The sequence below is a fragment of the Neoarius graeffei genome, chromosome 28 (genome assembly GCF_027579695.1).
Source record: "Neoarius graeffei isolate fNeoGra1 chromosome 28, fNeoGra1.pri, whole genome shotgun sequence".
In the NCBI taxonomy this organism is placed as follows: Eukaryota; Metazoa; Chordata; class Actinopteri; order Siluriformes; family Ariidae; genus Neoarius; species Neoarius graeffei.
Window position 1 is genome coordinate 47010144 of NC_083596.1, and position 72089 is coordinate 47082232.

Consider the following 72089-nt stretch of genomic DNA (forward strand, 5'->3'; position numbering starts at 1 on the left):
TCGCCTTCGCTAATTTAAACACCTATACAAAGTTACTCTTAGTAACCTCAGACTGACGAAGGCATATATCATTAGCTCCTGCATGGATAACTATCTTTGAGAACCTGTGCTTGCCTAGGACCCTAAGATTACCTACTATGTCCGGCACCCTGGCTCCCGGTATATACCTGACTAAAGCTGCTGGTGCCTCTAAAGGCTGAGCTAATTTCACGTGCCATATGATAGAGTCCCCTATAACCAGAGCTCTTTCAGGTTTCTCAGCGGGTGCATCACTAAGGAGAGCAAACCTGTTCGACACGTGACGCAGAGAGGAGTGGTGCTCCCGCGGGCGAGCCTCAGCAGTAGCTTTGGCTCTACGCTTATGCCGCCGAGCCGTCACCCATTCGCCCTGCTGTAAGGGCTCTAATGCCGGAGCTGGGGGATTATTAACTCCACCTAGGGCATCCAGACTTTCCTCTACAGAAACTACACTGTTCTCATTCTCACTGGCCTTCTCTAAAGCCTGGACATGCGCTTCTAGCACTGTAATCTTCTCCATCAGACAGCTAACTAATCTGCACTTATCACAAGTAAAGCTATCGCTAGCAACGGAGGAAGAATGACTAAACATCCTGCACTCAACACTGAACAGGCTGAAGGTGTGCCATGATGAAAGGATTCACGTACCTTAATCAAAGATCTGTCAATATTAAAGCAGATCCGATGTGGATGGCCTCTGCTTGTGGTCTTTACACAGGAGGAGAAAAAAAAGAAAAAGAAAGCTTCCGGTCTCTGTGTTCTTCCGAAAAAAGAAAAAAAAAATGGAAAAAGGAAAGCAAAAGTGGAAAGTACAAAAAGGAAAGCGACAGTACAATAAAAATGAAGATGATACTGGAAAATTATTTGTAGAAAAAAATGTACAAAAAAAAGATTAGTAATTAACGCCAACACTCGCGGGAAAAAAATGGACTTGTCACAAACAACTCAGGAACCAGGAAGTGCATAGCACAGAATGCGCATGCGTCCTTTTGCACCTGAAAGCAGAAGCAACTGACAAACAAACCAAAATCCCTCAAGCGGTTCTGGATAATGGATGGATGAATAGATGGAGTTGAATTGGCGAAGCATTTAGGTAGGTAGGTAGGTAGGTAGGTAGATAAAAAGGAAATTTAGATATCCTGTAGCTCTTAAGACACATACTGTACATTCAACACACACAAGGACAAAGAAAAACACAACACCAATGGAATGGACATTCATGGTGAATGCATATTTCACATTCAGTCACTGTGAGTGCACCAATAGGGGGATAGTGCAAAGGGTGGGTCAAACTGTCCACAAGTCTATAGGGATGAGGCATAAAAATCACAGTCTGTATTTATAGTGCAAAAAAAAAAAGGTCAGTCAGAACAGGAAAGTACTGATTACTGCACTGGCTGGACATAAGGAATATTTGCTTAAATTCAGGCATAAAAACAGGTGGATTCCCAGAAAATGGAACTCAAACCCAATAATCCATTTTTCCCTACCCCTTCAGGGAAGAGTTAAAAAGTTGAATGGCCCAGGGAACAAAAGATTTTCTCAGCCTGTCTGTTGAGCATGACAGAGAGAGCAGTCTGCCACTGAACAGGCTTTTCTGCCTGTTCAATGTGCTGTATAGGGGATGGTGTTCATTGTCCATAATTATCAGGAGTTTGCTGAGGGTCCTTTTCTCAACTATCAATGCTATGGGCTCTAGCTCAGCGCCAACCACAGAGCCAGCTTTCCTCACCAGTGTAGTGAACACAACAGACTGTGATCGCTGGCAGAACATTCATCATGCTGCTGTGTAGTGTGTCATTAGTGTTCTACAGACACAGAAATCTGACCTACACACTGATACTGAGAGATAAACAGCTGATCACTTGTTTTCAAACGACACACACTCATTAGTGAACAATCTGATCAAATTGAGCTAATAATCAGAAATTGGCTCAATATCAGTTTAAACTGAAACATTCAGAGATATTTTTACACCAAAGAGTAAAGTAAATTGCACACGAAATGTGGCCTTTGCATTGTTAAATGTAAACAGCGAGACATGGATCTTTAGGGAAAACATTAGAACTTCTCTTTATTTTTCCCTGATACAGATAAAGAGGTGATTAAAATATGGTGATGATCAGTATTTTCACTTCATATTGAATGTTTTATTCAACACTTGATCACAAATATGTGTTAAATTAGACACTAAATGTGGACTTTAAATTATTAAAGGTAGAGAACCATAACACAACGTATACAGTGGTGCTTGAAAGTTTGTGAACCGTTTAGAATTTTCTATATTTCTGCATAAATATGACCTAAAACATCATCAGATGTTCACACAAGTCCTAAAAGTAGATAAAGAGAACCCAGTTATATAAACGAGACAAAAATATTATACTTGGTCATTTATTTATTGTGGAAAATGATCCAATATTGCATATCTGTGAGTTGCAAAAGTATGTGAACCTTTGCTTTCAGTATCTGGTGTGACCCCTTGTGCAGCAATAACTGCAACTAAACATTTCTGGTAACTGTTGATCAGTCCTGCACACCGGCTTGGAGGAATTTTAGCCCATTCCTCCATACAGAACAGCTTCAGCTCTGGGATGTTGGTGGGTTTCCTCACATGAACTGCTCACTTTAGGTCCTTCCACAGCATTTCGATTGGATTAAGGTCAGGACTTTGACTTGGCCATTCCAAAACATTAACTTTATTCTTCTTTAACCAGTCTTTGGTAGAAAAACTTGTGTGCTTAGGGTCATTGTCTTGCTTCATGACCCACCTTCTCTTGAAATTCAGTTCATGGATAGATGTCCTGATGTTTTCCTTTAGAATTCGCTGGTATAATTCAGAATTCATTGTTCCATCAATGATGGCAAGCCGTCCTGGCCCAGATGCAGCAAAACAGGCCCAAACCATGATACTACCACCACCATGTTTCACAGATGGGATAAGGTTCTTATGCTGGAATGCAGTGTTTTCCTTTCTCCAAACATAACACTTCTCATTTAAATCAAAAAGCTCTATTTTGGGCTCATCTGTCTACAAAAAAATTTTCCAATAGCCTTCTGGCTTGTCCACGTGATATTTAGCAAACTGCAGTAAGCAGCAATGTTCTTTTTGGAGAGCAGTGGCTTTCTCCTTGCAACCCTGCCATGCACACCATTGTTCAGTGTTCTCCTGATGATGGACTCATGAACATTAACATTAGCCAATGTGAGAGAGGCCTTCAGTTGCTTAGAAGTTACCCTGGGGTCCTTTGTGACCTTGCCAACTATTACACGCCTTGCTCTTGGAGTGATCTTTGTTGGTTGACCACTCCTGGGGAGGGTAACAATGGTTTTGAATTTCCTCCATTTGTACACAATCTGTCTAACTGTGGACTGGTGGAGTCCAAACTCTTTAGAGATGGTTTTGTAACCTTTTCCAGCCTGATGAGCATCAACGACACTTTTTCTGAGGTCCTCAGAAATCTCCTTTGTTTGTGCCATGTTGGTGTATTATGTTTATATGTATGTAGATTGGTGTTAAGTGATCAATCTTTAATAATTAAATTGAATCAATCCCATTGAATCATTTAATTTGAATCATTTGAATTGAATCATACCATTGAATCAGTCTCATTCACTACGTTTACATGCACATAGAGAGAATCGAATTTCTGCCGTTGCTCGACTGAAATCGAAGTTCAAAATGCCATGTATACACCTTAATTCGGCTGAAATTGAACCAAACTTGATTTCTCGGAATCGAGCTACACGACCTAGTTTATGCGATTTCTGCCGAGCTACTTTGTGCATGTATACCCTATCGAGCTAGTTGTCGAGCTACTTCCGGAAGTGACGAGTGACGAGACCACAAGCGGGAAACACAACAGCCTCGGTCGGCATGACAACAGTAGTAGCGAGCAGCAGAAGAGGTCAGGAGGATCAAAGGAAGAAGAGAATATGTGGATGTAGAGCTCTCTGAAGTTTGGGTGGAGCACAGAGGACGGCAGGACAAAGCTTCTGGTACTAATAGGCTTTTTATTGTCAGACTTTTCAGTTTAACAGCCTACTTTTATTCTTGAGAGAAAAACACACACACGCGCGCGTGCTGTGTTCTAGTCCCGGGATGAGCTGTCCCCTCTGCTGTCCCTCTGCCTCCTTAAATAGGGCGCGGTTACTGGGAAGACACACAAACACAGGTTAATTACCGTCAGATGAAGTGATTCTGCCACTCACCTTCCCTGGCTCCGCCCTCCTGTCACAGACCGGCGCTTGACCATGCCCCCACTGCCACAGGCAAGCAGAAACGTGCACTTTTGGAGCAATAAGGAGAGAGTCCATGCTCATTCAGCTTAAGGAGTTGAATATATTAAAATTCATGGACGGGAGAAAAACTCGCAATGGAGAACACGGAACTGATAACTTTGTTTACACTCTTCAATAGCTCTTCTTCATGACGACAACCGGAAGTATACCAACACGATGGGGCGTGTTGCGCCACCTGTGGCTCAGGTGCACAATGCACCTCACACAATAGCCCGATTTCATTGTGTGCATGTAGGATTGGATTTCTCTGGCACCCTGCTGGGACCTTCAGCTCGATTACCGACAGCAGCTCGATTTGGATGTGCATGTAAACGTAGTCATTGAATCAGTCTCATTTAATCGTTTAAAGTCAATCATTTAAAGTGAATCATTTAATATCTGGTATGATTCAGAATTATTATGGTCACTTACCAAGCTGCAGCTAATAGTATTCATATACACCTTAAGAGTTCTTTTGAGATCTGGGCGACTTCAGGAATATTATGCACAACAGACAAAAAAACACAGTTTCAATCATAATGGAATTTCATCATTCATTATCTCTAGCTGCTTTATCCTGTTCTACAGGGTCGCAGGCAAGCTGGAGCCTATCCCAGCTGACTACGGGCGAAAGGCGGGGTACACCCTGGACAAGTCGCCAGGTCATCACAGGGCTGACACATAGACACAGACAACCATTCACACTCACATTCACACCTACGGTCAATTTAGAGTCACCAGTTAACCTAACCTGCATGTCTTTGGATTGTGGGAGAAACCGGAGCACCCGGAGTAAACCCACGCAGACACGGGGAGAACATGCAAACTCCGCACAGAAAGGCCCTCGCCGGCCACGGGGCTCGAACCCGGACCTTCTTGCTGTGAGGCGACAGTGCTAACCACTACACCACCGTGCCACCTATAATGGAATTTATTATAACAAAGATAAAAATTGAATAGCAGCAGATTAAATCTTCTGTAAACAGTGTGTGTGTGTGTGTGTGTAGACAAAGGTTAGCTTTGTAGGCTAATTAGACAAAGGAAGGCTAGCTAGCATGTGTTTGTGTGTGTAAGCAAATGATTAGCTTTGTGTGCTATCTAGACAAAGGAAGGCTAGCTAACATATGCTTTTGAGGCCTAGGGGCCACATGGTTGTGTGTAATAAAAATTAAAGGTTAACAATTAAAATACATTCAAATGGTCATCCGTGATATGTGTGGATTTAAATGTGGGCACAGGAGAGTGTGCTATAAAGGTTGAATTGAATCAGGACTTAGAGTATTATATAAAGTTGAGACAGAAGACCTCGTGATAAAGAACAAAGGGGGGGGGGTTACCACATGTCTCCTTACAGAACAAAGAGAGTTAGCTCTGGTTTGCTAGCTAAAGTGTGTGTGGCCTAGTGTTTGTGACCACGTATTGAATCCTGGTCCCTGGAGACAAAAGGGTTTCCCTAGACAGCTAACCCACTAGCTTTATAGTATTATTCACTTCACTGAAATCTTAATGAGGCATTGAATCATTTGAATTGAATCATACCATTGAATCAGTCTCATTGAATCAGTCTCATTGAATTGTTTAAATTGAATCGTTCTTCTCTCTATATATGTTACCTCTGGGCGATATTATTCGTAAACATTGTATTAGTTTCCACTGTTATGCTGATGACACACAGCTGTATGTCTCTGCAAAACCTGATGAGAGACACCAGCTTAATAAAATTGAGGAATGTGTTAAGGACATTAGACACTGGATGCTTATAAATTTCCTTCTGCTTAACTCTGACAAGACTGAAGTACTTGTGCTAGGACCACATACAGCTAGAAGTAAGTTTTCTGATTACACAGTAACTCTGGATGGCCTTTCTGTTTCTTCACGTGCAGCAGTAAAAGACCTCGGAGTGATTATTGACCCCAGTCTTTCATTCGAAACTCACCCGGATAGCTTTCTTTCATCTCAGAAATATTGCAAAGATAAGAAATTTAATGTCATTGCATGATGCAGAAAAACTAGTCCATGCTTTCGTTACCTCCAGGTTGGATTATTGTAATGCCTTACTGTCTGGATGTTCCAATAAGTGCATAAACAAGCTCCAGTTAGTTCAAAATGCCGCAGCAAGAGTCCTTACTAGAACTAGAAAATATGACCACATCACCCCTGTCTTATCCACACTGCATTGGCTCCCAATCAAATTTCGTATTGATTATAAAATACTACTATTGACCTTTAAAGCACTAAATGGTCTCGCACCACAGTACCTGAGTGAACTTCTGCTCCTCTATGACCCGCCACGCCTACTTAGATCAAAAGATGCAGGCTATCTGCTGGTACCTCGTATAGTGAAGGCTACATCAGGGGGCAGAGCCTTTTCTTACAAAGCCCCACTGTTATGGAACAGCCTTCCAAGTAATGTTCGGGAATCAGACACAGTCTCAGCATTTAAGTCTAGGCTGAAAACATATCTGTTTAGTCAAGCCTTTTGTTAATGGTGTTTATGAGGTAAAGGAGTAGATCTGGAGGGTCCTCAGACATAGAGTGTTTTGGTAAACTGGGATGTATGGATGCTGTCAGTCCCCACTCGCTTGCTCACTCGAGTTTGTTGACGGTGCAGTGGCTGGCTGCTTTATGTCCCGGGGCTCCCTCATGCCTGTGTTACCTTCTGGCTCTCTCCTTTTAGTTATGCTGTCATAGTTAGTTGCCGGAGTCCCTGCTTGTACTCGGTGCAATATGTATACTGTTCCTACTTATTCAGGTGACATTGGGCATACCTAACCACCTGTGTTTTCTTTCTCTCCCCCCCCCCCCCCCACTCCAAATCTGTCCCTCTGAGTTACATGGAGTCAACAGGAAATCTTTTGGTGGAGACGGTGGGGACCTCGACTGGCTATCGTAGCCTGCAGGGAATCGGCCGTCAGAAATTCTGTCGCATGTCCCAGACCCGGTGAAATGTAACTGAATTGTCTTGGCCAGGCCTAAGGGTCCCATCTGCATCTCATCATTGCTGAGGAGTGTGCTCCCATCACCCAATCAAGCATCCAGCCAGAGCAGGTCATGATATATTTTTTTACCATATTAACATGCCATTGTGTGTCATGCCTGATGTAAAGACTCTCGTCTCTGCGAGCCTACCACACAGATTTAATACTTGTCATTTTTAGGGCATACCTAACAACATGTTTTCTTTCTCTCCCCCCCCCCCCCCCCCCGAGTTACATGTTGATCCTGGGATTGAGATGCTGGCCTCTTCTGCCCCTCAGACCTGCTTGATCCATCCTGGTGCCCTGTGTCTGGTCGGAGTTTTATCGCCCCACTCCTGTGAAGGACGGCCCCATGAGGACAGTTGAGGGTTATACCTGTTAAAACTGTTAATATTATAGTCAGGCTGTCTGTTGTTGCCCAAATGAGGATGGGTTCCCTTTTGAGTCTGGTTCCTCTCGAGGTTTCTTCCTCATGTCGTCTGAGGGAGTTTTTCCTTGCCACCGTTGCCACAGGCTTGCTCATTGGGGATAGATTAGGGATAAAATTAGCTCATGTTTTAAGTCGTTCAAATTCTGTAAAGCTGCTTTGCGACAATGTTTATTGTTAAAAGCGCTGTACAAATAAACTTGATTTGATTTGATTTAATGAGGTCAAAATATGGGTAAATAATGAAGTTAAAATGTTAGGAAGAAAGAGAGGGCATGCAAAACCTATCTATTAAACAATTGAGATCAACAATAGAACAAATGATAGAAAACCAAAATCAGTGTGCACACTTAAACAATCCCTGAGTGTAAATTCACACTAAGTAAATAAACTAATTCCTAAGACTAGTCTTCTTGCCCAAATGCCAGTCTTAATTCAAAATCTCGCCTTTTTGTAGAAAGTAGAGGGTCTTCGGAGAGGAAGAGTTCACAGGAGCTTGGAAAAACTTCTGTGGGAGACAGAGGATCCTCGGAGACTTCGTAGCTCATGAGAAGGAAAACTCTGCTCAACCAACGTGCACTAGTTTAGAAGGGTCCAGCCGCTTCTTAGTTACAAATTAAAACTGCCTTTGTGGACTGCAGTTTCGTATGTTCTCATAAGGAATAACTCGCTTGAGTTAAAAGATCGCGTGTTTCCGGAGTCTACCGTAATCAAGGGTAAACAAAAAAGAAAACGCGCTAAAACGTGGATCTTGCAAGAAAGAAGTCGTGGTTTCGGACGGTCCGATAGCGAGTGCCTCCTTTTAGGTCTGTCCCGTGTAGATTCAGACGCCAAAGAGAAAGATATGGAGGATTTCCAGGTCCTTTAGGGAATCATGGAGGACGTGATGTAAGTGATCCCGCCCAGGCGTGACGTAGGTCAACGCAGAAGTTGGCTGGGAGTTGTAGTTCTTAGACAGTAGGTGGCAAACTGTACCTACAGCCATGATGCACTTTCACAAACGTGTTGTGAAGATCATACTTTGATAGATCCCTGTTCTTTAAATACAACAGGGTGCCCACTCACACGTGATTGTCATCCCATTGATTGAAAACACCTGACTCTAATTTCACCTTCAAATTAACTACTAATCCTAGAGGTTCATATAGTTTTGCCACTCACAGATATGTAATATTAAATCATTTTCCTCAATAAATAAATGACCAAGTGTAATATTTTGTCTCATTTCTTTAACTGGGTTCTCTTTATCTACTTTTAGGACTTGTGTGAAAATCTGATGATGTTTTAGGTCATATTTATGCAGAAATATAGAAAATTCTAATCAGTTCACAAACTTTCAAGCACCACTGTTTGTTTGTACAGTGTGTGTGTGTGTGTGTGTGTGTGTGTGTGTGTGTGTGTTGACAGTGATATGTGTATTAACTCCAAAAGTCCAACAAGAAAGCAAGTGAAGTACATATATCTCACTAATGTAATAAGGTGCTGGATGGTGGGAATGGATGAATCCTGTTAAATAGTAACCAAGCTGACATTAAAGCAAATGCACCTCAGGCAGCACTGACAATTTGACTGGTCAGCCTCATGCTTTCATTCTATTGGTTGTTGAATTTTGATAGTGTCATGTCATCAAAACCTGAGAGAGAGAGAGAGAGAGAGAGAGCACAGAAATCTGAGCAACAGATTCACAAGTGCATAAAAGTAGTCTGAGCGTGAGCAGGGGTTATTTGAGAGAGAAGGGAAAACATTGCAAAGCTGACTGTGAAATTAATCAGTACTGCACTGAAATTGAAAGACCACACCCTTGGTCAAAGATATGACTAAAACTCCATATGTTTATACACTCACCCTCATGAAAGAGAGAAAAAATGAGATCACACATCTTCCCAAGTCTTCTGTGATATGCTGTCGTAAGCAGTATATACGTAGATGAGGCAGTAGCAAAGCACATCATTCTGTTATCTGTTCAATTTTTTTACATTGATTAATGTCTGTGTTTTTAATGAAAGGAAGTGGGAATCTGACATTCTGTATATTCCTTTATGCTCTACAATAGCACATCGAAACATTACAAAATATTTAACTATATATTTAAAATACACAGGGGGAAATGCACATATGGTACACTGACACACTGTATACTGATAAATATATGCATATATCAGAAAATAGTATTTTCCAAAAAAATCACAAGATATTTCTGTTCCATAATGGGAACTAGTAATATATTAGTACAATGCTACATTATACATATTTACTGTGTGTGATGACTGATTGTTGTCTAGTTTTCCTCTTTTTGATTAAGACCCACATCAGCTGTGTTTTAACCAGATTAACAGATACTTTCCACATTTTCAGATGAAACAATTCACATCTGTAATAATGCATAAAGTCTTCTCACTGTATTTTTTACTTTCACAGGTTGTGTTGCCAGACAGAAGTAAATATCAACCACAATACATATTTCCACTGCGTGATGGTCCATCCCAGATGCCTCCGAGCCCAGAGACGTCTACTGCGCTTCTGGACACAGTTAATATCAGGCTTCCTTTTTTGCACAGTAAAGTTGTAACTGGCATTTGTGGATGTAATTTCGTATTGTAGTGCTTGACAAAGTAATCCTGAGCCCAGGTGGTTATATCAGCTATAGATGAATGATAGTTCTTGATGTAGTCTCGTCTGAGGGATTGGAGATCATAGGTGCTCAGCTTAGGCTTGAGCCCTTGCCCTTTCCACACCAAAATTCTTCCAGATTCCTTGAATCATTTAATATTATGCACCACAGAGCATGAAATATCCACATCCCTTCGTATCTTTCTTTGAGGAACATTGTTTTTAAACATTTCAATAATTTTATCATGCCTTTGTTGAAATCTATATATCTTTGACCCATATTTGCTCCTCAAAGCCTAGGCCTATCCTGGATACTGATTTTGTGCCAAATCATGATTACAATCATCTATTGACATCACCTGTTTCAATTAACATCATTTAGTTGTTTTACCTCATTCCTAGCCCTAAATTTCCCCTCTCCCAGCTTTTTTTGGAATGTGTTAGAGGCCTGAAATGCAGGAATTGATGTATATTAACAAATGAAATGAAGTTGACTGGCGTTACGGTGATGTAGTGGTTAGCACTGTCACCTCATAGCAAGAAGGTTCTGGGTTTGAGCCCAGTGGCTGAAGGGGGGCCTTTCGGTGTGGAGTTTGCATGTTGTCTATGTGGGTTTCCTCCGGATGCTCCGGTTTCCCCCACAGTCCAATGGCATGCAGGTTAGGTTAATTGGTGGCTCTAAATTGAGTGTAGGTGCGAGTGTGAATTATTGTTTGTCTCTATGTGTCAGCCCTGCGATGATCTGGCAACTTGTTCAGGGTGTACCCCATCTCTTGCACATAGTCATCTGGGATAGGCTCCAGCTTGCCTGTAACCCTGCACAGGATAAGTGGTTACGGATAATGGATGGATGGATGAAGTTGACCAGACCAAACATGAAATATCTTGTGTTTTTGCTGTCTGCAATGAAATACAAGTAAAAGTAAATTTAGAAATCACTGCTCTTTTTTTTTTTTAGTTGCATTTCCCAACTTTTTCTGATTTGGGGCTCTAAGAAGGCAAGCCAGTGGAGGCACTGTGATGCTCTGGGCAATGTTCTGCTGGGAAACTTTGGGTCGTGACATTCACGTGGATATTACTTTCACATGTGCCACATACCTAAACAATGTCATAGACCAAGTACACCCCTTCAGGGCAAGGGCAAGATAATACGCCCTTCCAGACTGTAAAAATTATCATGGGTTACTGAGGAACAGAATGGTTTGAGGCTTGGCCTCCAAATTTCCCAGATCTAAATCTGATCAAGCATCTGTAGAATGTGCTGAACAAACAATTCTGATCCATGGAGGCCCCACTTTGCCCCCTATAGGGGAGTATTCCAGAAAGTGTGTTTAGTGAAAACTCTGAGTTTGGTAACCCTGAGCTGAGGGAAACTCAAGGTTTTCCATTCCAGAAAGAGTGGTAAAGCAAAGGTGACCAAGGGGGACCTACACAATGTTAGGCAGGTGGTTTTAATGTTATGGCTGATCAGTGTATATGTGTATATTCAATCTGATTTGGTGTGTTGAAACATTTGATTGCTCAGTTTATGTTCAATCAATGAAACTGTCCACACCTTGTCTCCTGTTTTTAACAGCCCTTGGCAGAAATGGAAGTATTCATTCCGGAACTGGTTGAAAATTATGCTGAGGAAAAGAACAAATATGAATATAGGTAACATGCCTGCATTTTTATTTTAAGGGTGGACAAATCAGTAGCCAGGCATCCAGGAGAAGCAGATTTCATGTCCAGGGTTTTAGATTTTTATTCATAATGCCCAGCAGGCAAGTAGATTCAATAATGCAAAAAAGAAAGAAACACTAGTTGTTAATACAAAGCAAAAGAGGTTATTTTTATGTACATTTGAGGTAAGAAGTTCACATCTGCTCATCATGGATATGAACATCATGGCAATATTGGCCTTTTAATGATTTCTTTGAACTCTTCTTTTTCTGGGGCAGCAGAATGATTATATACCATATATCTTTAAACATTTAAACAAATATTAGGTGTGATTTCACACCTAATTTTTGTTTAAATGTCCCTTAGCAAGTTTCACCTTGACCAGATGCTTTTGGTAGCCATCAACAAGCTTCTGGCAGAATTGTGGTTGGATATGTGACCACTCTCCTTGGCAGAATTCAATTACATTTTTTGATTTTCTCATATGGACCTGATTTTTAAGCATAGTTCACAATTTTTGATTGGGTTGAAGTCAGGAATTTGGGAAGTCCTGATTTGGCCTGCTTGTCATTTTCACAACCAGCTTTGATGCGTGTTTGGGATGACTGTCTTGTTGGAACACCCAACTACCGTATGTCCAAGTTTCATTCATTTTAGCCAATGGTTTGAGATTATGCTGAATAATTCTGATGTCCTCTTTTTTCATTATTCCATCCACTTTGTGCAAGACACCAGCTCCACTGGCAGTAAAACAGGCCCAAAGCATGATGCTACCATCACCATGTTAAACAGTTGGTACAGTGTTTGTGGGGTTGAATGCCTCATCTTTACTCCTCCAAACATACCTCTGGTCATTGTGGCCAAATGTTCCTTCAGAAGGCTTTTTCTTATGCTCAGCCACAAACTTTAATCATGCTTGATTGTGTCAATTTTTGAGCAGGGACTTCTTTTTTGATTAGCAGTCTCTCAGTCCATGGCAATGTAAAATTTGCTGGATTTTGACAGTGATGCTGCTATTCCAGCAGCTTCCAGTTCATGGCAGGCCTGTGCAGGGCCATAACCAGGATTTTTCAAATACTGAGGTCAAGCATGGCTGACAGCACCGAAGGCCCCCCGGCACAACTTAAATAAATAAATAACAAACCAAGGATAAATTTGGTGGTGGACACATTTATTTTAACAATTCTACAACTGTGGCACCATAGCTGTGGTGTTTTTTTCTGACATAAAAGTAGAAAGGTAGTGAACTCTTGAACTGAGTATACATACCAGTTACCTAAAGTATTGGCATTATTTACATTGCAGCATACACATGACAGAACGGGTGTGAACTGCTGAATTGTAAGCTTTAGTATTACACCTTATAATAGTGTGTGTGTGTGTGTGTGTGTGTGTGTGAGAGAGAGAGAGAGAGAGAGAGAGAGAGTGACAGTTTGTGTTATTTGTGGGTGTCTGTATGTGTAGAGACATTCTGAGCAGTAATGTAAAGGCATCAGTCTATCTGGCTGTCTTGAATTGAGATCCATTTGCATGCATTCTCTGAAACAGTGTTCTCACCATTGCCTGTAATGTAAGTTTGTCTCATAACACATTTACTTCAACAATTCTAAAACTGTGCCATCATAACTGTGGAGTTTTGTCTGACATAAAAGTCAAAACTGAACTGAACTGAGTGTATTGCTCAGCTACTTGAAGTATTGGCATTATTTACATTTCATTATCTTAAATTACATTAGAATGTAGGGCTATTAGTTCTGTGTGAAGACTATGTATTAGAGAGAGTGTGTGAGAGTGTATTATTTGTGTGTGTGTCTATGTGAGTGAGTGAGAGAGAAAGAGTTATGAGAGAAAGAGAGAGAGTTACTCAAACAAGCCCGTTTAGTCAGCCCTGCACAGGGCTGCCTGTGACAACGTAGTTTTGAATGTTTCTCGAAATGCTAACTAAAATGTAATAGGCAATGACAATGAAACGTTTCCCCTTGGAAAGTTGGCATGACACCGCTGAACGGTCTGCCACTGCACTGACAATATTTTCTCACCTTCCCGCCTTCTCTTTCCCTGCTCTTCTGTTGGCTGTCCAAACCTTAATTTAGTTTGTTGCAACGTTTTCATTTTGCACTCAGGTAAAGCTCTATAATGCGATGTGACTATTAGCCTACGTTAGGTTAGGTAGGCATATGTGATAGAGCATAGACTACACCCTGCCTGTTTTATCCAAAACCCAACTTCCCCGGCCGACACTAGTATAGGCTACATCGCATGACGCTGCGTTAGACACGGCAACGATAGAGATAGAGGCTGAGAGATTTCAGATGACATTAGACAAATGTGAATTTTATTGGGGGGGAAATACAGATGCAGGCATGCAAACTGGTCAGGGGTGAAAAAGGTGAGAAGGGTGCACGGACACACGGCACGGGCGCAAAAGTACATTTTGTAGTCTACGTTACAAAAAAAATTGCAACCAGTGACATCTTGAATTTAATACAATACAAAATAACTTTCCGGGTGGCACGGTGGTGTAGTGGTTAGCGCCGTCGCCTCACAGCAAGAAGGTCCGGGTTCGAGCCCCGTGGCCGGCGAGGGCCTTTCTGTGCAGAGTTTGCATGTTCTCCCCGTGTCCGCGTGGGTTTCCTCCGGGTGCTCCGGTTTCCCCCACAGTCCAAAGACATGCAGGTTAGGTTAACTGGTGACTCTAAATTGACCGTAGGTGTGAATGAGTGTGTGAATGGTTGTCTGTGTCTATGTGTCAGCCCTGTGATGACCTGGCGACTTGTCCAGGGTGTACCCCGCCTTTCACCCATAGTCAGCTGGGATAGGCTCCAGCTTGCCTGCGACCCTGTAGAAGGATAAAGCGGCTAGAGATAATGAGATGAGATGAGATAACTTTCCATAAACATGTCTTAATAAGTTACTGTTGAGTGGCTGATAAATTGTACCATTTATTTGTCAGTGGCCGGTAAATTGTACCATTTATTTGTCAGTGGCCGGTAAAGTTTGAGATTTTGTGAAGTTAATTTTCACCCCTGTGTACAACACAGTGGGCTATTTACAAAAAGGTATATATTGCTGCCTGTGCTATCTAACAGACCTACCCCAGAGGACACACCTGGCCAATCCCTGTCTGTCAATTTTCTTAAAGACATCACCTATGTGAAATCAGGGGCGGATCTAGAAAAATATTTATGGGGTGGCAAGAGGGGGGCAGGAATTTTTGAGGGGTGGCAACATATTACAGACGTGTATATATACTGAATTTAATCACAGTTATCACAGTTTGACGACAAATAGTATGTACACACTACAAAAGGGCACGGGCTGCCATTTACAAACTCGTACAGACAAACTCAATCTCATGCTTTTATTGTTTACGAAGAACACACATTCTCAGATGAGGTCTATACCGTTTCTGGACAGTTTTATACTGTATATGCAAAAGAACAGACATTAAAAAACAACAACATGATTACACAGCAAGTCTAACATAGAAAGAAAAATACCGTTTTTTTCAGAGTCAAGAGACTCCCTGTGACCCCGCTGTGCTATGTTTTCTGTGGCTGTTAGAACTAAAATTTCAGCTAATGTTTTAACGTAGTATTGATTTTAACAAAGTTATCACGTTTTTACAATATATTTATCATGTAATATAACATCATGTAATTTCATGATACAAAATTATTACGTTATTTCATGATATTTTCATGTAATAACGTGAAAACACCTTATCAAGAAATAACGTGAAAATATGGTTTAATGTCCTAGGCTAGGCCACTTCCATTAAAAGCAGACGGCCTCGCCTAGCCTACTGTAGAACTTGGGTCGAGCAAAAACACTGAGCATAAACATGGCTGAATCCTGAATGACTCCTATTTGTATAAATAGGGGACTACATAGGCGGCAAAACATAGTGTTTTTCCTGCCATGGAAGTGCACTTGTATACTGAAGAGGAAGCAATTTACATTACAGCCTTGAATGAGGATTCAAAATGGTGGCTCGGCTCAGTTTTCCCTTCCTCCTTCAGTATACAAGTGCGCTTCCATGTTTATGCAGGAGGGCTGATAGAAGTGGCGAAACATTTTACTTTTTATCGTTTCTTTCACAACTTGAATGCGTTGAAACAAAAAATTATGACAAACGAATGCCGCTTACACTAAAATATCGAGGGAAATTTGTAATAAAAACTTTACGGTCAGCAGTTTCGACGCGGAAATTCTCGGTCGGTCGGGTTACCGGAAACAAACTTTTTTTTTTTTTTGGCCTTACATGTATAGTTAGCTAAATAACGTTCTCCAACCTGATTTTTATCCTCTCAAAATCAGCATCACAATTATGCTAGCACTGTTCATTCATTATAATTTCATTTCTTGATAGACAGTTAATCAGCTTTTACTTCTGTCCTCCCGTGTCTCCTTTCCTCGCGACTCCTGCCTCCCTCGCTTCGCACCTCTCAATTTTCCAAAACAACCAATCTCTGGCGTTATCTTGTGCTGCATTCGCCGCAGTCGGACATTGGAAATTCGCGCACGTAAATGTCAAATTGGCCGTAATTTTTCTTTGAATTCGTCGCTGCCAACTGGGGTGGCAAGGCTTTCTTTTAGGGTGGCATTTGCCACCCTATGCCACCCCGGTAGAGCCGCCCATGGTTATTCACCCCTGAGCGCGCTGGAAACTGCTCCATTGGTATGTTCAGATCCAGTCGCGAGATGAGGTTGCCAGATCTCTCTATAAAAAGGTGACTTTGCGGTCTGAATCTGTGGGATATTCGTAAGCGAGGACTGGCAACCAGCAGTGGGTTGCGCACCAGCTGATCAGAACTCCAATGGAAAAGAAGTGCGTGTTAATGTTTATCTCGATTGGCTGTAACCTTGTAAGTGAAATGTTTGGCAACAATAACGTTGTAGCCTGCCTACCCCCCCAAAAAAAAAAACTCTTTGGATCTACACGATTCACACAAGTGACCTATTTTGGGACCAAAACGGCGAATTTCGCTGAAAGGTGAGGAGTTTGCATGTGTGCAGATGACATGTGGATGTGGACGCTGCGTTTTACATTGATCACTGCTCGAATTCAGCGTAGACCAATTTTAAATTTCTGAAAAAAATACCGAGGACATGACCTCAGTGTCCTCAATGGTAGTTACAGCCATGGGCCTGTGTCTTGTTGGTTCCTGGGTTTTTCCTGACAATCTGAACCAATTTCCTTTCAGCTGAAGGTGGCAGTTTGGATTTTCTTCCGGTCCTTGACAAAATGGATACACATCCCAATGACCTGTACTTACATACAGTTGTTTGAACTGATGATCATGGTATCTTCAGTTCTTTTAGAAATGGCTACAAGAGATATTCCTAACTTGTGTAACTCTGCAATCCTCTTTCTCAGATCTACACTGAGCTCCTTGGACTTTCCAGTTGTACTGTGTGTTGGTTTATCCAATGAGGGCTGTCAAATAAACTCTTTTTATGTTGATACATTAAACCTACCAGGTGTAGTCAATCATGATCACTAACAGGAAGTTAAGAGGCCTTGGCAAATTACAAGACATTTTGGAAATTTCAACACCAGTGAATTAATAGTCTAAATGGGTGTATCTATGTTTGGCTCTGTTAAATGAATTAAAACTTGAGCACTGCATGGTTTTTTTTCCTATTAAAGATGTATGTTGTACAATCATTCTGCCCCAGCAAAAAAAAAAAAAAAAAAACCTAGAAAAGCACTCGGAGAGCGCAGACCTCCGCCAAGCGGGAAAAACCGGAAGGCCAAAAGGGTCATACATCTCCCAATGATAAAGAATCCTTCAAAAAAATCCGGACGGTGATCCGGATCATCACCAAAATTTAATCATTTGTTCCTTGTCATAATACACACCTTGTCTGAAAATTTCATCAAAATCCGTTCATAACTTTTTGAGTTATTTTGAACACAGACAGACAGACAAAGACAAACCAACGCCGATGAAAACATAACCACCTTGGCGGAGGTAAAAATTCAAAGAAATCATTGAAAGCCCAATATTGCCACTGTAATCATGTTCATGATGAGTATATTGACTTGAACTCTACATTTAAACTTAAACTACTACTTTTTCCAAATCCCACAGCCTGCAGCAAAACTCACCAAAACATGTGAACCCCTGACAATCACACCCATACGTGCTTACAATATATATATATATATATATATATATATATATATATATATATATATATATATATATATATACACACACACACACACACACACACTAGGGTATCTCAAACAATCAGAATATCATGAAAAAGTTATTTTTTCATAATTTAATTCAAAAAGGTAAACTTTCATAAATTCTATATTCATTACATGTAAACTGAATTATATCAAGCCTTTTTTTGTTTTAATTTTAATGATTATGGCATATAGCTCATAAAATCAGAAATCCAGTATCTCAAATTATTAGAATATTTCCTAAAAGCAATCAAAAAAGGATTTACAATACAGAAATGTCCAACTTCTAAAAAGAATGTTCATTTATGCACTCAATAATTGGTTGTCCTTTACCCCAAATTACTGCATCAATGCAGCATGGCATGGATTCTCTATGGGGTTCAGGTCTGGCGATTTGGCTGGCCAATCAAGCACAATAACATCATGGTCAGCAAACGATTTGGTAGTAGTTTTGGCACTGTGGGCAGGTGCCAAGTCCTGCTGGAAAAGGAAATCAGCATCTCTATAAAGCTTGCCAAGAGGCATAAAGTTAAAGATGACTCATTCCCTTTTATGTTTTAAGCAAAAACTATTTTTTTTTATTTTCATCTTTTACATTTTCAAAATGACAAAAAAGGAAAAGGGCCCGAAGCAAAAGTTTGGGCACCCTGCATGGTTAGTACCTAGTAACACCCCCTTTGGCAAGTATCACAGCTTGTAAACACTTTTTGTAGCCAGCTAATAATCTTTCAGTTCTTACCTGGGGGATTTTCACACATTTGTCCTTGCAAAAGGCTGCCAGTTCTACAAGTTTCTTGGGCTGTTTTGCATGCACTGCTCTTTTGAGATCTATCCACAGATTTTCAGTGATGTTTAGGTCAGGGGACTGTGAGGGCCATGGCAAAACCTTTAGCTTGTGCCTCTTGAGGTATTCCATTGTAGATTTTGAGGTGTGTTTTGGATCATCATCTTATTGTAGGACCCATCCTCTTTTTAACTTCAACTTTTTTACAGATGGTGTGATGTTTGCTTCCAGAATTTGCTGGTATTTATTCGAATCCATGCTTCCCTCGACCAATGAAATGTGCCCTGTGCCACTGGCTGCAACACAACGCCAAAGCATTATCGATCCACACCCATACTTCAGAGTTGGAGAGGTGTTCTTTTCCTGGAATTTGGCACCCTTTTTTCTCCAAACATACCATTTGCACATTGTGGCCAAAAAGTTCTATTTTGATTTCATCAGTCCACAGGACTTGTTTCCAAAATGCATCAGGCTTATTTATATGCTCATTTGCAAACTTCAGACGCTGAATTTTGTGGCTAGGACACAAGAAAGGTTTTCTTCTGATGACTCTCCTATGAAGGTCATATTTGTTCAGGTGTCACTGCATAGTAGAACAGTGCACCACTACTCCAGGGTCTGCTAAATCTTTCTGAAGGTCTTTTGCAGTGAAACAGGGTTTTTTATTTGCCTTTCTAGCAATCCAATGAGCAGTTCTTTCAGAAAGTTTTCTTCATCTTCCAGACCTCACCTTGATCTCCACTGTTTCTGTTAACTGCCATTTCTTAATAACATTACAATCTGAGGAAACAGCTACCTGAAAACACTTTGCTACATTCTTGTAGCCTTCTCCTGCTTTGTGAGCGTCAATTATTTTATTATTCAGAATGCAAGGGAGTTGCTTAGAGGAGCCCATGGCGGCTGATTTTAGGGACAAGTTTGTGGAGTCAGAGAATTTATACAGCTTTGAAATCTGCATCATCTGACCTTTCCTAATGAAGAATTTGTACAAGCCACAGCTCAATAAGCTAATTAAGGTCTGGAACCTTGATAAAAGTTACCTGAGAACTCAAATGTATTGGGGTGCTCAAACTTTTGTATGGTGTTCCTTTTCTTTTTTCACTCCCCAATTGTACAAAACAAAAACAAATCTTGCAGAAAACGTTGAAAAGAAATGTGTCGTCTTTACCTTTGTCTTTTGATGATCAGTTCATCTTCTGCTCACTTAACTATTCACAGTAATAGACATTTCAGTAAGGGTGCCCAAACTTTTGCATGCCACTGTGTGTGTGTGTGTGTGTGTATATATATATATATATATATATATATATATATATACACACACACACACACACACACACTTTATATAATGTGTGTGCGCGCGTGCACGTGTGTGTGTGTGTATACGGTATATATATATATATATATATGTGTGTGTGTGTGTGTGTGTGTGTGTGTGTATATATATATGTAGCAGTCCATGTAGGTGGGTGGAGCACAAAAGGACGGCAGGACAGAACTGATCTCACAAAACTCTTTTATTTGCACTTTGCAGTTGCAAACACACACTCAGACACACGCGCACACATCAGCCGTCTGGTTGTCGAGAGAGCTCCCTCTGCTCTCACTCTCTCTCCTTAAATAGGGCGCGGTCACTGGGAAGACACACAAACACATTAATTAACAACAGGTGTAGTGATTCTGCCACTTAACTTCCCTGACTCTGCCCTTCTGTCACAGACCGATGCTAGACTACGCCCCCGCTGCCACATACCCCCACCGCCCGACTCAGGCCGGGCAGCCGTCCGGCCCGCAGCCAACTCCCCCCCCCCCCCCCCTTGACGGGAGAGGAAGTCTGCTACGAACATCTGCGCCCCCGGCCTGTGGCTCACCTTGAAGTTAAAGGGTTGGAGTGCCAGATACCAACGGGTGATCCGCGCATTGGCATCCTTCATGCGGTGGAGCCACTGGAGGGGCGCGTGGTCCGAACAGAGGGTGAAAGGGCGTCCCAGCAGGTAGTACCAGAGGGCGAGGACCGCCCACTTGATCGCCAGGCACTCCTTCTCGATGGTACTGTAGCGCCCCTCACGCACCGACAGCTTGCGACTAATGTCCAAGATGGGGTGATCCTCCCCCTCCACCTGCTGGGACAAAACGGCCCCCAGCCCTCTGTCCGACGCATCCATCTGCAACATTAAGGGGAGAGAAAAGTCAGGGGAGTGTAAAAGTGGCCCCCCACACAGTGCAGCCTTAACCTTAGAAAAAGCCCGCTGGCATTGCTCCGTCCACTGGACCGGATCTGGTGCCCCCTTTTTAGTGAGATCAGTCAGCGGGCTGGTGAAGTCCGAATAATTAGGTATAAACCTACGATAATAGCCAGCCAGCCCCAGGAACTGTCTCACCCCCTTTTTGGTCTTGGGCCTCGGGCAGGCCGCAATCGCTGCAGTCTTGTTAATTTGGGGACACACCTGCCCGTTGCCCAAGTGGAAGCCCAGATACCGTACTTCCACCCGCCCAATCGCACACTTCTTCAGGTTGGCCATGAGACCCGCCCGTCTCAGCGACCTAAGGACGGCTCTCAGGTGTTGTAGATGCCGCGGCCAGTCATTACTATAAATAATGATATCATCTAAGTACGCGGCCGCATAGGTGGCGTGGGGGCGGAGGACCCTGTCCATCAGCTGCTGAAACGTAGCGGGCGCCCCAAACAGCCCAAAAGGAAGTGTGACGAATTGGTGTAAGCCGAACGGTGTGGAAAAGGCCGTTTTTTCATGGGATAATGGAGTCAAGGGGATCTGCCAATAACCCTTTGTTAAATCCAGTGTCGAGTAAAAACGAGCCGTGCCTAGCCGATCGAGCAACTCATCAATACGAGGCATTGGGTACGCATCGAATTTAGACACCACGTTGACTTTTCTATAGTCCACACAGAACCGGACCGACCCGTCGGCCTTGGGTACCAAGACCACCGGGCTGCTCCAGTCACTGTGGGACTCCTCGACGATGCCCATTTCGAGCATGGCCTCGAGTTCTTCCCGAACCACCTTTTTCTTGTGTTCGGGTAACCTGTAAGGGCGGCTATGCACTACCACCCCCGGGGGTGTCTCAATGTGGTGCTCTATGAGGTTAGTGCGGCCGGGCAGGGGTGAGAATACGTCCGAAAACTTGGTCTGCAACTGGGCAACCTCCACGAGTTGGGTCGGCGAGAGGTGGTCTCCACAGGGGACCGGAGAGGGACGTGATGCTAATGTTCCTTTTTGAACCTCCGGCCCCAGCTCCGCCTTCTCCGGAACCACCGACACCAACGCCACGGGGACCTCCTCGTTCCAGAGTTTGAGTAGGTTGAGGTGGTAAATCTGTAGCGCCCCACACCTGTCCATTCGCTTTACCTCATAGTCGACGTATCCCGACTCACCGTGTGACCTCAAAAGGTCCTTGCCACTTGGCGACTAATTTAGAGCTCGATGTGGGCAACAGTACGAGTACTTTCTCTCCTGGTGCAAACTCTCTAAGGTGCGTACCCTTGTTGTACAAGTGGGTTTGCCGTTCTTGGGCCTGCCGCAAATTCTCCTGGGTTAGGTGTGTGAGTGTGTGGAGTTTTGCGCGCAGGTCAATAACGTATTGAATTTCATTTTTGCTTGGTGAAGGTCCCTCCTCCCAATTTTCTCGCAGCACGTCTAAAATGCCGTGCGGCTTACGCCCATATAATAATTCAAACGGGGAGAACCCCATGGAGGCTTGGGGGACCTCTCACACTGCAAAGAGCAAGGGTTCGAGCCATTTATCCCAGTTACGCGCGTCCTCACTTACAAATTTTTGAATTGTTTTTAAGGGTGCGATTAAACCGTTCCACTAAACCGTCCGTTTGTGGGTGATACATGCTGGTGCGGATCGGCTTAATACCTAATAACCCATACAGTTCGTTCAGTGTTCGTGACATAAACGAGGTACCTTGATCAGTCAGAATCTCTTTTGGGATTCCAACTCGGGAGATGACGCAGAAGAGTGCCTCCGCAATACTGCGTGCTGAGATATTGCGAAGAGGCACTGCTTCTGGGTATCGCGTTGCATAGTCCACCAGAACTAATATAAAGCGGTACCCTCATGTTGACCGATCTAATGGCCCGACGAGATCCATCCCAATTCTTTCGAACGGGGTCTTGATTAACGGTAGAGGGCGCAAAGGCACTTTTGGAATGGCCGCTGGATTTACTAACTGGCATTCGCGGCATGCCGTACACCACCTACGGACATCGCCGCGAATCCCCGGCCAATAGAATCGGGCCATTATTCGGGCTAGTGTTTTATCTTGCCCTAAATGTCCAGCCATGGGATTAAAGTGAGCCGCCTGGAATACCAATTCCCGGCGGCTCTTCGGAATTAACAGCTGCGTGACTCGCTCTTTAGTTTGAGTGGCCTGCGTCACTCGGTATCATCTATCCTTCATAATCACGAAGTAGGAGAAGGACGGGATGGCGTTCGGCTGGAGCGTTTGACCATCGATTACTCTCACTTGGTCAAACGCATGCCGCAGAGTCTCGTCTCACGATTGCTCTAATGGGAAATCCGCGAGGGATTCCCCAATAGAGAGAGGAGGAGCCGGCGGCTCCTCACTCTGGCATGGAGATGACGTAGACGGCTCTGTGACAGCTGCTCCCGCCAAAGCGACACCGGGACCTCCCCCTGTCAAATGTCAGGACCCACTCTGTACTAAGTGTTTCATTAAACCCCGAAATCCCGGCCAATCAGTCCCCAAAATTAAAGAGTGGGTAAGGCGATGATTAACCGCCGCCTTCACTATAAATATTTCCCCTCTGAAAATAATGTGGACCGACACTAAAGGGTAGTTGTGAATATCCCCGTGCACACACAACACCTTCACCAATTGTGCTCCCCCCAAAGCCTCGTCTTGCACCAGGTTTTGGTGGATTGAGGTCTGATTACAGCCAGAATCCACCAACGCCTGATATGTATCCCCTTGGATACTCACCGGTATGCGATACGCTCCGGCCCGATCGAGGGTGGCTCCTGGCGCATTGGGGATCTGAACCACCACGCCCACCTCCATTATCGAGCACTGCTGTTGGAGGTGGCCCGGTTCCCCGCAGCGCCAGCAAACCGGCCCGGGCTTCCTCTCTGCACTAGTGCTCTGGGGCTCACTCACCTGAGGGGGGGGGGGGGAGAGACAGACACAGAAGGGAGACATGGAAGGGCACCGCGGGTGCGGTGGGCCGGCTGAGGTGGTGCCGGCCCCTGTCTCCACGGTGGGGGAATGGGGCGAGGAGAAGACACAGGAGGAGGGGAGAGAGAGAGGAGAGAAGAGAAGAGGTTGTCTGCTGTCCTGCCATTGGGACAGTCGCCAGATGATCCTCCGCCAGCTCGATTGCCTGATCCAGCGACGCCGGGCGGTGGCACTGGACCCACTCTGCGGTTCCCGCTGGTAGACGCACGACAAACTGTTCCAGTACCACCTGGTCGATGAGTCCCTCAGCGTCACAGCTGTCGGCCCTCAACCACTGCCAGCAGGCGTCCCAGAGTTGCTGGCCAAACACGAACGGCCGGCCGACTTCCTCCAAGCGCAGAGCACGGAAACGCTGATGTTGTTGCTCCGGGGTGCGTCCCACCCGCTGGAGGACGGCCCGGCGAAGGTCTGCATAGGCCAGCCGGCGGTCGGCGGGGAGCTGTAGTGCGGCCAGCTGCACCTCTCCTGTTAGCAGGGGGAGGAGGCGCGCCGCGCGCTGTTCCACCGGCCACCCCGAGGTCTCTGCTACCTGCTCAAAGAGCGTGAAGAATGCCTCGGGGTCGTCCTGCGGGCCCATCTTCGTGAGGGTGAGGGGGGAAGGGCCCGCGGCGGTGGAGATGGTGAACCCCGCCGATGCGAGGAGGTGCCGGAACGCCCGACGATCTTCCTGTTGCGCCAGTACCAGGGCCTCGAACCGTTGTTCTTGCTCCTTTCGGAGGGCGAGCAGCACCTGGTGCTGGCTCTGTTGGGCCGTGGCGAGGGCGTGGATCAGGTCGGCGAAGGTGGAGGACTCCATGGGGCTGTTGTCTTCTGTGCTCGGGTCCCGGGTTTCGGTACCACTGTAGCAGTCCATGTAGGTGGGTGGAGCACAGAAGGACAGCAGGACAGAACTGATCTCACAAAACTCTTTTATTTGCACTTTGCAGTTGCAAACACACACTCAGACACACGCACACACATCAGCCGTCTGGTTGTCGAGAGAGCTCCCTCTGCTCCCACTCTCTCTCCTTAAATAGGGCGTGGTCACTGGGAAGACACACAAACACATTAATTAACAACAGGTGTAGTGATTCTGCCACTTAACTTCCCCGACTCCGCCCTTCTGTCACAGACCGATGCTAGACTACGCCCCCGCTGCCACAATATATATATATATATATATATATATATATATATATATATATATATATCCTTCTCACCCCAGCGGGGGGGTGGGGGGGGTGGTATCCATGTCATCCTCAAGCTCGGGTCCTCTACCAGAGGCCTGGGAGTTTGAGGGTTCTGCGCAGTATCTTCGATGTTCCTAATACTGCGCTCTTCTGGACTGAGGCTTTAGATGTTGTTCCTGGGATTTGCTGGAGCCACTCTCCCAGTTTGGGGGTTACTGCCCCAAGTGCCCCCACTACCATGGGGACCACGCAACCCTTGACCTTCCACATCCGTTCCAGCTGCTCTTTCAACCCTTGATACTTCTCAAGTTTCTCATGTTCCTTCTTCCTGATGTTGCCGTCAGCTGGGATCGCCACATCTATCACCACCACCCTCTTCTGCTCTTTGTCCACCACCACTATGTCCGGTTGGTTATCCAGGATCTGTTTGTCAGTCTGGAAGCTGAAGTCCCACAGAACCTTGGCCCTGTTGTTCTCAGCCACCTTCTGTGGTATGGCCCATTGGGACTTGGGTACTTCTATTCCATACTGGTTGCAGATGTTCCTGTATACTATCCCAGCCACTTGGTTGTGCCTCTCCATGTACACTGATCCAGCTAGCATCTTACACCCTGCTACTATGTGCTGGACTGTTTCAGGGGCTTCTTTGCACAGTCTGCATCTTGGGTCTGATCTACTCTGGTAGATCCTGGCCTCTATGGCTCTTGTGCTTATGGCCTGTTCTTGTGCTGCCATGATTAGTGCCTCTGTGCTGTCTGTCAGTCCTGCATTATCCAGCCACTGGTAGGATTTCTTTATATCAGCCACTTCCTCTATCTGACGGTGGTACATGCCATGTAGGGGTTTGTCCCTCCAGGTTGTCTGTTCCTCCTCCTCCTCTGCGCTCTCATCAGGGTTCTGCTGCCTGAGACATTCACTTAGCAGTTCATCCTTTGGGGCCATCTTTCTGATGTATTCTCGGATTTTCAATGTTTCATCCTGGACCGTGGTCTTGACGCTCACTAGCCCTCAGCCTCCCTCTTTCCGCTTAGTGTATAGTCTCTGGGTGCTGGACTTGAGGTGGAACCCTCCATGCATGGTGAGGAGCTTTCTAGTCTTGATATCTGTGGCTTCTATCTCCTCCTTTGGCCAGTTTATGATACCAGCGGGGTATCTGATGACTGGTAGTGCATACATGTTGATGGCTCGGACCTTGTTCTTACCATTCAGCTGACTTTTCAGGACCTGCCTTACTCTCTGGAGGTATTTGGCTGTGGTTGACTTCCTTGTGGCCTCTTCATGGTTTCCATTAGCCTGTGGGATGCCAAGGTACTTGTAGCTGTCTTGGATATCACCTATGTTGCCCTCTGGTAGGTCAATCCCCTCAGTCCGGATCATCTTGCCTCTCTTTGAGACCATCCGGCCACACTTGTCCAATCCGAATGACATCCCTGTCATCGCTGTAGATCCGGGTGGTGTGGATCAGCGAGTCTATTTCTCGCTCGTTCCTGGCATACAGCTTGATGTCATCCATGTAGAGCAGGTGGCTGATTGTTGCCCCACTACGGAATCGGTACCTGTAGCTGCTCTTCGTGATGATCCGACTGAGGGGGTTCAGGCCTATGCAGAACAGCAGTGGTGATAGCACATCTCCTTGGTATATGCCGCACTTGATGTTGACTTGGGCAATGGGTTTTGAGTTGGCCTCTACGGTTGTCTTCCACATTTCCATTGAGTTCTGGATGAAGGTCCTTAGGTTCCTGTTGATCTTATACAGTTCCAGACATTCCAGTATCCATGTGTGTGGCATTGAGTCGTAGGCTTTCTTGTAGTCAATCCAGGCAGTGCACAGGTTGGTCTGTCTCTTCTTACAGTCTCGGGCGACTGTTCTATCGACCAGTAGCTGGTGCTCGGCTCCTCTGGTGTTACTGCCAATCCCTTTCTGTGCCTCGCTCATGTATTGAGCCACATGCTTACTCATTTTTGCCGCAATGATGCCTGACAGGGCCTTCCATGTTGTGCAGAGACAGGTAATTGGCCGGTAGTTGGATGGGATGGGTCCCTTCTGGGGGTCCTTCATGATTAGGACTGTCCTGCCTTGGGTTAGCCATTCTGGGTGGGTCTCATCCCTCAGCAGCTGGTTCATCTGTGCTGCTAGGCGTTCATGGAGTGCAGTTAGCTTCTTCAGCCAGTACGTATGGATCATATCGGGGTCTGGTGCTGTCCAGCTCTTCATCTTTGACACTCTTTCTTGGACATCTGCCATTGAGATGGTTACTGGTTCTTGTTCTGGGAGGTTGCTGTGGTCAGCTCTTAGGTCCACTAACCATTGGGCATCGGTGTTGTGTGATGCCTTTCTTTCCCATATGTCTTTCCAGTATTTTTCCACCTCAGCTCTTGGTGGGTCTGACCGGTTGTTGTTCCCCTGCCACTGAGAGTACACCTTGTCCTTGCTGTATCTCTTCAACTGGGTGGCCAGAGCTGTTAGTCGCTGTTTGGCAGTTTCAAGTGCCTCTGGTATGGAGAGTGAGTTGTACTTCCTGGGTGCCCCTTTATTCACCATGTTCCCTTTCTGTAGTTCAGCTACTGTAGCTGGCTAACTTCTCTCCGTGCTGCCTTTATCTTGGCCTCTAATCGTCTCTTCCATGGTGGATACTGTTTATGTCCCGAGCCCACCTTGTGTCCAAGCATCTCCAATGATTACTGTTGCTGTACTGTGTATCAGCTTGTTGGCCTCAGTGATGGTTCTTGTGGAGATTGTCTTCAGAGCAGCATTCACATCTACTAGTAGATCTTCTGAAGGTACTTGGCAACTCAGCTTCAGTATTCGTCGGGGGCTCCAGGTTTCCAGTTGGGTCACGATCTTCCTTCTCAGGTCAGCAGCTCTTGTGGTGAGGCTGTTAGCTGTTGGGGCCTGGTACCCAATCTCTGGTTGTGGGGATGATGATGACATCTCCCCGCTGTCCTGTCTTCCTGGCTCCCCCTTGCCGTAGCATCATTGTTGTGATAGTAGATTTCGATTGCGGATGTTGGAACACTGGGCTAATAGCTGTTTCTTTGTTAGCCTTGATTGTGGGTTTCGAAGTATCCAATGGTCCCACATTCGCTGCATGTATCCCCTCTCTCTGGGATTGCTTGTATAGTAGCATTCCAGCAAATCCATATTTTCTGTCCTCGTCCATCGATGTCTTGTTCCAGTAGCCCATTTCTCATCAGTTTGCCCTGGTTCCCTGGCAACTGACGCAGACCTTGTTGACCCGGGCGACGTCTGAGCCGGTATGACTCTGTCAGTTATGTCTTCACTCATTCCTGAGGTAGGCTGATATATCATGAGGGGTCTTGCCTAAGGACCCTTACTGGATGATGTTTTGCCCCGACCGGGATTCGGACCCCGATCTCCTGCGTCATAGTCAGTGAGCATTACCACTGTACTATCCAGCTGATATATATATATCATATATATAATGTGTGTGTATGTGTGTGCATGCTATAACAGCCTCCACATTTCTGTGATGAAATGTATTATTTGTCCACCCCTACAGTCAAAGAAACTCTTGATTACTGAAAATATTATTGACGGACATGTTATTCCAGAGGGGCGGCACGGTGGTGTAGTGGTTAGCGCTGTCGCCTCACAGCAAGAAGGTCCTGGGTTCGAGCCCCGGGGCTGGCGAGGGCCTTTCTGTGTGGAGTTTGCATGTTCTCCCCGTGTCCGCGTGGGTTTCCTCCGGGTGCTTCGGTTTCCCCCACAGTCCAAAGACATGCAGGTTAGGTTAACTGGTGACTCTAAATTGACCGTAGGTGTGAATGTGAGTGTGAATGGTTGTCTGTGTCTATGTGTCAGCCCTGTGATGACCTGGCGACTTGTCCAGGGTGTACCCCGCCTTTCGCCCATAGTCAGCTGGGATAGGCTCCAGCTTGCCTGCGACCCTGTAGAAGGATAAAGCGGCTAGAGATAATGAGATGAGATGTTATTCCAGGTTTTCTTTTTTTCAGGTTTCTCTGCCCTCATGCTGGTCAGTTTATGTGCAAATTGACCAACCTTATGTTTGAGATGGAAGGGAAAGGGGAAGTGCTGTACAGAATAGTGTCCTGGGACAGCTGTTTCTTGGATGGGTTAGACCAAATGGAGCCTGCAGGACCTCTGTACAGTATTGACTGCCATGAAGGGTCTATCTGTCATCTACATCTTCCACGTTGTGAGACCTGTAAGTTGACTTATGGCTAACTTTTATAAATCCATGATTAAATATAATATACAGTATAATTATAAGCAACTTAATAAAAGTGAAATCTACCTTCTAACAGTGTGTGAATACTGTGTCATTTTGCAGTGATGTATTTAACATGCCTAAAAGTGACTTATAAATAAACCTGGTCTGTAATCAAAAGCATTGTAAATTACACAGTGTACACCACTCATAATACACCCATAATGTTAAAACCACTGACAGCTGAAATGAATAACACCGATTAACTCATTGCAGTGGCATCTGAAAAGGGGTGGGATATATTAGGTAGCAAGTGAACAGTCAGCTCTCAAAGTTGATGTGTTGGAAGCAAGAAAAATGGGCAAATGCAAGGACTCTGACAAGGGCCAAATAGTAATGGCAAGACAACTGGGTCAGAGGATCTTCAAAATGACAGATCTTGTGGGGTGTTCCTGGTATGCAGTGATTAGTATCTACCAAAAGTTGTCTAAGGAAGGACAGCTGGTGACCCATCTGGTTCGATCCCACAGAAGAGCTACTGTCACACAAATTGCTGAAAAAGTTAATGCTGGATATGATAGAAAGGGGGCGGCACAGTGGTGTAGTGGTTAGCGCTGTCGCCTCACAGCAAGAAGGTCCTGGGTTCGAGCCCCGGGGCCGGCGAGGGCCCTTCTGTGTGGAGTTTGCATGTTCTCCCCGTGTCCGTGTGGGTTTCCTCCAGGTGCTCTGGTTTCCCCCACAGTCCAAAGACATGCAGGTTAGGTTAACTGGTGACTCTAAATTGACCGTAGGTGTGAATGTGAGTGTGAATGGTTGTCTGTGTCTATGTGTCAGCCCTGTGATGACCTGGTGACTTGTCCAGGGTGTACCCCGCCTTTTGCCCGTAGTCAGCTGTGATAGGCTCCAGCTTGCCTGCGACCCTGTAGAACAGGATAAAGCGGCTTGAGATAATGAGATGAGATGATAGAAAGGTGTCAGGGGACACAGCGTATCATAGCTTGCTATGTATGGTGGTGCGTCGCTGCAGACCCGTCAGAGTGCTGACCCCGTCCACCACTGAAAGCACCTACAACAGGCACGTTAGCATCAGAACTGGACTATGGAGCAATGGAAGAAGGTGGCCTGGTCTGATGAATCACATTTTCTTTTATATCATTTGGACAGCCAGGTGCATGTGCATAACTTACCTGAGGAAGAGATGGCACCAGAATTCATAACTTCATCCATAAACCGTTTGGTCCTTGAAATAAACAATGTCTCAGATTATGATGTTGTTCATCTCCAATGGTATCTCTCTCTCTCTCTCATTATCTCTAGCCGCTTTATCCTTCTACAGGGTCACAGGCAAGCTGGAGCCTATCCCAGCTGACTACGGGCGAAAGGCGGGGTACACCCTGGACAAGTCGCCAGGTCATCACAGGGCTGACACATAGACACAGACAACCATTCACACTCACATTCACACCTACGCTCAATTTAGAGTCACCAGTTAACCTAACCTGCATGTCTTTGGACTGTGGGGGAAACCGGAGCACCCGGAGGAAACCCACGCGGACACGGGGAGAACATGCAAACTCCGCACAGAAAGGCCCTTGCCGGCCACGGGGCTCGAACCCGGACCTTCTTGCTGTGAGGTGACAGCGCCAACCACTACACCACCATGCCGCCTCCAATGGTATCCTTACCAAAAAAAAAAGAAACCTTCACCATGACATATTGTGTCTGAGAATAGCTCTGGGCACATATCATGCAAGAAAAATTTGCTTAAAACCAAGGAATTGTGTGTACCTGAGACATTCCTCTGTTTTAAGGGCAAGTTCTAACCTTTATGTGGAATTCTTACATAACTTTCTAAATAGTGCTAAATTCTGTAGTTTTGTCTGAGGTTTGAATACAAATTTTAACAGCTCTAATGATGGCATTAGCACATACAAGAGTAAATCATGAGCCTCCATCATGAGCCAAATTAGATAAAATTGTAAACTACTGGAGTAAATATCCAGTTCATGTTTATTATGATGTAAAATGTTTTGTTCTGGTTGTTCTATATGTTACAGGCTCAGATGTGGTGGAATTTACTGTGGCACATGTGACTGGTGGTAATGTGGAGATAATTCAGCCACTAAAAGTAACAAACACACACGTCATCATAGACATTGAAGGTCTCTCCCTCTTTGGTCTCTTAAGAGCACTGCTATATAAAGGTTATTCTATCAAGGCCCAAGTTCTACTGTTCTATAAAAAAATAATTGGGACGCACAGGATGAGTAAACTGCACATACACCTTTTGCCACAGAATGTGCCAGTTGAAGAGGTAATCTGCTTTTATTTATATATTATCTTTAACATGGCTTGTGTAAGTGTGTTTTATCCTGATGCTGTTATCATGGGAAGTGATAAAAGATGTATTATTAGACACTTTTGAGAAAACACAATTTTACTAAAATTTGTATTTCTAAACTCTTTTATATTTAGCATTTAAAGTGAATACAATTTCATTTTGTTCCCTTGAAGGTGCAGAAACAACATGAGTGCAACACGTACATCGAGACAAGCTCCAAATGTACACTGACCACTGGTAAAAAATACCAGCCATATTGTACAAATACTGACCACAATTATGTGTTCCAACCCAAGGTAAGGTACAACTCATACTATTATATAAAAGGCTCATCACCACCTTGGTCCTTTTTAATGAAACATGGTTGACCTTTCAGACATTCATTTGAAATAAACTTTCCATTGCCTGTTTCCTTAGGTTGAGGAGTTTGAGTGTGACTATGGCCCCAACTATCACCCTACATTTGAGGTGCTCTTTAATAGTGATGTTGATAAAGTCACTTTAGGTCTTTTGGATGAAAATGACCAGGTGGTGTGGGAACCTCGTATGGTCTTGCTTACAGGTAAGCGAATGCTTTTTTTTATATATAAGAAGCTCCTGAACCTTGCGGCCGTACAGTCAACCCTGCAACAGCTCTTTCACATTTTAGATCTGTTTTGGTGTTTTCACAGCAGTAGAGCTGTGTTACTTCAGCCTACAGTGATGTCACACTCATTTCCTCCATTGTACATTATTGCGCCCCCTCCTGTCTAAATAATGCATTTACAGGTAGGAAAAACTAAGAGATTATGCTGTCAGATATATTAATTGCGATTCAGTTTTTATTCATTCATTCAAAGGAGGAATGTGGACCTGGTCTTGGGCCACTCCTCCCCAGCTACAGACATCAATGCTACCCCAGTCCAACATCTCTGATCATCACTTTGTATCCTTCACCATCATCACCCTCCCTATACTGCCTAAAATCAGCGATCAATATCTCTCTCCCACTCACCAAAATCTCCTCTTCATCCATAGCTTCCTGCACCATATCTTCTCTTCCAGACCCTGACTCCTTTTCCTCCCTACCATTGGAGTTAGCCACAGACACTCTCCTCTCCTTCCTCATCCATGAATCTTCTCTGTCCAGGAAAACTTCTTGCCCTGTTCCTTAGCTATTGGATGTGTTGCACAGCAATCAGACAGAATTAATTATAGTAGAGAGAAAGTGGTCGAAATCACCACTCCACAGAGATCTTGTCTCTTATTGTGTTCTCCTGTCCAAATTCTCATCTGAAGTGACTTCTACTAAGACTGCCTTTGACAAAAAAAAAAGCTGGCAACTTCTCCACAAGATCCTCACAAGCTCCACAACATTATTTCTTCATTACTTGAACTGCTGGGTCCTCTCACTCCATCCTCCATGACTGCTGAAGACTTTGCGACCTTTTGTGATGGTAAAGTTGAAAAGATCTGCCAGACCTTCAGTCCTACCACAACTCCTACACTGCACACTCAGGATTCCTCTTCTTTTTCTTTCACTGACACATTTTCCAAATCTAACAACAGAAGAGATCTTACAAATCATCTTGTCCTGCAATCCTACCACTTGTCCACTGGATCCAATCCCATCCACAATGTTCCAGACCATCTCACAAGACCTCCTCCTTGTGCCAGAGGCTCCTGCGTTTCCCCACACAGGAAGAACATCACTTCTCACACTACCACTCTCATGGTGCTGAATGGGCAGCTCTCCTTCAGCACCACCAGTGTTGTGGACGGCCAGATTGTGCATGGCTGCAAGGCAGGGCTCGCACAGCTGGAACAAGTTAATTGGTGCTGCTGTCTATCCTCCTGCAGCTTCCAGGTTGGTCATATACCAACTGCATTCAAGTGAGCAAGGGTTATTCCCATCCTGAAGAATCCCACTCTGGATCGCTCAGACATCAACAACCACCGACTGGTATCACTTCTCTCTTTTTTTCTAAAATCTTCAAACAGACTGTCTATCAACTGTGTCTCTACCTCTCACAGAAAAAACTCCAAGATCATAATCAGTCTGGTTTCAAAGTGACGTATTCCACAGAGACTGCCCTTTTGGCCATCAGTGAAAAGTTACATGCTGCTAGATCAGCCAAACTGTCATCCTACTCGAACTTTCAGCAGCATTTGACACAATCGCAAGACTCTCGTCCATTCTCATGAGTCTTGTAATTCTTTACACAGCATGGCAATGGTATGCTTCCTCCTTGGAAGGTCAGTCATATCAGGTGACGTGGAGGGGATCCACATCTACTCCATGCGGATTCTTCACTGGTGTCCTACAAAGCTCAGTATTTGGTCCTCTTCTGTTCTCCCTTTATCCTTGATCTCATGGTGAGGTCATATCCTCTCATAGGTTCTCATACCACTACTATGAGGATGACACTCAGCTCATCCTCTCCTTCCCTCATTCAGACACTCATGTTTCCACTCTCATCTTAGCATATCTGGCATCAGCTGAAACTTAATCCCAGCAAAACTGAACTGCTGTACATCCCGGGTGATTCATCCCCACATCAAGATCTTGTGATCTCCCTGGACAACTCTCTGATCTTACCTTCGGTCACTGCACGCAACCTTGAGGTAACTATGGACAATCAGTTGTCCTTTTCCTCTCACATAATGGATGACTTCTCCTTTAGAACATCAGAAGGATTCATCCATTTCTATCCATACAGGACACTAAGGTGCTTGTTCAGTCGCTCATCATTTCAAGACTGGACTACTGCAACTTGCTCCTGGCAGGTCTGCCTCTTGGCACTATTCGACTGCTGCAACTGATCCAGAACGCAGCTGCATGACCCATTTTCAACCTTCCTAAATTCTCCCACATTACTTCATTGCTGCATTCCCTCCACTGGCTTCCTGTAGATTTAAAACACTGAAGCTTGCCTTCAAAGACAAAAATGGACCAGCACCCACTTACCTCAAAGCACTCTAGCACTGCTTGACTGGTCCCAACATCTCTCAAGGTACAAGGAAGGCATGCATCAAGACACTTCTCTGTTCTGGCACCTAAGTGGTGGAATGAAACTTCTCCTAGATGTCCAAGCAGCTGAGTCACTGGCTGTCTTCAAATGATGCCTAAAGACCTATCTCTTCCTGAAGTACTTAAATTAGCACTTTTAAAAAATCTTATCTTTGTGCTTTTCTTGCTATATTACCTCTCTAACAGTGCTTTTAGACTGATTCTTTTAGACTGTATTCTTAGTCTGCAACCTAGTGAACCAGTATCAGGATGTATTATTGATAGACTTCAAAACACTTACTATGGAAGTCACTCTGGATAAGGGCATCTGCCAAATGCAAATGTGAATGAATCACGATTTGTATCACGATTTATGGTCACATGCCTACAAACCACTTTTTTAATGTACTGAGGTTTAATTTGCATGGTACATGCTCACCTTTGTACAGATTAGTAAAGCAAGCTACAGTGGGGCAAAAAAGTATTTAGTCAGCCACCAATTGTGCAAGTTCTCCCACTTAAAAAGATGAGAGAGGCCTGTAATTTTCATCATAGGTACACTTCAACTATGAGAGACAGAATGGGGGGAAAGAATCCAGGAAATCACATTGTAGGATTTTTAATGAATTAATTGGTAAATTCCTCGGTAAAATAAGTATTTGGTCACCTACAAACAAGCAAGATTTCTGGTTCTCACAGACCTGTAACAACTTCTTTAAGAGGCTCCTCTGTCCTCCACTCGTTACCTATTATTAATGACACCTGTTTGAACTCATCAGTATAAAAGACACCTGTCCACAACCTCAAACAGTCACACTCCAAACTCCACTATGGCCAAGACCAAAGAGCTGTCAAAGGACACCAGCAACAAAATTGTAGACCTGCACCAGGCTGGGAAGACTGAATCTGCAATAGGTAAACAGCTTGGTGTGAAGAAATCAACTGTGGAGCAATTATTAGAAAATGGAAGACATACAAGACCACTGATAATCTCCCTTGATCTGGGGCTCCACGCAAGATCTCACCCCGTGGGGTCAAAATGATCACAAGAACGGTGAGCAAAAATCCCAGAACCACATGGGGGGACCTAGTGAATGACCTGCAGAGAGCTGGGACCAAAGTAACAAAGGCTACCATCAGTAACACACTACGCCGGCAAGGACTCAAATCCTGCAGTGCCAGACGTGTCCCCCTGCTTAAGCCAGTACATGTCCAGGCCCATCTGAAGTTTGCTAGAGAGCATTTGGATGATCCAGAAGAGGATTGGGAGAATGTCATATGGTCAGATGAAACCAAAATAGAACTTTTTGGTAAAAACTCAACTTGTCGTGTTTGGAGGAGAAAGAATGCTGAGTTGCATCCAAAGAACACCATACCTACTGTGAAGCATGGGGGTGGAAACATCATGCTTTGGGACTGTTTTTCTGCAAAGGGACCAGGACGACTGATCCGTGTAAAAGAAAGAATGAATGGGGCCATGTATCATGAGATTTTGAGTGAAAACCTTCTTCCATCAGCAAGGGCATTGAAGATGAAACGTGGCTGGGTCTTTCAGCATGACAATGATCCCAAACACACCGCCCAGGCAACGAAGGAGTGGCTTTGTAAGAAGCATTTCAAGGTCCTGGAGTGGCCTAGCCAGTCTCCAGATCTCAACCCCATAGAAAATCTTTGGAGGGAGTTGAAAGTCTGTGTTGCCCAGCGACAGCCCCAAAACATCACTGCTCTAGAGGAGATCTGCATGGAAGAATGGGCCAAAATACCAGCAACAGTATGTGAAAACCTTGTGAAGACTTACAGAAAATGTTTGACCTCTGTCATTGCCAACAAAGGGTATATAACAAAGTATTGAGATGAACTTTTGTTATTGACCAAATACTTATTTTCCACCATAATTTGCAAATAAATTATTTAAAAATCAGACAATGTGATTTTCTGGATTTTTTTTTTCTCATTTCGTCTCTCATAGTTGAGGTATACCTATGATGAAAATTACAGGCCTCTCTCATCTTTTTAAGTGGGAGAACTTGCACAATTGGTGACTGACTAAATACTTTTTTGCTCCACTGTAACTGTACTAGGTGTGTAGACTGAACAGGGACTCCAACAATCTCTGCTACTTAGTTTTCTTTGTAATCTTTCTATACAACCCTTTGTTAAATGTGCATATGACAACAAATTTTTTTCCCATTTTTGCACATCAGTAAATGGGAACTAATTGGTGTCAGTTGTGAGGGGGAAACTCAAGAAATGAATGATTCTTGCTGTGTTGCTTGTTAGTGTGAACATAGCACATTGGTACTTATGTCAAGTGATTACACAGAGTGAAATGCACTCTACTGGTTACTGAATTAGGTGGCACGGTGGTGTAGTGGTTAGCACTGTTGCCTCATAGCAAGGTCCTGGATTCGAGCCCAGCGGCCGACGAGGGCCTTTCTGTGTGGAGTTTGCATGTTTCCTCCGGGTGCTCCAGTTTCCCCCACAGTCCAAAGACATGCAAGTTAGGTGGTGTTTACATTAGACCGTATCAGCGGATCATCAGATTAACGTTTTTAAAATGATTCGCGTGCACACAGCAACGCCAATACACGATTCACGTGCACACAGCAACGCCAATACACGGATACGCTAATCACATGACTAATTAGACGGCACGTCACATGATCCCAGTGCATATCGGGCATGCGCAAGTCACTCACCACTTGCAAGTGGAAGGATGGCAAGCGAACACCTTCTCCAGCAGATAAACACACCTGGCTGTGATGTTCATGTTCTCACTGAGTTTAAGCGCCTGAAGGAGGTAAATAAGTTGAAATGTGTAAATAAACCTCAGTGCGGCTCAGCGCTTCCTCCTGTGCTCCAAATCACTCCGCCCTGAACAGCGAGTGCCCTCTGGAGGGTGGGCACTCCGGCCCTGCGCAGCTCACAGAGCGCACGAGTGAAGCGCACGAGCAGTGATTTGGGACTGAGCCGCTGTGTGTGTGATCCCAACGCCAGCGAATCAGGAAGGTGGATGTCACAGTGACGTTGTCCAATGATGACGTCAGCTAGAGCTCAGCACAGCGTTTCCTCATTCCTCAATGTTTACACAGCACCGGATCAGATACGAACTGGGTTGAATACGTGGGCCCTGGCGGATTCAAGTTGTTCCGCCTGTGGAGTCATTTCCCGTCGTTTTAATGTGCACGGACAGTGCATCCGCGACGAAAACGAGACGGATACGGTCTAATGTAAACACCACCTTAGGCTAATTGGTGGCTCTAAATTGACCATAGGTGTGAATGTGAGTATGAATGGTTGTTTGTGTCGATGTGTTAGCCCTGTGATGATCTGGCAACTTGTCCAGGGTGTACCCTGCCTCTCACCCATAGTCAGCTGGGATAGGCTCCAGCTTGCCTGCGACCCTGTACAGAATAAGCAGCTACAGATAATGGATGGATGGGTTACTGAATTAATGCTTTTTGCCTACTTTCAGGGACCTCTAATTGTATGTTAATTATGCAGTGTCAAAGTATCAAGTCTTGTTTTCTTTCTTGTCACATCAGGGTCTGAGGCAACCTCACCCAAAACAGATACAACAGGTAAGCCTACCTGTAAATTTGACTTCCAAATTATCCACTAGAAGTCAGATACTCAGCGGTAGACAACTTTTGTAAAATGTAAATTTTTTAGTGCTTTAACTGCTATTTGGCTTAACAGGTTAACAGGAATGCATTCAAATTTTTTTTGTCCACCAAATTTCTCTATGGAACTCTCTATTGAACCCTAACTTTATTAAAATATTTATTTAAAATATTACTTCATCCTGTAATCAAATCCTGTTGCAGCGGACATGTGTACATTGTTAAAATTCATAATTAATTTAACTTTTTCATCTTAGGTGCTGACTTTGTGGATCAACACAGAGAAAAGCTCATTCAGAGAGTTTCTTCAGTAATGGAGATAGCAGACTACCTAAAAAGCAAGAACATGATTAGTGATGAAATGTACAATGACATTAATGTAGGATCAACACCGTATAAGCAAATGAGGCTCCTGTACAGATCTCTCGAGTCAGGAGGAAGAGTTGTGAAAGCAGAAGTCTATAAAATCCTCAAGGAGAAAGAGCCTTTTTTAGTGGATGAATTGGAGTCTGGATAAAGCCTGGTTTAGTGGACCTTGCACACATTGTAATTTTACTTATTCTGTGTCTTGTAATGCACAGTTCTAAATGGAACTGTGAATATAGGACTAGTTTGATCTTTTTTTATGCTTAATTTACAGTCTTTCATATATTGCTTTTACGATTTGGTTATATTGCATTTCCTATTTAGAACAGCATCATAAATACATTTATTCCTGTACTTATTCTAGTATTTTGCCCTCGAATGGTTTGATGTTATGCAAGTACCTCATATGGACATCTTCTATGTTGTATATTTTAATAGTATTAAAAAAATGAAAAAGGTCAATGAATTTACTGGATTTAAATGTGTACATCGGCTCCACACACATAATATACAATATCTAACATACTAAATTAATCTCTTACAACTTAATTAACTTTTGTTCCACATTAACGAATTGATGTGCATTAACACAGTTTTAATGCTCAGGTCAGACGGCAGAAAGATGCTTGCTGCGACCTGCGATTGGTCGGGTGGCAACTGATCGCAGGTGGACGCAGGTGTTTTGCATCAAAACCTTTGGTGTGGTTAGATGTATTGCAAGAAGCAGAGTTTTTAAGCTGAATCTGTGTCAATCACAGGGTGTTGCAGAATGAAGGTTAATGCAGTGCACAGAAAACTTTTTAAAAATACGAGGCTATAAGACTGCTCGCAGGTTGTTTGTAAACTATTTGCAGGTGCAGTCTGCATCTACCTGCGATGCATTGCAGCCACCGCTAAAGACTTGTCTTGCCCTGCATCTAGCTACCACTACCTGCTTCAGCCTGCGATTAGTCACTCAAGTGTTGCATGACCGCCTGCCTCTACATGTGTTAACCTGCTATTTGCACAGATTGGAAGCAAATTGCAGCTGAAATGCAAACAAATCGTGATCCACTTGTGTCAGTCTGCCTCTACTAAAGACCCTCTGCAACACTCTACCATTACCTGTGTCGTCGTGCGTTAATGCAAGACCAGTCTTGAGTCTTCCTGCGATTTTGTTGTCACAGGTAGATGCAAGTAGTTGAAAACTAGTTGCAGCCTACCATCTGACCTGGGTATAAATGCAGTTTGCTTCATTTGGTTTTGTTTCAGCAAACATGATTTGATTATGTACAGCACCAATCAAAAGTTTGGACGCACCTAAGTCAAGGCCGTTCTTTATTTTTATTAATTGAAAGATACTTCATATCCTAAAGCAAAGACGGACTGTCATTGCTCATTACTTAGTCAAGTTTATTTGTATAGCACTTTTAACAACAGACATTGTCACAAAGCAGATTTACAGAAAATTAAAGACTTTAAACATGAGCTGAGTTTATCCCTAATTTATCCCCAATGAGCAAGCCTGTGGCAACAGTGGCAAGGAAAAACTCCCTCGGATGACATGTGGAAGAAACCTTGAGAGGAACCAGACTCAAAAGGGAACCCATCCTCGTTTGGGTGATCACAGATAGCATGAGTATAAATAACTCGCTTCTATAACTGTGTAACCAGGAAAACCATTATAATTTTAACATGAAGTCTGTTTTGTTTAAGTTATAAACTATTCATTGGTGGAAACTTGAGTGCAAAACTGTTCATGACAACTGCAGTCCTAAAGTTAGCAAGTCATCTCTAGTTCTCAGCCATAAATTAATTACTGTAAATGTCCAGAGCCATCTTCCAAGTGTGTCTTTTGACTGTCTATATGGGGCTGTCCTCCACAGGAGCGATGTGATGAGACTCCAGCTAGATGTAGGGCATCAGGATGGATCAGGTGGCTCTGAGGAGCAGAAGAGGTCACTACTGGTGTCTCAGGACTGACATGTAACTCAACAGAGAGGGATAGACAGAGGGAAGAGATGGGGAAAGAAAACGCAGGTTGTTAGGAATGCCCAGTGTCACCTAAAGAGTAAGAACAGTATACATTTTGCACTGACTGCAAGCAGGGACAGCATAACTAAAAGGGGAGAGCCAGAAGGTAACACAGACATGAGAGCACCCCAGGATATAAAGCAGCCAGCCACTACACCGTCAACAAATGAGTGAGCGGGGGGGACAGCATCCATACATTCCAGTTTACCAGAACACTCTATGCCTGAGGACCCTCCAGATCTACTCCTTTACCTAATAAAAAGCTATTACCAAAAGGCTTGACTAAAAAGATATGTTTTCAGCCTAGACTTTAACAATGAGACTGCGTCTGAGTCCTAAACACTACCTGGAATGCTGTTCCATAACTGTGGGGCTTTGTAAGAAAAGGCTTTGCCCCTGATGTAGCCTTCACTATATGAGGTACCAACAGATAGCCTGCACCTTTTGATCCAAGTAGGCATGGCAGGTCATAAAGGACCAGAAGCTCGCTCAGATACTGTGGTGCAAGACCATTCAGTGCTTTAAAGGTCAGTAGTAGCATTTTATAATCAATACAAAATTTGATTGGGAGTCAATGCAATGTTGATAAGATAGGGGTGATGTGGTCACATCTTCTAGTTCTAGTAAGGACTCTTGTTGACGTATTTTGAACTAGGTTGTTTATGCGCTTATTGGAACATCCAGACAGTAAGACATTGCAATAATCCAGCCTAGACATAACAAAAGCATGAAGTAGTTTTCATGCATCATGTAGTGACATATTTATCTTAGCAATATTTCTGAGATGAAAGAAAGCTATCTGTGTAATGTTACTGATATGAGTTTCAAATGAAAGACTGGATTCAAGGATCATACCAAGGTCTTTTACTGCTGCACGTGAAGAAACAGAAAGGCCATCCAGAGTTACTGTGTAATCAGAAAACCTACTTCTAGCTTCATTTGGTCCAAGTACAAGTAGTTCTCTCATCAGAATTAAGTAGAAGGAAGTTAATAAGCATCCAGTGTCTAATGTCCTTTACACATTCCTCAATTCTATTAAGCTGGTGTCTCTCATCTGGTTTTGCAGAAACATACAACTGTGTGTCATTAGCATAAGAGTGGAAACTAATACCATGCTTATGAATAATATCACCCAGAAGTAACAAACATTAAAAAAAACAGTGGGCCTAAGACAGAACCTTGTGGAACATCAAACTTTACCTCAGTACGTCTAGAAAAATCACCATTTACAATCAACATACTGATAGAGATCAGTTATATAAGAGCTGAGCCAGGAGAGGGCCGTTCCCTTAACTCCCACAACATTTAGTAGTCTATCCAGAAGAATGGAATGATCAATGGTATCAAAAGCTGCACTAAGGTCAAGCAATAGAAGCAGTGAGAGACAGCCCTGATCAGATGCCAACAGTATGTCATTTACTACTGCAACCAGTGCTGTATCTGTGCTATGATGAGGTCTAAATCCTGACTGATTCATTTTTTGGATGTTATTCCTATGTAGAAATGAGTATAACTGCTGTGCCACAGCTTTTTCTAGGATCTTGGAAATAAAGGGGAGGTTTGATATTGGCCTATAATTGGACAGCTGACAGGGTCGAGGTCAGGGTTTTTTTATCAGGGGTTTGATAACTGCTAGTTTAAAGGATTTGGGTACGTACATGGCCGATTCTAAGGGAAGAATTTATTATTTTTAGAAGAGGTTAAATTGCCTCTGGTATTATCTGTTTGAAGAGTCGTGCAGGTAAGGGATCTAGGACACAAGTTGAAGATTTTGATGTGGAGATTAATGAAATTTGTTCGATTTTTCTAAGGGGAGTAAAACAGTCTAATTGATGATCTGATAGTTATATTTGGTTACTTAAATTTTCTGACATGAAATTAATAGTTAGAATTTTTTGTCAGATATTTTCAATTTGGTCATCGAAAACCTTCACGAAGTCTGTGGCAGCGGGGGTGTGGTCAAGCATCGGTCTGTGACTGGAGGGCGGAGTCAGGGAAGGTAAGTGGCAGAATCACTGCACCTGATGTTAATTAACGTGTGTTTGTGTGTCTTCCCCAGTGACCGCGCCCTATTTAAGGAGAAAGCGAGAGCAGAGGAGGGCTCTCTCCTGAACCAGACACCAGATGTGTGTGCATGTGTCTGTATGTTACTGGAAGACCACTGAAAAGTGTATAAAATAAAAAGAATTTCAAAACTTAGTTCTGTCCTGCCGTCTTCTGTGCTCCGCCCACTCTTACAAACTGCCACAGTGGTGCTGAAACCCGGGAAGTGGAGCGCAGAAGAAGAACAGACCCATGGAGTCCTCCCATTTCGCTGACCTGGTCCACGCCCTCGCCACGGCCCAGCAGAGCCAGCACCAGGCACTAGTCACCCTCCGGAAGGAGCAGGAGCAACGGTTTGAGGCCCTGGTGTTGGCTCAGCAGGAAGATCGACAGGCGTTCCGGCATCTCCTCGCGTCGGCGCGGTCCACCAACTCCACCGCCGCGGGCCCTTCCCACCTCACCCTAATGAAGATGGGCCCGCAGGACAACCCCGAGCCCTTCCTCATGCTCTTTGAGCAGGTAGCAGAGACCTCGGGATGGCTGGTGGAAGAGCGCGCGGTGCGCCTCCTCCCCCTGCTAATGGGCGAGGCGCAGCTGGCCGCGCTACAGCTCCCCGCCGACCGCTGGCTGGCCTACGCGGACCTTCGCCGGGCCGTCCTCCAGTGTGTGGGGCACACCCCTGAGCAACAACGACAGCGCTTCCATGCTTTGCGCTTGGAGGAAGTCGGTCGGCCGTTCGCGTTTGGCCAGTAACTCCGGGACGCCTACTGGTGGTGGTTGAGGGCCGACAACCGCAACGCCGAGGAAATCATCGATCAGGTGGTACTGGAGTAGTTCATCGCTCGCTTAGCAGCAGGAACCGCAGAGTGGGTCCAGTGCCACCGCCCGGTGTCGCTGGATCAGGCAATCAAGCTGGCGGAGGACCATTTGGTGGCTGTCCTGACGGCAGGACAGGAGAAAACCTCTTCTCCCCTCTCCTCTCTCTCCCTCTCCTCCTGTATCTCATCCTCACCCTGTTCCCCCACCGCGGAGGTGGGGGCCGGCGCCACCCCAGCCGGCCCGCCGCACCCACGGTGCCCTCCCATTTCTCCCGTCTGTGTCTGTCTCCCCCCCCCCTCAGGTGAGTGAACCCCAGAGCACCAGTGCAGAGAGGAAGCCCGGGCCGGTTTGCTGGCGCTGCAGGGAGCCGGGCCACCTCCAACAGCAGTGCTCGGTAATGGAGGTGGGCACGGTGGTTCGGATCCCCGACATGCCAGGAGCCGCCCTCGATCGGGCTGGAGTGTATCGCATACCAGTGAGTGTCCAAGGGGATACATATCAGGCGTTGGTGGATTCTGGCTGTAATCAGACCTCAATCGACCAAAGCCTGGTGCAAGACGAGGCATTGGGGGAAGCACAATTGGTGAAGGTCTTGTGTGTGCACGGGGATGTTCACAACTACCCTTTAGTGTCAGTCCACATTCTTTTTCGAGAGGAAAAATTTAGAGTAAAGGCGGCGGTTAATCCTCGCCTTACCCACTCGATAATTTTGGGAACTGATTGACCGGGATTTGGGGAATTAATGAGTCATTTAGTGACGAGTGGGTCCTGCCGTAGTTTAGCAGGGGGAGGTCCTGGTGTCGTGTTAGCGGGAGCAGCTGTCACAGAGCCGTCTACGTCATCTCCGCGTCAGAGTGAGGAGCCGCCGGCTCCTCCTCTCTCTATTGGGGAATCCCTTGCGGATTTTCCATTAGAGAAGTCGCGAGATGAGACTCTGTGGCATGCGTTTGACCAAGTGAGAGTAATCGATGGTCAAATGCTCCAGCCAAACACCACCCCGTCCTACCCCTACTTCGCAATTATGACAGATAGATTATACCGAGTGACGCAGGACACTCAGACTAAAGAGCAAGTCACGCAGCTTTTGATTCCAAAGAGCCGCCGGGAATTGGTATTCCAGGCAGCTCACTTTAATCCCATGGATGGACACTTAAGGCAGGATAAGACACAAGCCCGAATAATGGCCCGGTTCTGTTGGCCAGGGATTCACAGCGATGTCCGTAGGTGGTATATGGCGTGCCGCGAATGCCAGTTAGTAAATCCAGTGGCCATTCCAAAAGCACCTTTGCGCCCTCTCCCATTAATCGAGACCCCGTTCAAAAGAATTGGGATGGATCTTGTCGGGCCATTAGATCGGTCAATACGAGGGTACCGCTTTATTTTAGTTTTGGTGGACTATGCAATGCGATACCCGGAAGCGGTGCCTCTTCACAATATCTCAGCACACAGTATTGCGGAAGTGCTCTTCCACATCATCTCCCAAGTTGGAATCCCGAAAGAGATTCTGACTGACCAAGGCACCTCGTTTATGTCACGTACACTGAACGAACTGTATGGGTTGTTGGGTATTAAGCCAATCCGCACCAGCATGCATCACCCACAAACAGACGGTTTAGTTGAACGGTTCAATCGCACCCTCAATAATATAATTAAAAAATTTGTAAGTGAGGACACACGTAATTGGGATAAATGGCTCGAACCCTTGTTATTTGCAGTGCGAGAGGTCCCCCAAGCCTCCACGGGGTTCTCCCCGTTTGAATTGTTATATGGGCATAAGCCACACTGCATTCTAAATGTGCTGCGAGAAAATTGGGAGGAGGGACCTTCACCAAGTAAAAATTAAATTCAATATGTTATTGACCTGCACGCAAAACTCCACACACTCACACACCTAACTCAGGAGAATTTGTGGCAGGCCCAAGAACGGCAAATCCGCCTGTACGACAGGGGTACGCGCCTTAGGGAGTTCGCACCAGGAGATAAAGTACTCGTACTGTTGCCCACATCGAGCTCCAAATTGATCGCCAAGTGGCTAGGACCCTTTAAGGTCACACAGCGAGTCGGGGACGTTGACTATGAGGTGAGGCGAATGGACAGGGGTGGGGCGCTACAGATTTACCACCTCAATCTGCTCAAACTCTGGAATGAGGAGGACCCCGTGGTGTTGGTGTCGGTGGTTCCGGAGAAGGCGGAGCTGGGGCCAGAGGTTCAAAAGGGAGCATTGGCATCATGTACCTCTCCAGTCCCCTGTGGAGACCACCTCTCCCTGACCCAATTCGCGGAGGTTGCCCAGTTGCAGACCGAGTTTTCGGATGTGTTCTCGCCCCTGCCCGGCCGCACCAACTTCATAGAGCACCACATTGAGACGCCCCCGGGGGTGGTAGTGCGTAGCCGCCCTTACAGACTGCCTGAACACTAGAAAAAGGTGGTTCAGGAAGAACTCGAGGCCATGCTTGAAATGGGCATCGTCGAGGAGTCCCACAGTGACTGGAGCAGCCCGGTGGTCTTGGTACCCAAGGCCAATGGGTCAGTCCGGTTCTGTGTAGACTATAGAAAAGTCAACACGGTGTCTAAATTCAATGCGTACCCAATGCCTCGTATTGATGAGTTACTCGATTGACTTGGCACAGCTCGCTTTTACTCGACACTGGATTTGACAAAGGGTTATTGGCAGATCCCCTTGACTCCATTATCCTGAGAAAAAAACGGCCTTTTCCACACCGTTCAGCTTACACCAGTTTGTCACACTTCCTTTTGGGCTGTTTGGGGCGCCCGCTATGTTTCAGCGGCTGATGGATAGGGTCCTCCGCCCCCACGCCACCTATGCGGCCGCATACCTCGACGACATCATTATTAATAGTAATGACTGGCCGCAGCACCTACAACACCTGAGGGCCGTCCTTAGGTCGCTGAGGCGAGCGGGTCTCACAGCCAACCCGAAGAAGTGTGCGATTGGGTGGGTGGAAGTACAGTATCTGGGCTTCCACTTGGGCAACGGGCAGGTGCGTCCCCAAATTAACAAGACAGCAGCAATTGCGGCCTGCCCGAGGCCCAAGACCAAAAAGGGGGTGAGAGAGTTCCTGGGGCTGGCTGGCTATTATCGTAGCCTAATATCGTATACCTAATTATTCGGACATCGCCAGCCCACTGACTGATCTGACTAAAAAGGGGGCACCAGATCCAGTCCAGTGGACGGAGCAATGCCAGTGGGCTTTTTCTGAGGTAAAGGCTGCACTGTGTGGGGGGCTAATGTTACACTCCCCTGACTTTTCTCTCCCCTTTATGTTACAGATAGATGCATCAGACAGAGGGCTGGGGGCTGTTTTGTCCCAGGAGATGGAGGGGGAGGACCGTCCTGTGCTGTATATCAGCAGGAAACTGTCGGTGCGTGTGGGGCGCTACAGCACTATTGAGAAGGAGTGCCTCACAATCAAGTGGGCTGTCCTCGCCCTCCGTTACTACCTGCTGGGACGCCCTTTCACCCTCTGTTCGGACCACGTGCCCCTCCAGTGGCTCCACCGCATGAAGGATGCCAACACGCGGATCACCCTTTGGTATCTGGCACGCCAACCCTTTAACTTCAAGGTGTTCCACAGGCCGGGGGTGCAGATGGTCGTGGCTGACTTCCTCTCCTGTCAAGGGGGGGGGGAATTGGCTGCAGGCCGAACAGCCACCCGCCCTGAGTCGGGCGGTGGGGGTATGTGGCAGCGGGGGCATGGTCAAGCCTCGGTCTGTGACTGGAGGGCGGAGTCAGGGAAGGTAAGTGGCAGAATCACTTCACCTGATGTTAATTAACGTGTTTGTGTGTCTTCCCCAGTGACCGCGCCCTATTTAAGGAGAGAGCGAGAGCAGAGGAGGGCTCTCTCCCGAACCAGACACCAGATGTGTGTGCGTGTGTCTGTATGTTACTGGAAGACCACTGAAAAGTGTATAAAATTAAAAAGTATTTCAAAACTTAGTTCTGTTCTGCTGTCTTCTGTGCTCCGCCCACTCTTACGAACTGCCACAAAGTCATTGGTACTACACATTACAGGTGTGCATATGTCTGTAGTGGTCTTTTTCCTAGTTAATTTTGTTAAAGTATAAAACAGGAATGTAGAGTTATTTTTGTTATCTTCTATTAGGGTGGAGAGATACAGTGGTGCTTGAAAGTTTGTGAACCCTTTAGAATTTTCTATATTCCTGCATAAATATGACCTAAAACATCAGCAGATTTTCACACAAGTCCTAAAAGTAGATAAAGAGAATCCAGTTAAACAAATGAGACAAAAATATTCTACTTGGCCATTTATTTATTGAGGAAAATTATCCAATACTACATTACTACAATACTACATCAAATATTTGTTTAGAGTTTGACAATCTTATTATTTCTGGGGATTTTAATTTCCATGTTGATAATCCAGATAACACATATGCAAATGAATTTCTTACACTGATTGATGCCTGGGGCGGTACGGTGGTGTAGTGGTTAGCGCTGTCGCCTCACAGCAAGAAGGTCCGGGTTCGAGCCCCGTGGCCGGCGAGGGCCTTTCTGTGTGGAGTTTGCATGTTCTCCCCGTGTCCGCGTGGGTTTCCTCCAGGTGCTCCGGTTTCCCCCACAGTCCAAAGACATGCAGGTTAGGTTAACTGGTGACTCTAAATTGACCGTAGGTGTGAATGGTTGTCTGTGTCTATGTGTCAGCCCTGTGATGACCTGGCGACTTGTCCAGGGTGTACCCCGCCTTTCGCCCGTAGTCAGCTGGGATAGGCTCCAGCTTGCCTGCGACCCTGTAGAACAGGATAAAGCGGCTAGAGATAATGAGATGAGATGATTGATGCCTTCAACCTAACACAACATGTACAAGGGCCAACACACTCCCATGGCCACACCCTCGACCTTGTCATCACTAAGGGTCTTAATGTATCTACTAGTGTCATGGACCTGGGTATATCTGATCATTTCTGTGTTTTCTTTGATGTTTCCATTTCCCCTCACTTTCAAAACAAGTCTGTGACTGTAAAAAAGAGGGTAATTACCAATGGCACAGCAGCTCTTTTTGAGCAGGCACTCTCAGAACTCCCATGTCAATCTTCAGATTGTGCAGATCTCATCTCATTATCTCTAGCCGCTTTATCCTTCTACAGGGTCGCAGGCAAGCTGGAGCCTATCCCAGCTGACTACGGGCGAAAGGCGGGGTACACCCTGGACAAGTCGCCAGGTTATCACAGGGCTGACACATAGACACAGACAACCATTCACACTCACATTCACACCTACGGTCAATTTAGAGTCACCAGTTAACCTAACCTGCATGTCTTTGGACTGTGGGGGAAACCGGAGCACCCGGAGGAAACCCACACGGACATGGGGAGAACATGCAAACTCCACACAGAAAGGCCCTTGCCAACCCCGGGGCTCGAACCCAGGACCTTCTTGCTGTGAGGCGACAGCGCTAACCACTACACCACCGTGCACCCCATTGTGCAGATGATCTAATGGAAATTTTTAATTCAAGAATGAATCATATTATGGATGCTATTGTTCCTTTTAAAACCAAAAGAGTCATAGACAAAGGAAAAGCACCCTGGAAACTAAATCCAAAAGTTAAAATGTTAAAGAGGGAATATAGAAAGTCTGAAAGAAAATGGCGTAAATCTAAACTCCAGATTCATTATCAAATCTACAAAGGGATGTTATGTAAATACAACTTAGAAATTTCTAAAGCAAGACAGTCTTTTTTTGCTGATATTATTAATAGGAATATCAACAATGCCCGTGTGCTATTTTCTACAGTTGAAAAGCTAACAAACCCATCAAAACAAATGCTTTCTGAATTTCTCTCAGTTAATACATGCAACGACTTTGCATCTTTTTTCAAAGGAAAGATTGATAAAATACATATGAACATAGCCACACAGGTGCAAACACTTCAAAATCTGGAACCATTGGATAACGAGAGAGGGGGTGGTAATACAATGTCAACATTTAGTTTAATTGATGTTGAGACTCTGAGAAAAACAGTACAAAGTCTCAGCTCCTCCACATCTGAACTGGACATTTTACCTACAGTCTTGACACGGTAGATCATTCCATACTGTTACATCGACTGGAGCATTGGGTTGGATTTACTGGTATAGTAATCAACTGGTTAAAATCTTACCTACAACAAAGATTTTTTTATGTGGCCATTGGAGGCCACAGTTCATCACCAGTGTCCTTGAACTGTGGGGTTCCCCAGGGCTCAATCCTGGGACCATTACTATTCAACCTTTATATGCTCCCACTTGGACAAATTATTAAGAATAACTCAATAAACTTCCATAGCTATGCAGATGACACTCCGCTTTACTTAGCTATGTCACCTAATGACTATGCCCCTCTTGAGTCTCTTCATAGATGCATTGACCAAATTAACAAATGGATGTCTCACAATTTTCTTCAGCTGAACGCAGATAAAACTGAAGCAATTATATTTGGCAAAAAGGAGGAAAGGCTTAGGATTGCCACTGTTCTTGAAACTAAGGGGCTTAAAGCAAAGGATCCTGTCAAAAACCTTGGTGTCCTTATTGACAGCGAACTTAACTTCAACAGTCATATGAAAGTGGTAAAAAAGTCTGCATTCTATCACCTAAAAAACATTTCTAAACTCAGGGGTCTCATGTCAAAACATGATCTAGAAAAACTTATTCATGCTTTCATCTCCAGTAGGGTTGATTACTGCAATAGCCTTTTCACAGGTCTTCCAAAAAAGACCATCAAAGAGCTTCAACTAATCCAAAATGCAGCAGCAAGGGTTCTTACAAGAACAAAAAGGGTAGTCCATATAACTCCAATCCTAAGGTCTCTGCACTGGCTCCCAGTGAGCTATAGAATTGACTTTAAAGCACTACTTTTTCTATTTAAAACATTAAATGGGATGGGACCCAGCTACCTACTGGATATGTTTCAATTATATGCACCAACTAGGTCTCTAAGATCACAAGAGAAAAATTTGCTAGTAATACCAGCTGTCAAAATGAAGTGTGGTGAAGCAGCCTTTAGTTGCTATGCTGCTAAGCTTTGGAACCAACTTCCAGATGATATCAAAAATGCTCCTACTGTTGTTAGTTTTAAATCCAGGCTCAAGACAAATCTGTTTTCAGATGCTTTCACTTGATTAATTTTTACCTAAGTAATTAATTTCCTTTAACATAATTTCTTTTAATTTTGATTTTAATGATTTTACTTTCTTTATTTTAATTTCTTTTTAATCTTGGATTTTAATGATTTTACTTTTACTTTAATTAATAATTAATCTCGAGGCTGATTAACTTTATTTCATTTTATTATTTTATTTCTACTATTGTTTAATTCTTATTATTTTTCTTCCCCAATTATTTTATGCAATTTTATTTTCTATTGTTTACTGTTCTGCTTTTACTTCTGTAAAGCACATTGAACTGCCACTGTGTATGAAATGTGCTATATAAATAAACTTGCCTTGCCTTGCATATCTGTGAGTTGAAAAAGTATGTGAACCTTTGCTTTCAGTATCTGATGTGAGCCCCTTGTGCAGCAATAACTGCAACTAAACATTTCCGGTAACTGTTTATCAGTCCTGCACACTGGCTTGGAGGAATTTGAGCCCATTCCTCCATACAGAACAGCTTCAACTCTGGGATGTAGGTGGGTTTCGTCACATGAAGAGCTCACTTCAGGTCCTTCCACAACATTTCCATTGGATTAAGGTCAGGACTTTGACTTGGCCATTCCAAAACATTAACTTTATTCTTCTTTAACCATTCTTTGGTAGAATGACTTGTGTGCTTAGGGTCGTTGTCTTGGTGCATGACCCACCTTCTCTTGAGATTCAGTTCATGGACAGATGTCGTGACATTTTCCTTTAGAATTCACTGGTATAATTCAGAATTCATTGTTCCATTGATGATGGAAAGCTGTCCTGGCCCAAATACAGCAAAACGGGCCCAAACCATGATACTACCACCACCATGTTTCACAGATGGGATAAGGTTCTTATGCTGGAATGCAGTGATTTCCTTTCTCCAAAAATAACACTTCTCATTTAAACCAAAAATAGTTCTATTTTGCTCTCATCCATCCACCAAACCTTTTTCCAATAGCCTTCTGGCTTGTCCACATGATCTTTAGCAAACTGCAGATGAGCAGCAATGTTCTTTTTGGAGAGCAGTGGCTTGCTCCTTGCAACCCTGCCATGCACACCATTGTGGTTCAGTGTTCTCCTGATGGTGGACTCATGAACATTAACATAAGCCAATGTGAGAGAGGCCTCCAGTTGCTTAGAAGTTACCCTGGAGTCCTTTGTGACCTCGCCGACTATTACATGCCTTGCTCTTGGAGTGATCTTTGTTGGTCGACCACTCCTGGGGAGGGTAACAATGGTCTTGAATTTCCTCAATTTGTACACAATCTGTCTGACTGTGGATTGGTGGAGTCCAAACTCTTTAGAGATGGTTTTGTAACCTTTTCCAGTCTAATGAGCATCAACAACACTTTTTCTGAGGTCCTCAGAAATCTCCTTTGTTCATGCCATGATACACTTCCACAAACATTTGCTGTGAAGATCAGACTTTGATAGATCCCTGTTCTTTAAATAAAACAGGGTGCCCACTCACACCTGATTTGTCATCCCACTGATTGAAAACACCTGACTCTAATTTCACCTTCAAATGAACTGCTAATCCTAGAGGTTCACATACTTTTGCCACTCACAGATATGTAATATTGGATCATTTTCCTCAATAAATAAATGACCAAGTATAATATTTTAGTCTCATTTGTTTGACTGGGTTCTCTTTATCTACTTTTAGGACTTGTGTGAAAATCTGATGACGTTTTAGGTCATATTTATGCAGGAATATAGAAAATTCTAAAGGGTTCACAAACTTTCAAGCACCACTGTATGCTGATCTAGCAGCACCAAGAGCTTTTCTATACTTCAGGAGGCTCTCCTTCCATGCTAATTTGAATACCACCAATTTTGTTTTATGTCATTTACATTCTAATTTTTGAGTGGTCTGTTTTAAAGTGCAAGTGTAATCATTATACCAGGGTGCTAATTTTTTCTCTCTAATCATTTTTCTTTTAATAATATTTCTAATAGTTCTTAGACATTATATATGTAATTTCAACAGGAATGGTTGAACAAGGTTTTGGTCACACTAGAAAGGTACTAGACATAATTAACTTGTTTAAATCAAAAGTTTCCACTGTCTAATCTTTTGAATTCACAGAAACGAAGACACTGAAATATTTCATTTTACAAACTGGACACACACTAAATACTCCCGAGATCTTCACGGCTCAGCTTCAGTCTAAAATCTCATCTCTGAAGGAGGCGTATACAGTAGATGGGTGTGATTTCATTCTGACTTTCTGTCCTGTTGTGTCACGAGCCGGAACTGACATTGAAGCAGGAATGAAAAAGCTTAATGATCTTTCAGGTATTGAAAGAATCCTTTCTAATTAAATGATGTATCTACTGAACAATGTCATGAGAATTGTTCTGAGTAAATGTCTCATTTGTTTTCCAAAGCTGACAAACCTACTGTTCTGGTGGTGCTCCATCACATGTTTAATCCAGAGTGTGTTGTACCAGATAGCAGCAGATCTGTAAACAGAGGGAATACAATCACAGTCGACTGTCTGTTCCATGAAAAAATGGGACTATTGAACTGTTCAAAGAATCAGGAATCATTTATCAGAATTATAAACTACATAAAATCTCAGGTACTTGTTTGATCGTTTTACTTTAAGAGTTGTCAGTGTAAAGCTGCATGCATTGATTTGGACGTCTGTTTTAAATATATGAATAATATGTTGCAGCAGTTCGTAAGAGTGGGCAGAGCACAGAAGATGGCAGGACAGAACTAAGTTTGAAAATGCTTTTTATTTTTTATTTATGTATCCCCTTGGACACTCACCGGTATGCGATATGCTCCGACCCAATCGAGGGCGGCTCCTGGCGCGTCGGGGATCCGAACCACCGCGCCCACCTCCATTACCGAGCACTGCTGTTGGAGGTGGCCCGGCTCCCCGCAGCACCAGCAAACCAGCCCAGGCTTCCTCTCTGCACTGGTGCTCTGAGGCTCACTCACCTGGGGGGGGGCGAGAGACAGAAACAGAAGGGAGAAACAGGAGGGCACCGCGGGTGCGGCGGGCTGGCTGGGGTGGTGCCGGCCCCCGCCTCCGTGGTGGGGGAACGGGGCGAGGATGAGACACAGGAGGAGAGGGAGAGAGAGAGCAGAGAGGAGAAGAGGTTGTCTGCTGTCCTGCGGTCGGGACAGCCGCCAAATGGTCCTCCACCAACTCGATTGCCTGATCCAGTGACGCCGGGCGGTGACACTGGACCCACTCTGCGGTTCCGGCTGGTAAGCGGGTGATGAACTGCTCCAGTACCACCTGATCGATGATTCCCTCGGCATCGCGGTTGTCGGCCCTCAACCACCGCCAGCAGGCGTCCCAGAGTTGCTGGCCAAACGCGAATGGCCGGCTGACTTCCTCCAAGCGCAAAGCGCGGAAGTGCAGTCGTTGTTGCTCAGGGGTTCGCCCCACACGCTGGAGGACGGCCCGGCAAAGGTCCACGTAGGCCAGCCGGCGGTTGGCGGGGAGCTGTAGCGCAGCCAGCTGCGCCTTGCCCGTTAGCAGGGGGAGGAGGCGCGCTGCGCGCTGTTCCACCGGCCATCCCAAGGTCTCTGCTACCTGCTCAAAGAGCGTAAGGAAGGCCTCGGGGTCGTCCTGCTGGCCCATCTTCGTTAGGGTGAGGTGGGAAGGGGCCACAGCGGTGGAGTTGGTGGACCCCGCCGACGTGAGGAGGTGCCAGAACGCCTGTCGATCTTCCTGCTGAGCCAACACCAGGGCCTCGAACCGTTGTTCCTGCTCCTTCCGGAGGGCGACTATCACCTGGTGCTGGCTCTGCTGGGCCATAGCGAGGGCGTGGACCAGGTCGGTGAAAGGGGAGGACTCCATGGGGCTGTTCTTCTTCTGTGCTCCATGTCCCGGGTTTCGGCACCACTGTAGAAGTTTGTAAGAGTGGGTGGAGCACAGAAGACGGCAGGACAGAACTAAGTTTGAAAATGCTTTTTATTTGATACACTTTTCAGTGGTCTTTCAATCTAACAGCCACTCGTGCACGCACACACATCTGGTGTCTGGATCGGGAGTGCTCTCCTCTGCTCTCCTTAAATAGGGCGCGGTCACTGGGAAAGACACACAAACACACATTAATTGACATCAGGTGTAGTGATTCTGCCACTTACCTTCCCTGACTCCACCCTCCTGTCACAGACCGACGCTTGACCACGCCCCCGCTGCCACATATGTGTATTTATATTCATAGAAAATATAATTATTCTGTCTTTCTATCCGACAAAACAAGTACCATAGCTTAATTGATCAATAATGTCATTTTACCCAACAGAATGGTTTGATTGTAGATGAATTGTTGATTGGACAGACATTAATAGCTTCATATATCATATATGATAGAGGAGCTTGATTTTAATTTTACACTGATTTACACAGACACATCTACAGTGAACTAAAATCAGAAAAACTGTTTTTTTTGTTTGTTTTTTGTTTGTTTGTTTTTATTCCACAGTGTGAGCCAATATTGTCTGTAAAGAACAGAATGGAAACTGATAAAATCCCTGTGCAATCTCATGAGTATTCAAATATTTTTGAAAATAAGCATATTATCCCTTATAAAGCCATAAAGCTATAGTCAAATGCAGTCCTGAATGATTTTTTTTTTTTATTGAAATGTGCCAAAAACTATAAATGTGATTTCAGTTGTAAGATTTATTCACTGACTCAATTTCCTTCATATCCAGTATGATATGATATGATCTGATAATGATTCGGTGACTCGATTTTATTTCACTTACAGCAAAAAAAACATGCAAGTATTTCACTTATCGGGGAAATACATCAGATTCTCACAAAGCTGTCATGGATATTCTTAAACATATGTCAGAGGTGAAGGAGGTGCAGACAGAGGAGGAGTGTGATTTCTATGTGACTTTCCGCCATGTCCAAAAGGTGAGAAATGATTCTACTGATCATTGTAAACTTAAGTTCTAAAAATAGTCTCAAATGATTAATAAGCATGACCCAACATTTTAGAAAAAGAGCACTTGGTCTCACACACTGAGCACATGCAACGGAAATTACAAGTGTATATTGTGTATATATAAGTGTATATACGCATGGTCAAAATGAGCATGTGGGATCTGTCACTCATGCTGAGATAGCGATAGTGAGATTAGAGATCACCTTTATGTCCGACATAAAACAAGTGTTCCACTCTTTCAGCATGACAGAGAACGGCGCAAACATGTGGAGGAACAAGTAGCAAGTGAGTATAAGAAACTCTGTGTGTGTCTGTGTCTATGTTTTTGATAGAGACTACAAAGCACTTCTGTAATTGGTTCTGGATAGGAGTGTCCACTAAATGCTATATAAATGTAAATGTTATCATTTCTGTGCATGGATTTTGGTGCTCCAAATGAAGCTCTCTTTGTCTCTACCAGGTGCTTTATCACAGGATAATGATAACAGATGAAAGGAGGCAGAACACAGCCAAAACAGTGAAGACCATGGAATGGGAATTTCAGGACAAGGACGAATAATCTGAGAAGATTGATTGATTGCTTTATTCTGAACAATAAAGAAGATATAAAAATTTAAATAAAAAATACAATAATCAAAACATCATAAACAAACAGAATAGTGTAGCCACAAGGCAATAACATAATGTTCAGAAAGGATTAGGAAGAAGTAATAACTTATCCAATCCTAACCCTCTATACCATCGCTAATCAAATGTCATTTTCCACCATAATAAACTATATATACAAAAGAAAACAAAAGCAATAAACAAAAAAGAAAACATACCAACATACCAAAACATACCGACATGGTATAATATCGACCAAATCAAATCATATATACAGATACTTATGTTATGCATATATACACACATACAATACATATATACAGTACATACGTATACACATACCTATAGCTATACACTAAATACAAGAAGACCAGTCACAGACTTGCTCTCAATTTCATCATCACCTATATAGTCTGCCTGTCCTCATTCTCATACATTTTTATTAACATGTTTTTATATAATTTTTTAAACAGTTTTGTGTTGGTGCTATTTTTGAGTTCATTTTCCAGACCATTCCACAATTTCACCCCACAGACTGTTATGCACATACTTTTCAGAGTTGTTCTAACATTTACTCTCTTAAAATTCATTTCCCCTCTCAGGTTATACCCACCCTGCCTTTCTATAAACGTATTTTGTACCTCACCCGGAAGAAGGTTATGTCTTGCTTTATACATAATTTGTGCAGTCTTGTGTTTAACCAGATCCGTGAATTTCAGAGTGTGTGCTTTTACGAATAATGCGTTTGTATGCTCAAGATATCCCGTATTATTGACAATTCTTATTGCTCTTTTTTGTAATGTGCATAACGGCTGCAGGTTAGATTTGTAGGTATTACCCCATATCTCCACACAGTAGCTCAGATATGGAAGTATGAGTGCATTATACAGAGTATGTAGTGATTTATAGTCCAGAATGTGTCTTGATTTCCCCAAAATTGCAGTAATCTTTGCTATTTTTGCTTTAACATGATTAATATGCGGTTTCCAGCAGACTTTATGATCAACAATCACACCCAGAAATTTTATTTCATAAACTCTTTCTATGGTTATGTTGTCAATTTTCAATTCAACTTGAGGGTTCGACTTATATTTTCCAAATAACAATCTTTGTTTTACTCAAATTCAATGACAATTTGTTTACATTAAACCACCTTTTTAATTTATTCATTTTGGTTGTGATTGTTTCCATAAGCTGCTGTGCATTGTCCCCGGCGCAAAAGATGTTGGTATCATCAGCAAATAAAATGCATTTCATTATACATGATACATTACATAAATCATTAATGTACAATATAAACAGCTTAGGACCTAAGACAGACCCTTGCAGTACTCGACATATTATGGGCAAATAATCAGATGTGTGAGCTCCAATTTTTACAAATTGTTGCCTGTTACTTAAGTAGCTCCTCACCCAGTCCAAACCAACCCCTCTGATACCATACCTCTCTAATTTTTTGAATAGAATGTCGTGATTTATTGTGTCAAATGCTTTCTTTAGATCTATGAAAATTCCCATAACATGTTTTTTATTGTCTATACCATTTGTGATTTTCTCAATAAGTTCCATTAATGCCAGGGTTGTTGATCTGTCTTTCCGGAATCCGTATTGACTGTCAGCTAAAAGTTTATATTTTTCAATGAAGTTGTCTAGTTTTGCTGTGAACAGTTTTTCGAGGATCTTGGAGAACTGAGAGAGTAAAGAAACTGGCCTGTAATTTGTGTAATGGTGTCTATCTCCACATTTATATAAAGGTATAACTTTAGCTATTTTCATGTTGTTTGGAAATTTACCAGATTGAAAAGACATATTACATATGTGAGTAAATGGTTCTGCAATTTCTTCAATAACTTTTTTTTATTAAACTCGTATCAATATCATTCCAGTCAGTGGAGGTTTTACTTTCACTTCTCCTTACAATGTCTATGACCTCTTTTATGCCAACTTCACCAATGAATATAGATTTAGGATTTCTCTCCCATCGAGCAGCCTCCGCCCCTTCAGGTGTGTCTTTATCCTGAATCTTTTCTGCCAAATCTGGTCCCACATTTACAAAGAATTTATTAAAACCATTTACCACTTCTTCCATATTATTTATTGATCTGTCATTCTCAATATAATGATCAGGGTAGCTTGTGTTTTTGTTTTTAGCTCTATTCCTAATAATACTATTTAGTACATTCCATAGCCCCATGTTATTTTTATTACTATCTAATAATTTATTATAATATTCCTTCTTACATGTCCTCATAATGCTGGTTAATTTATTCTTTTATTTTTTATATTTAATTTCTGCCTCCAAAGTTCTTTTTTTTATGAATTGTCTATACAGCCTGTTCTTTTTTTTTTACAGGCATTTTTTAATCCTTTGGTGATCCATGGACCATTTGCTTGTTTTTGTCCATCATTGTATTTCCTTACAGGACAGGTTTTATCATATAGTGTTTTAAAGATATTTAGGAATCCACTGTGTGTTTTGTCAATATCTTCTTCCTCATATACTACTTTCCAGTTCTGTTTAAGTAATTCACTCTTAAGTGTCCTTATATTTTCTTCGGTTCTTATCCGTTTGTATTTCAGCTGATTCATATCCTTAGGTTTCCAGTAATTACAGTGATAGACAATAAATACAGGCAAATGGTCACTGATGTCATTATATAAAAGCCCACTTTCTGTATTATTTTCCATACTGTTTGTAAATATATTATCTATTAATATGACACAATGAGAAGTAATTCTACTAGGTTTGGTGATTTTTGGGTATAAACCCATACTGTACATTGTATTTATGAAATATTCTGTCATTTTATGCTTTTTTGGATTTAACAGATCAATATTATAATCCACACAGATAAACACAGTCTTCTGCACTGAGTTAGAAAACATGTTTTCCATCCAGTTTTCAAATATATCGATACTTGATGCTGGAGTTCTGTACAAACAGCTCACAATTATATTTTTTACTTTTTCCATACAAATTTCCACTGTGATACATTCCACCAGATTATCAACAGCTGCTGTCATACTCTCCACCACCTTATACTTCAGTCCTTTGTCCACATATATTGCCACACCTCCTCCTCTCTTTTTCACTCTGCTTATATGATTTAGATCATAACCCTCCATCTCAAAGTCCACACCTCTGTCAGTGCTGATCCATGTCTCTAAAATTGCTATGATGTTGAATGGGTTCTTAAACTGTTTCAAATATTCTTTAATATTGTGGAAGTTGGCATATAAGCTTCTGCTATTGAAGTGGATGATTGATATACTATGCTTTGATTGGAAAGTTGCGTTGTAGTGCTCATCTGTGTAATAACTGCAGCTGTTTTCTATATCATTGAGTAAATTGTTATCCGGATCAATATCATGTTCTATGTCCTGTATTTTATGTTCTGTATATGCAAAGTTTTCTAGTCCTAATGTGTGTTTATTATCAGGAGTTTTCATGGCTGTAGTTTAAGGATACCTTGTTGTTGTACGTTTCATTAATATTTGCTCAGCTCCTCCAGCTCCCGGATGACTAGTACTTGTTCTGTTGGGTATAACAGAACTTGTACTTGTTCGAACGCCAGCTTGTTCTGGTGTTCCATTTAACTTGATGTATATTTTGCAGTTTGAAGTCCATGTTGATTGTATTTTCTTCTGTTTTCTGAGTAAACGGGCCATTCTGGCAATGTCCGCATTTTTCTTTGTCAGGTGCTCATTGATGTAAACGTCTGATCCCTTCAGCCGTCTTCCCTGTTTCAGCAGTTCGTTTTTGTGTTTTCTATTTGCAAACCGAACTATTATTGCCAGTTTTGTCTTCTCGTTTCTCCTTGGGAGCAGGTGTCAGGCCTCGATGTTCTCCCTGTCTAACTCAACTCCCTTTGAGCGGAGAAACGCTGCCACCTGTTGCTCCACCGATGCCGCGTCCTCCTCACTCGGCTCCTCTCCGTTCCGCATCGCCACTGCCCATGCATATGAACGAGGTTTCATTTCCAAGCCAGTGATTATGATGTCGTTCATCCTGGTATATTGCTCCAGATCGGCCACCCGGTTCTCCAGCAAGTTAATCCGCTTGTCCTTCTCGGTGATTTGTAGCCTCAAGGCTTTAACTTCCTCCACCAGGCTCATGATGGCTTTCTGCTGTTGTCTAACAGCAGAAACCTCCTCCGTCAACATGTCGAGCGATCTTTTAATATCGTCGACCTCCTCAACCTGTGCTGTATTCTTTTTTGGTGGCATGTTGTCTCGTTATCATGATCAAGATGAGGACTGAGTTCAAGAAACTAAAAACTGAATTGGCAGAAGAAGAAAAAAAACAACTAGAAAAAAGAAAACCCACCACATGATGGATGACGTAGTATCTTGAATTGGGTCATGGTGAAGCAGGAAACAATAGTGGAGAATTTAGGGCTACATGGCTCTAAATTCATTAATTGTTGTATTTAAAAAAATAATAATAAAATTGGAAGTTTGTGATTCGAATTCAGTAGCTTTCAGTCCATTAAACAAAAATAATTGGTTGTCAGGGAGAATTCTTTTTATGACCTACACTTGAAAAATCTGAAAGGTAGTCTACCTTTAAATAATCTGCTTTTTAAAATACTTCAAAAGATATGGGAAATGTGATATACAACCAGACTTACCGCAAAATAAAAAGCATAAAAACATAAAAGGAAGGTACATTTTGCAATTTGTTGGCTTGAAACTCATCTCATCTCATCTCATTATCTGTAGCCGCTTTATCCTGTTCTACAGGGTCGCAGGCAAGCTGGAGCCTATCCCAGCTGACTACGGGCGAAAGGCGGGGTACACCCTGGACAAGTCGCCAGGTCATCACAGGGCTGACACATAGACACAGACAACCATTCACACCTACGGTCAATTTAGAGTCACCAGTTAACCTAACCTGCATGTCTTTGGACTGTGGGGGAAACCGGAGCACCCGGAGGAAACCCACGCGGACACGGGGAGAACATGCAAACTCCGCACAGAAAGGCCCTCGCCGGCCCCGGGGCTCGGACCCAGGACCTTCTTGCTGTGAGGCGACAGCGCTAACCACTACACCACCGTGCCGCCCATATATATATATATATATATATATATATATATATATATATATATATATATACACACACTACCGTTCAAAAGTTTGGGGTCACTTTGAAATGTCCTTATTTTTGAAAGAAAAGCACTGTTCTTTTCAATGAAGATCACTTTAAACTAATCAGAAATCCACTCTATACATTGCTAATGTGGTAAATGACTACTCTAGCTGCACATGTCTGGTTTTTGGTGCAATATCTCCATAGGTGTATAGAGGCCCATTTCCAGCAACTCTCACTCCAGTGTTCTAATGGTACAATGTGTTTGCTCATTGCCTCAGAAGGCTAATGGATGATTAGAAAACCCTTGTACAATCATGTTAGCACAGCTGAAAACAGTTGAGCTCTTTAGAGAAGCTATAAAACTGACCTTCCTTTGAGCAGATTGAGTTTCTGGAGCATCACATTTGTGGGGTCGATTAAATGCTCAAAATGGCCAGAAAAATGTCTTGACTATATTTTCTATTCATTTTACAACTTATGGTGGTAAATAAAAGTGTGACTTTTCATGGAAAACACAAAATTGTCTGGGCGACCCCAAACTTTTGAACGGTAGTGTGTATACATGTTATTTCACCTCCCTCACTGTCATCACCAGGAACTACCTGCAGGCCAGGACAATGATAACATTTTAACATAGCCTATGGAAATCCAAAGTTTACACATTATCATCACACACAGAAATTGCAAAACTGCAAAACTAGTTTTAAAACCGCCAAGTTCCAACTGTTAAACATAGCGAGAGGCTGGGCTACGTGTGTGTGTGTGTAAAGTGTAAACCAGTGCATCCTGACTTTCTAACTATGCCTGTGTGTTGCGTGAGCGTCAGTCAGTCAACAACTCTTCGCAAAGTTTCCTTATGAAACAATATGCTCGCTGAAATTATGGCAGGGAACGCCAGATTAAACATTAAAACTGCCTTCTGAGCACTGTATCTACAGGCTGCCACCGAAAGAAGGAGGCTACCAGAAAGGCATCTCTACTCCGTACGATTTTACTTTCACTACGACATTACTTTGAACAGACTATCAAAAAATTGCAAGGTGATATGATAAAGTAAGGCACAGTTTACTTACAGTCGTTGTTTTTTTTTTTTTTGAAAAAACGATGCAATCGTTTTCTGCCTTTTGGCACCCTTCATCATGCCGTGTTGGGGTCCTGAACTAGGAGGCGCTGTCCCCGATATGCCTGTCAAACTTGTAACCATAGCAACCAAGCTCGAGCTCGCAACCTGTGCAGTCTGCGCAGTTGTAACTATGTATACACTGCTGTGCACCTCAATAAACCGAATGGTAATTAGTCTTTTGATTTTTCCGTGAGGTTTGCCTTATGCAAAGAAAGACAGCATAGACGTTTTTTCCTCCCTGTAAGTGGGGGGGACCGAACGAGGTGAATTTAAATCTGGGTGGGACGAATCCCCCCCCCCCGTCCCCCCCTCTATCTGCGCCCGTGGATGTGACAAATTCATAGGTTCCAGATCCATAGTCTGTCGGTTCTAGTATGCATTTATATTGCTTGGAATTTTAATATCAGTGTTGCGATGACGACCATTTGCCAATCATTTGTCAATTTCAGTATCAGTTCCTTACTACATACCTTTAACTTAATGTTTAATATGGCCCTTATTACTTTAATTTACTCGATGTGTCAAAAGTTATATGTTCGAAATATGATTTTACTCATTTATAAATGTTGAAGCAAATATTATATATGAATGTAACTTCAGTATAACCAAAGCTGGATTATCAATTAAGCATAAAAAAGAAAGAATACTGTCTCTAAATGTCTAATGCATAAATATGAAAAATTACTGTTATTGTGTCAATGCTATTGTTAGTTATCTCATCTCATTATCTGTAGCCACTTTATCCTGTTCTACAGGGTCGCAGGCAAGCTGGAGCCTATCCCAGCTGACTACGGGCGAAAGGCGGGGTACACCCTGGACAAGTCGCCAGGTCATCACAGGGCTGACACATAGACACAGACAACCATTCACACCTACAGTCAATTTTAGAGTCACCAGTTAACCTAACCTGCATGTCTTTGGACTGTGGGGGAAACCGGAGCACCTGGAGGAAACCCACGCAGACACGGGGAGAACATGCAAACTCCACACAGAAAGGCCCTCGCCGGCGACAGGGCTCGAACCCAGAACCTTCTTGCTGTGAGGCGACAGCGCTAACCACTACACCACCGTGCCGCCACTGTTAGTTATCTCATCTCATTATCTCTAGCCGCTTTATCCTGTTCTACAGGGTCGCAGGCAAGCTGGAGCCTATCCCAGCTGACTACGGGCGAAAGGCGGGGTACACCCTGGACAAGTCGCCAGGTCATCACAGGGCTGACACATAGACACACGGCCATGGGGCTCGAACCTAGAACCTTCTTGCTGTGAGGCGACAGCGCTAACCACTACACCACCGTGCCGCCACTGTTAGTTATTCACAGGAAAATTCAAACTGCTCTTCATATACTTTATAAATGGTGCCATCTAGAGGCTGTGTACATTTCACTAAAATGAAACTAAACATTCATTCAAGGGAAGTCAATGGAAGATCATCACCGTTAACGGTTTTTAAACTCTGGTGAGCCATAATGTCTCTAAAGTTAACCCTCCTCTTACCTTCAAAATTACTAACATCTTTTATCCTTGGGGCCAATTTGACCCCAGCAATTTAAACTTTCAAAAAAATGATGAAAATTAAAATTGTTCCCCAAGTTTATCTGTCAGGTACTTTGTTTGTTTGTTGACTATCTAAATAGCTCTTTAAAGAACCCCCCCCCATCCAGAATACCTGTTACGTGACTATGGAGAAATATGCAGATCACCATAAAATCTCACTGATTGACCTAAAATTGGAAAGAGATATCACATCCAAGTCTTTCCAACTGTCCCCATACACGCACCTCCCCTCTAAATTTGTCATCTCAAGTATGTCCTTTTCGACTGATGGTGTTATGAAGAGCTCAAATGCTGAATTTATGTCTTGGACATGGCTGACAGCGTATCTGGTGGGGCCTGGAACCATTTTGATGACATTAGCAGCACTAAGTCTACCCTGTTGTTCAAGTGGGGAGACTGACCATAATAACTCTCCATTTTTGGAAGGTAGTGTGTTTGCTGGTGGTTGAGAGACAACAGGAGGGTCAACACCGAGGGTCTCATTCTCATCAGAGGAGGATGGCTCATAATCAGGGTCCTCCTCAACATCATCGTCTGTCTCAGACACATTTTCCTCGACATCACTTTCATGGTCAAAGACGTGACAACACCTCATTGACAGAAAACCTTTCCTTAGATGTCATTTTCAGTTGAGAGGGAGCAGAAAGAGAAAGCACACAGAGCACCAAGAGAAATGGTTTAGAAGGCTGCTGTGCAAGCTTTTATATGTTTGCTCCACCTCTTTGTTGTGTGAAGTATCAATATTTTTTGGCGGGAACCATATTTTCCCGGCCCCACAGTGTGGGAAATATCAAATTTCTCAAGAGAATGTCATGTCATGTGAACTATCGTGGTTCTCGCACTGCTATAGTTATGGTTGTTAGGGCCCTAAAGCCTTTGAAGATTATAAAATTGCATGTTATAGTGACCTCAGTATCATCCAAAACAACTAAAACAAATGTGTGTAAAATGTTGATATTTCTTTTATGTTTTATACAGTGTAATGGAAATTTCTAATAAACACTTCAGAACGCTTAACAGTTGTCTTTTCAGTCATTTATTATAGTAGATCATATAAAAGATATATAAAATAGGAAAGGAAAGAGAAGAATAGAAGAAGACATCACTTGTGATGATGCCGAGAGTACGCGCACTCTGAGTTGTGTTTTAGGAATGTTATCTATTATACTCTGAAAGCATTCGCTCACTGCTTGTGTCTTCACGTGATTGGCTCAAGATTTTCTATGAAGCTTTGTTAGAGCGTGCACCTGGCATGCGGGTGGATGCGTAGTTATGAGAACTCAGGCACCCTGCTTATCACCACCGAGGTCAGGAATGCTTCTTCAGCTTCTGGTGTCCATACGACAGGTGATGAAGCGGTGAGGGACGAACCGTGCACGAGCTCTCTCACTGGACTTTCCAGGATGGAATAATTCGGAATGAATGCTCTGCAATAGGAACACATACCCAAAAATGACAAAACTTGTTTCACAGTGATCGGCTTGGGAATTTTCTGAATAGCTGAGACTCTGTCCGCAGACAGCGTTTTTCCCTCCCCTGTGATATCATGCCCCAAGAAATGCACCTTCTGTTTTGCAAACTGTAATTTTGTGAGGCTAGCCTTATGACCTTCCTTAGCGAGGTGTCGCAGTAGCGTTATGGTGTCATCCTCACATTGAGCTTTAGTTGGGGCACAAATCATTAAATCGTCAACATACTGCAGCAAAGCTGATCTTGGTGACAAAGTTAACAAAGTGAGGCTGTCTCTGAGGCACTGGTTGTATATGGTTGGAGACTCACAGTAACCCTGGCACAAATGAGTGAAAGTGTATGGACGACCATCATACATAAAGGCAAACCAATACTGGCTGTCTTTATGTATAGGAATAGAAAAGAACGCATTTGCTAGATCCACCACTGAAAACCACTTACTGTCAGCGGGCACCTGGCCCAAAATGGTGTATGGCTTAGGGATGTCAGGTGCGCGCGGAACAACCGCAGCATTGACTGCTTGCAGATCTTGGACAAACCTCCACTCATCGGGCTGAGACGATTTTCTTGCCTTCTTAACTGGAAAAATAGGAGTGCGCACTGGAGAGTCCTGGCAAGGGACAATTACATCTGCCTTCAGCAAATAATCAAAAACCGGTCTTATACCTGCGATTGCTTCTGGTTTGAGGGATACTGGGTCTGTTTAGGACTGAAATCTGATTTGGGGGTGATCACCACTGGTTCAGCATTCTTTATTAGGCCCACATCATGTTTACCCTTTGCCCAAACGGAATTTGGAACTCCCGCCAATTTGGGGTGCACCTCTGCTGGAGTTATGCCTGTGGAAACAGAGACAAACAGGCCACTATGGCTGGGGTCCCCAGGACCCTGGTCATCAGTGGCTAGTATTACGCTGCGCTTAACATGCACACACACAGCCTGACTTTGCTTGTAGACCCCAAGCCTTTGACAAAACAACACACTAGGGTCCTCTGTTCAGGACCATTCATTGTCATTGGCTGCACACTTCTTGACCCACTTCCCCACGTCTTTCCAATGGGCGGCTTGCGGTTTTGCTAATGAGACATGGGATATAGAATTAATGATGTCAAAGAAATCATGTTGGCAGCAGCCGACCTCAAAGTCCTCTGACACGAGGCCGTGTATAACATGTTTGAGAACACTGCGATGAGCATTGATGCAGCTGTTTGGACAACGAGTAAAATGGACCTGCACAGCGCAATAATGTTTAGACCAATACATAGTTTGAGGGTCAATCGTTCACGTGCATGGAGGTCTGCAAACCAAGTCTTTTCAAACTCTACATCTTGCCCTTGGTGAACATGTGCTGTACAATGCAAATCTTCCTCTTTCATATAATCTGTGTCAACTGATGAGGTGTTCAAGCGTGAGAGCTGTACAAGGTGTTTTGGAGTTTGTGTGAGCTGATCTGAGCAGAGCCGCCAGACATACACATACAGGGGGCTTCCAAACCCATACTGCACACCGCACATTTCACTTACTTCAATGGTTAGCCCATCTGGAGTGGACATGAGATTTACTCCTAATTTGCACATTAAATCACGTGCTAACAAATTCACTGGACATGTATGTGAGATGAGAAATGAGTGGGACGTAACTATTCCTCCCTCGCTTTCACACGGGAGGTTGACTGAGAAAGTTTCGGTTATAGGTCGTCCTGAGATGCCCATCGTCTGAATAGAATTTGAGCTGAGCGGTGGGTCTACTGGAAGTACCCCATGTTGTATCACTGAGTGTGCTGCTCCAGAATCTACTAAAAAGGTTAACACATGCCCACACACAGTGAGGGGCATACAAGGGAGTTTAGAAAAGGGAGTAGTTGTGTATTTTAACAAACTTAATGCAACTTAAGGTATATTTATTTGGACTGGTATATCGGGCGTTTCTGTGTAGTCTTGCTGTTGCATGCAGGTGCTGCTACTAATGTGTTTAACATTATGTGAATGCTCCTGTGTATGTGTATCATCAGGTGTGTGTGTGTTACCTCCCCTGTTCTCTGTGTGGGGCCCGTTCCCGGAGTCCGCCCATCAGTCTGCTTTGCTGTACTCCTCACGGGGCTTCTGCCTGTTACTGTGGAGACAATTTTGAGTAATGTGTCCCTTTTGATTGCAGTTGTAGCAGGTTGCACCTTTTATCCAGGACGAGTCACTCCAGGTTGTCCTGTCTCGGCCGCTACTTTGACCTCTTCCTCCTCTTGTTCCTTTTTCTCCAGGCTGAACAGTCTGGAAAAGAGTGAGAGTGGCGGCGTGTAGATCTTGGTCTCTTTGTGTCGACTTTGTCTTCTCCTTCTCTTTCAGCAGCTTTTCTGCATGCACAGCGTACTGCTCGATCTTGGTGAGACTGGTGGTTTCCCACAGGAGACAGAGCTGCTTTACTAACTTGGCCGCTGCTGGATCCATACCGCTCATGAAACTGTTCCGCAGGTGCACTTCCCAGACCTCAGGAGTGCCTTCCACTCCAGCCAGGGTCGCAGGTCTGGTCAGGCCACTGTGTTTCTCATGCACGGCAGTGAGACGGGTGAGAAATGCTGACACCCCTTCTCCATCTTCTTGCTTACACATACTGATCTTAGTCATGTCTATGTTCAAAGGAAAAGCACTGTCCAGATGAGCACAGAGAGCAGTGATAGTATCTCTATACTCACTATTGCCAGCCACACTCCAGTCTGGTGTAGTCATTCGCTGGTCAGCTTCCGGCCACTCTTTGGAAACTTTGCTCCAATCTATACCCATCTTGATCATGAGTAGGCAGCGAAGTTCATGGGTGGTCGGTCGGAATTCTCTGCAAAATATCAACAGTTCATTACCAAATCTCTTTCCTCCTACCTCTCTCACGTTGGGAAGAGAAGCCATGCTTTCCTTGATATCAGCTGTCATCCAGGGTCTGTGGACTAAAAGCACACCATCAGCTCCAGCCACTTCCACCATTGGAAGATGAAGGACTTCAGACTTTAGATTATGGCCTTGTGGACCCACTGGTGAGCACGTGGTCAGGTCCAGGAGAGTATCTTTTCCCTCACCATATGCAAGACCGGATCTCGTGTGTGACGGAGAAGCGCTGAGAGGCGCTGATGCTGGAGGTGGCTGGTAGGCTGGGAGAGATTCCAGAGGCTCAGTTTTTTTTTCCTTTTTTTTTTCTTTGTCTTGACTTCTCCCCCTTTCTGTGGGTGAAGCGCTTGTGGGAATGATGCTCCGCCTCGCTGAGGAGGCAGTGTGTGTTGGGGTGGTGGGGCAGACTCCAGGTCAGGGTCCATCTGAAATTTCAAACACTGAGAAGAGGATGAGAGCCCTGCCTGTCGTTTCTCTCTTTTGTACTCTCTCTTAAGTGTTTCTTCTTTCCATGCAGAAAACGCCCTCCAGTCCTCTAAGAACTTAACATTATCTGCAGACTCTTCTTTTTCCTTCTGTTTCAACTTTTCTTCTAACTGTCCTATCTGCCTGGGACTAAAACTGCCCTTCTCAGGGAATCCTAAGTCCTTTACCCATATATCAAACTATGCCAAATAATCCTCGCCATACGAGGTTTTCATAAACTGGATGTTTGGGCTGTCATAGGAACAGCCAATTCTTATTATAGCACATGTAGCTTCACACTTACTTGCTTTTTCTTTTCTTTCTCTAACTTACTGTTTCTGTTCCTCATTGTACACTGTTATATTAATAGGTTATGACAACAATGGCTGAGTTTTTATTAGGATCACAAGAAGAGCAGGTTGGACTATGTCCAAAAATGCGACACAATAATCTTTTAGGTGTGTTCTTATTAGTAAACAATTTATCTGACATTTGCCTTAAATTAAAGTAGGTATCATTTAGCACAACAACCTCAAAGACAACTCACGCATGTGTACAAAATCTGTTTCTCTGTTTCAGAATTTGGAGGAGGACAGTACTCTGTTAATTCCTCAATATTTTGCATGCACACCGGTGTGTCTTTGTGACTTCGTGATCGAACCTCTCTATCCCGTTCCTCCGATGGGCCAGTTGTTCACACAGAACAAAGGGAGCAAGATTCAATTCTTTCCCAGTTACGAATCGCTGAACGTGAGTCCGTCGAGACACGCACCCGTACTTCCTTCGCTCAAGTAGGTGAGCTGTTACCCAGTCGTCACTTGGGCGGATAATTCTCTTACACAACCCAATAAACTACTCGCAGTTTATTGTCTCAAAATTGTGTTTATCCGTTTCGGCAAACATATTGATGGTACCACAGCTTAGCAGTCCTCCTGGGCTCGGACAAACTTCTGTCCGTCTCTTATATCAGTCTTCCTTGACTGGGACAGTCTCTGTTCATCTCTTATATCAGTCTTCATTGACTGGGACAATCTCTGTCCATCTCTTATATCATTCTTTAAATACTAGGACAAATCTCTGTCCATTTCTTGTATCATTCTTTAAATACTGTTTCCACTAATTTCTTTACACAAGAATGCAAAGTTATCACTTACTGGTTCGGTGAGCCCTGACGGTCTGGTCTCTCGTCCGAGTTCTCAGCTCCGCACCATAGCCTTGGGAGTGTTCCGTCGTCCGAGGATCAGACGCATAGGGCCCACCCAGGGAAAGCCAAATTGTAATGGAAATTTCTAATAAACACTTCAGAACGCTTAACAGTTGTCTTTTCAGTCATTTATTATAGTAGATCATATAAAGATATATAAAATAGGAAAGAATAGAAGAAGACATCACTTCTGATGATGCCGAGAGTACGCGCACTCTGAGTTGTGTTTTAGGAATGTTATCTATTATACTCTGAAAGCATTCGCTCACTGCTTGTGTCTTCACATGATTGGCTCAAGATTTTCTATGAAGCTTTGTTAAAGCGTGCACCTGGCGTGCTCTGGTATGTGCAGGCGGATGTGAGTTAGGGAAAGCTCAAGCTCCCTGCTTATCACCACCGAGGTCAGGAAAGGTGGTTACATCATGAGAAGATGCGTAGTTAGGATGAACTCAAGCACCCTGCTCATTACCACCAAGGCCACAGAAAAGCGATTACAGCATGTGGAAAAACATCTCTTCTTAGTAACTAAGCCACTTTAGCTCAACATACAGAAACACAGAGAATAATAATGTTCATCCATTAAAATTCCCTCACAACAGCTAAAACAGCCTGGGGTCAAATTGACCCCAAAGAAAACCGATGCATACAACATGTGTACAGGAAATTGAAAACATATCATCATGTTAATTTTATGTTTACCCAGTTGTCCCCATTAAATTAGAAAAAGTCATTAAATATGAAGCAAAAAAATGTCAATCATATATTTAGAGATGTTAAACATTGAACGGGGTCAAAATGACCCCAAAGATAATAGTAGGGTTAAACAATGAGATGAACATAACATTCTCAGGTTTTCTACTTTCACAACAGGGTCTAAGATGATTTACCAGATCTACTCATTCCACTTTATCCTGTTCTACAGGGTCACAGGCAAGCTGGAGTCTATCCCAGCTGACTACGGGCGAAAGGCGGGGTACACCCTGGACAAGTTGCCAGGTCATCACAGGGCTGACACATAGACACAGACAACCATTCACACTCACATTCACACCTACGGTCAATTTAGAGCCACCAGTTAACCGAGCCTGCATGTCTTTGGACTGTGGGGGAAACCGGAGCACCCAGAGGAAACCCACGCGGAGAACATGCAAACTCCGCACAGAAAGGCCCTCGCCGGCCACGGGGCTCGAACCCGGACCTTCTTGCTGTGAGGCGACAGCACTAACCACTACACCACCATGCCGCCCTCCAGATCTACTCATCATAATATATTTTTTAAATGCCTAAAATCTTAATTAGTCCTGATATGCAGTAAAAATGATGTAGTCTTTTAATGTAATAGATATAAACCTCATCTGCTGTTCAAGGACACCCAGTAGATTTCACACACATCTCCATCATGGTACTGAGATGAAGATGCTGGTTCTGCTTGTTTATACAGGAACTGAAATCTTCAAGTAAAGCATTCTAAACATCATTATATGACATACTGTTGAGGTTTTATACACAGTTACAGTGTCACTTTTACTCTTTACCCTGATGCCTGGAGTGGATGTGACATATGTTTCTTAATTTATACCCAGTTTCTGGAACATGAATGCAGAACATCAGTCCTGAATTTATAAACAGGATACTTGGGGTCAAATTCCCAAGGAAAGATTCATGACAGGAAAATGGTGCAATAAAAAGGATTGGAGGCGATGTGATCAGACCGGAAGTTACTGTGATGCAACTGAACATAACTTTGAACACGGAAATTGACACTTCCTTTTGTACCAGAGGAAACACTGAACAGATGTTTGTTTAGGAGCCTAAAAAGAAGGTGAAACGTTTAAACAGGGTGATAATTGAACTTAGCGTAATGAAGTAAATTACATGAACGTATGTGATCTTT

The 72089-nt window shown here is 43.9% G+C and overlaps 1 protein-coding gene and 1 long non-coding RNA gene across 4 annotated transcripts in view; both read left to right on the forward strand.

Annotated features, from left to right (window-relative positions):
* Window positions 1–10075: 10075 nt before the first annotated feature.
* On the forward strand, window positions 10076–39326 carry LOC132875547 (uncharacterized). 2 transcript variants are annotated; one of them, XM_060912404.1, is made up of 8 exons: window positions 10090–10233; window positions 11891–11967; window positions 29328–29539; window positions 31600–31856; window positions 32057–32179; window positions 32301–32445; window positions 38418–38453; window positions 38753–39325. In XM_060912404.1, exons 1-8 carry the CDS (start codon window positions 10192–10194, stop codon window positions 39010–39012), a joined length of 1152 nt encoding a protein of 383 aa, XP_060768387.1. In that variant the 5' UTR covers window positions 10090–10191; the 3' UTR covers window positions 39013–39325. The 2 variants fall into 2 exon arrangements, with proteins under 2 accessions (XP_060768388.1, XP_060768387.1); XM_060912405.1 differs by lacking the exon at window positions 11891–11967 and having other exon boundaries at window positions 10076–10233; window positions 38753–39326.
* Window positions 39327–71969: 32643 nt separating this feature from the next.
* The window catches only part of LOC132875526 (uncharacterized), a 19910-nt gene continuing 19790 nt past the window's right edge, over window positions 71970–72089 (forward strand). The window contains exon 1 of one of the 2 annotated variants that reach the window (XR_009651834.1): window positions 71970–72017. This is a non-coding gene — a long non-coding RNA (uncharacterized LOC132875526). The other variant, XR_009651833.1, reaches the window with a different exon arrangement.

What these genes read in the sequence shown, in the direction of transcription:
- LOC132875547 (XM_060912404.1), top strand. Translation starts at nt 10,192, where the DNA reads ATGCCTCCGAGCCCAGAGACGTCTACTGCGCTTCTGGACACA. An exon ending in AAGAACAAATATGAATATAG is followed by an intron (nt 11,968 to 29,327) that starts GTAACATGCCTG and finishes TCTTTTTTTCAG; the next exon opens with GTTTCTCTGCCCTCATGCTG. An exon ending in ATTATGTGTTCCAACCCAAG is followed by an intron (nt 32,180 to 32,300) that starts GTAAGGTACAAC and finishes CTGTTTCCTTAG; the next exon opens with GTTGAGGAGTTTGAGTGTGA.